This window comes from Musca autumnalis, unplaced genomic scaffold (assembly GCF_047663935.1).
Source record: "Musca autumnalis isolate F117 unplaced genomic scaffold, ASM4766393v1 scaffold_1, whole genome shotgun sequence".
NCBI classification, from domain to species: domain Eukaryota; kingdom Metazoa; phylum Arthropoda; class Insecta; order Diptera; family Muscidae; genus Musca; species Musca autumnalis.
Window position 1 is genome coordinate 82,470,291 of NW_027411644.1, and position 72,089 is coordinate 82,542,379.

General features: G+C 36.0%; 1 long non-coding RNA gene across 1 annotated transcript; it reads right to left on the minus strand.

Annotated features, from left to right (window-relative positions):
* Nucleotides 1-17,271: 17,271 nt before the first annotated feature.
* Nucleotides 17,272-51,193, minus strand: LOC141390637 (uncharacterized). The gene is made up of 3 exons (XR_012409426.1): nucleotides 51,029-51,193; nucleotides 31,028-31,075; nucleotides 17,272-19,218 (listed from the first exon to the last, which is right to left on the minus strand). It is a non-coding gene; the product is annotated as an uncharacterized lncRNA (long non-coding RNA).
* Between the last annotated feature and the right edge of the window lie 20,896 nt (nucleotides 51,194-72,089).

A 72,089-nucleotide genomic window follows, 5' to 3' on the forward strand; every position in this document is an offset into this window, starting at 1 on the left:
CTCAAAATAATGTTTTTTATAGGACCTTTTTGTTGTCGTAACTACTTACAAAACCCCCTACTAGCCCATTATTTTAACAAGGGCATATCGCACTGATTAACTAGTTATTCTACGACCACTAGAATAAATAGTTATTCTATGGCCACTAGAAGTTGAAAAAAGTAAGAACGGCGTTAAGTTCGTCCAGACCGAACTTGTTATACCCTCTACCACGAGTTGTATTGAAGTAAAATGGAAAAATAAGTTTCCTTTCGTTTATAAAGAAGACTAAATACCAAATCTCAACCATTTCGGTGGAATATTGAGGCCACAACCTTCAAAACACCGGACGATACCCCAAAGTTGGCTATACTAAATCGTGGACTTATACCGACAAATTTCATATGGAACGGTTAATACCCCAAATGAAGACTAATTACCAAATTTCTGCCATTTGTGAGGAATATTAAGGCCACAACCTTCAAAACACCGATATTCGGGAGGTATCGTTCTAAGGGGGCTACATGAAGGCGTGAACCTATACCACCAAATTTCATATGGACCGGTTAATACCCCAAATGAAGACCAAATCCCAAAGTTCAGCCATTTCGGTGAATTATTGTTGCCACAACCTTCAAAATACCGAAAATCGGGACAATATGAAGGCGTGGACATATACCGACAAATTTTCTGAGAGAAAGTTGTATACCCCCAACGAAGACTAAGTACCAAATTTCCGCCAATTCGGTGCGATAATGAGGCTAATACCTTCAAAATATCGAAAATCGGGTGGTACTGTTCTATGGGGGCTATATGAAAACGTGGACCGATATAGCCCATTTGCAATACCAAATAGCGTAGGAGTAATATAAACTTCTATACAAAATTACAAAGCTCCATCTTAATAATTGCTAGCTGAAGGACGGACAGACGGACTTAGAATTTTACCCTGCTCAAGAATATACTTATACGGTTATACTTTATACGGTCTCCGATGAATATTTTGATGTGTTACAAATAGAGTGACAAATTTAATTATACCCTCCATATAGGGAGGGTACAAAAACATATGTTCTATTTTTAGAAAATTGCAGGTAGAATTTGTTTTTAATTTCAACACACTTCATATTTTTATTATATTTTTTTCGGCTGTCTGCTGCATTTGATCTTGCGAACTTGTGATTTGTAGCCGAACACACTACACACTGGGCTACACGTACGAACATTAAGGGTTGTATAAATGCTTACATGTGCACCACCGACTGTCATTCTTTTTTTGTTATTCTTTTTGTTTAACAAAAAGTACCCGACAAGCGTAAGCGTTGAACACACAACCCTCTGATTTGTAGTCGGACACACACGCTCTGTGCCACCGTACTCATAACTTAGTAAGGGGTAACATAAGTAGTTATTTTTGTTTACATTACTTTGTAATGGAATACATAATGACTAACGGGGCGCTATAAAGAGCACCAAACGACCAATGGTTCCAGGTGAACTTCGAGTAGTGGTTATCGATCCTGATGGGGAAATCAGTAATAAACGATTACTGCTTAGCTGAGATAGTCTGTAAAATGCGCCTGAGAAACAATGAAAAAAGCGTTTGGCTGAGATTGTCTTTAAAAATATTTTGAAAATCCACGCTTCTAGCTGAGATACCCTGTAAAAACCGTTTGGCTGAGATTGTCGTTCAAAAACCTTTTGAAAATCTACACTTCTAGCTGAGATACTCGGTAAAATGCGTTTGGCTGAGATTGTCTTTGAAAAAGCTTTTGAAAATCAACGCTTCTAGCTGAGATACCCTGTAACACCCGTCTGGCTGAGATTGTCGTTCAAAAACCTTTTGAAAATCTACACTTCTAGCTGAGATACTCGGTAAAATCCGTTTGGCTTAAAATTGTCTTTGCAAAAGCTTTTGAAAATTCACGCTTCTAGCTGAAATACCCTTTGAAAAGAGTTTGGCTGAGATTGTTTTAGAAAAAGCTTTTGAAAATCCACGCTTATAGCTGAAATACCCTTTGAAAAGAGTTTGGCTGAGATTGTTTTAGAAAAAGGTAGAAAGGTAGAAAGAGGTAGTCTGCGAAAAAGCTTGTAAAAATCCACGCTACTAGTTGAGATAGTCTGTGACAAAAGGTTTTAAAAATCCACACTACTAGTTGAGATAGTCTGCGAAAAAGCTTGTAAAAATCCACGCTACTAGTTGAGATAGTCTGTGACAAAAGGTTTTAAAAATCCACACTACTAGTTGAGATAGTCTGTGACAAAAGGTTTTAAAAATCCACACTACTAGTTGAGATAGTCTGCGAAAAAGCTTGTAAAAATCCACGCTACTAGTTGAGATAGTCTGTGAAAAAAGGTTTTAAAAATCCACGCTACTAGTTGAGATAGTCTGTGAAAAAAGCTTTTAAAAATCCACGCTTCTAGTTGAGCTAGTCTGTGAAAAAGCTTTTAAAAATCCACGCTTCTAGTTGAGCTAGTCTGTGAAAAAGCTTTTAAAAATCCACGCTTCTAGTTGAGCTAGTCTGTGAAAAAGCTTTTAAAATCCACGCTTCTAGTTGAGCTAGTCTGTGAAAAAGCTTTTAAAAATCCACGCTTCTAGTTGAGCTAGTCTGTGAAAAAGCTTTTAAAAATCCACGCTTCTAGTTGAGCTAGTCTGCGAAAAAGCTTTTAAAACTCCACGCTTCTAGTTGAGATAGTCTATGAATAAGCTTTTAAAAATTCACGCTTCTAGTTGAGCTAGTGTGTGAAAAATCTTTTGAAAATCCACGCTTCTAGTTGAGATAGTCTATGAATAAGCTTTTAAAAATCCACGCTTCTAGTTGAGCTAGTCTGTGAAAAAGCTTTTAAAAATCCACGCTACTAGTTGAGCTAGTCTGTGAAAAAGCTTTTAAAAATCCACGCTTCTGGTTGAGCTAGTCTGTGAAAAAGCTTTTAAAAATCCACGCTTCTAGATGAGCTAGTCTGTGAAAAAGCTTTTAAAAATCCACGCTTCTAGTTGAGCTAGTCTGTGAAAAAGCTTTTAAAAATCCACGCTTCTAGTTGAGCTAGTCTGTGAAAAAGCTTTTAAAAATCCACTGTTCTAGTTGAGCTAGTCTGTGAAAAAGCTTTTAAAAATCCACGCTTCTAGTTGAGCTAGTCTATGAAAAAGCTTTTAAAAATCCACGCTTCTAGTTGAGCTAGTCTGTGAAAAAGCTTTTAAAAATCCACGCTTCTAGTTGAGCTAGTCTGTGAAAAAGCTTTTAAAAATCCACGCTTCTGGTTGAGCTAGTCTGTGAAAAAGCTTTTAAAAATCCACGCTTCTAGTTGAGCTAGTCTGTGAAAAAGCTTTTAAAAATCCACTGTTCTAGTTGAGCTAGTCTGTGAAAAAGCTTTAACAATTTCACGCTTCTAGTTGAGATAGTCTATTAATAAGCTTTTAAAAATTCACGCTTTTAGTTGAGATAGTCTGTGAAACAGCTTTTAAAAATCCCTGTTTCTAGTTGAGATAGTCTGTGAGAAAGCTTTTAAAAATCCACGCTTCTAGTTGAGGTAGTCTGTGAGAAAGCTTTTAAAAATCCACGCTTCTAGTTGAGATAGTTTGTGAAAAAGCATGTAAAAATCCACGCTACTAGTTGAGATAGTCTGTGAAAAAGCTTTTAAAAATTCACGCTACTAGTTGAGATAGTCTGTGAAAAAGTTTTTAAAAATCCACACTACTAGTTGAGATAGTCTGTGAAAATGCTTCTAAATTCCACGCTACTAGTTGATATAGCCTGTGAAAAAGCTTTTAAAATACACGCTTATAGTTAAATAGTCTGTGAGAAAGCTTTTAAAAATCCACGATACCAGTTGAGATAGTCTGTGAAAAAGCTTTTAAAAATCCACGCTACTAGTTGAGAGAGTCTGTGAAAAAGCTCTTAAAAATTAACGCTACTAGTTGAAATAGTCTATGAAAAAGCTTTGTGAAAATCCACGCCTCTAGTTGAGATAGTCTATGAATAAGCTTTTAAAAGTCCACGCTTCTAGTTGAGATAGTCTATGAATAAACTTTTAAAAATCCACGTTTCTGGTTGAGAGAAATCTTTTAAATATCCACGACAATGGCTGAGATGCATCTAAAAATCCCATGTTATATCTGAGATATTTAGTGAAGAAAAATCTTTAAAAAAAACCATGCTTACATCTGCGATAGTTTGTAAAAAAAACTTTTGTCTGAGGTACTGTGAGAAGAAGTTATTTAAAAAAACACTTTTCTAGCTAAGACAGTCTATGAGATGTTTTTAACTGAGATGGCCCATTAAAAGCTTTTGGCTGAGATTATCTTTGAAAAATCTCTTAGAAATTTACTCTTCTAGCCTAAATAGTCTATAAAAAGCTTTTAGCTGAGATAATGGAAAGAAAAGCACTTTCATAAATTCACGCTCCTAGCTGAGATAGTCTGTAAAACGCATTTGACTGGTATAATCTTTAAAACAAGCTTTTGAGAAATAAAAATACAAACTTTTAGTTGAAATATTCGACTGTTAAAAGCTTCTAGCTATGATAGTCAGCAAAAAATTAACATTTCTACCTGAGATAGTTAGCTATTAGATGCGATAGTCTGTAAAAAGTCTTAAGAAATCCACTCTTCTAGCTGAGATAGCATGTAAAAAGCTTTTGGCTGAAATTTAAATATACACGCTTCTAGCTAAGATAGCGTGTAAAATACTTTAAAGATTTAAAAGATAGCTGAGATAGTCTTCTAGCTATGATTGTCTGTAAAAACTTAACACTTCTAACTGAGATAGTCTGCAACAAGCTTTTAAACCTGAAAGCTTAGAGTTGAGATTGTCTGTAAAATACAAGCTTCTGCCTGACATTGTCTGTAAGATAACTTTTGGATAAGAGAGTCTGTGAAAAAGTTTTTTAAAAATCCACGCTAAAAAAACTTTTTACTGAAATAGTCTGTTAAAAGCTTCTAGCTATGATAGTCTGTAAAAACTTAACACTTGTAACTGAGATAGTCTGTAAAAACTTTTAAAAACTAAAGCTCATAACTGAGATAGTCTGTAAAATGCAAGCTTCCCTTGAGATTGTCGTAAAAATGTTTTTAAACATCAACGCTTCTAGCTGGATCTTTTGGCTGAGATAGTGTTTGAAAAAGCTTTTAAAAATCTACTATTTTAGCAAGTAGTAGTAGAACGTATATCAAAACCTTTTGTTTTTTTCACGCTTCTAGCTGATATAGTCTGCTCAAAAAGGTCCTTAAAAGTCCATACTTTTCTAGCTATGAAAAGCTTTAAAAAATATTCCTTAAAAATCAACACATCTAGCTGTAATAATCTCTCAAAAACTTTCTTAACAAGCTTGCAATTAAAAATTATTTTGACTGATTTAAAATCTCTGGATAAAGTCCCCAAATGTCAGTCATCAATCATGACAAGAAATCACTGTGCCTTGTCACTGTGTCTGTGTGTTTGTTTGTGTGTAACATTACCAAAGGCAGCAGCATCTGTTTTAAGTGCATCTTCAAATGAGTTGCAATTGTTGTCTTCGTAGAAGTGGTAGCGGTTGTGTGACAACATTTGTTGCTGTGCTCGCAGAGTCCTTGCAATCTTTTGAAACATTCAGCTGTGTAAGTATGCGTGTAAGAGTGTCTTCTCGGTGTTGGTTTGTGTGTGAGTGTCAATGTGTGCCATGACAAATTCTAACATCAGTCGTTGTGACACATTTCTTGGTGTCTCTTTCTCCGCTGCTCCATTTTTCTTGACTTTGCTTTTGTTTTGCCTCAACATTTTAACGAGAGTCCTGATGATTGTTCTGTGGCTGTTGCATCTGCTGTCAATGATGCTGTTGTTCTATGTTTTCATTTAGTCTCTGTGTTGTGTTGTCACTACAAGTGATGCTGTGTTATTCTTGGTGTGGTGTTGCTCGAGCTGATGCTGCCACTACTACTATTGTTGTTGGTGTTGCTGCTGCAGTTGATGTTATTGCAAATGTCAAGAAAACAAAACGCTTTTGAAATGTTCTAATAAACAGCAACAGAATGAAGCTGCTGCTACCACCACTCACCGACTGACGGACTGACTCAATGACTGAATGAATGCAAGCAGTTGTAAGACAACTCAGTATTCTTTTGGTTTTGTGTCATTATAAATGAGCAACATCCAAATAAAAGTCGAATTGTGTGTGCGTGTGTGTGAGTGTGTGGCGTTGTGAATGCATTTCATTTTCTCTGTTCGATTTATTTTCATTGTGGGTGCTGTTCATCAGTTGCTCGTTCATTTGCTGTTTTTTGTTTACTTTCTTTTGGGAGCAATATCTAGCACCAGTTGGCAAGGACGATTTCAAATAAAATTTGTCAAAATTCTTATGCAAGGGAAATGATAGATAATTTTGCAATAGAATGGAGTTAAAAGTATGCATTTCTAAATAAATTACCATATATATAATACTATATGTTTACGTAGTATATTCTTACAGCCAGCAAATATTGAATATATATATTTACACTGAAAATCGCAACAGTATATAGAAGAGCTTTCAAAGGATATCGCAACTGTATTGGTGCTATGATTATATTCAGTACATCCACAGGTAGAATATATTGCAGCATAGTTATGCTACGATTTTCAACTAGTACCTGGGTCATCAGTACCAACATTAGGGTTATGAAGTCATTTGACATTTTTTCTCAAAAATAATTTCCTGTAGTGAGAATGAATTACCCAGCAAAAAGTTTGCCTCCAAAGAGGCAGTTAAATGATATGTACAAGTGATCTGAAAGTGCATCAAATTATGCATTTTCACTCATGATTTTTACAAGAGCGTGACTACGGAAAGAGGCACTCCATTGCACTGCATTTTAACTGACCCGTTGGCACTGCATTTTAACTGACCCTCTGGCACTGCATTTTAACTGACCCTTTGGCATTGCATTTTAACTAACCCTTTGGGGTAGAATAGGAGGCAGTCCAAAGCACGTGTTTTGATACAGGCATTCTGCGGAAATTGTGCAAGCCATTACAAAATATGCCAGAACAAATAAAATGCATTATTTGTGTAAAACAAAAATATTAAGAACTTTATTACATTAACACAAATTATGAAAATTTTCCATTGAATTCAATCGCAAACATGCGCGTTTCCTCCGCTCTCCATTTGTTCCAAGCTGAACAGTTTTTGTTTCATTTGCTAAATGGGTTGGTTGTCTTCCCATCACCAGTTAAGATTTCGACATGTACTCCAACAGCACTCCATTCGGAAATTTTCTTCTCTTGAGTTACCGGAAAAATGTTCACAAATGAAATATTATTCAGTTTGTATTAACAAATGTTTGAAAATATTAACACGCTTATCTCTTATTGGAAAATTTATGTCGCTGCCTGTAGAGATGTACAAACTGATTTATGTACATGTGGGGATCTCTAACAACTGCTAATAATATGTAGCGAACGGAGTGCCTTTTTCACGATTCCGTTTGGACTGCATCCGGATGCTGTTAAATTGTGAGGAATTGGAGTGCCTTTTTCACGATTCCGCTGAACTGCATCCGGATGTTGTTAAAATGTGACAAGTGGATGTGATTCTTTGGATTGCATCCAAATGCAGTTAAAATGTGAGGACTGGAGTGCCTTTTTCACGACTCCGTTTGAACTGCATCAAAACATGCCGTGACAGAACTAGTCCACATTGCACTACTTCCAATTTATTTTTCTGGGTTAACTATGTCTTAATAATGCCTACAATAACATTCATTCCATTTTATTATAAAACAAGTGAGCAACGGCTATAATCGGGACGAGGCCGACTAGGTGATATGCTACACCACTACCCCTGTGCATAAGCTTTTCACTCGCAAAGATTTTACTAAAGTTCTCACCTATCTGGCTTTTATACCAAATGACTTAAGGCGAACTGAACCAAAATGATTGATATTTAAATTTATATTCGACTTCTGTCGACATCTACTTTGTACAGATTGAAAGCTTTTCTGGTCTTCTTGATTAGCATTTTACATGTCTTTAATACACAAAATAGAAGCAGGGGTATTCGTCATTAAAGTACCAACTTCAAAATATTAAAATTGTGATAGGTACATAAGCTGCCTCGCCTGCTTGCCGCTTCTGGTAAAAGAATAAAAAAAGGGCAACCCAGTTCGAAATTTGCTCGGCCTTCTTTATTCTTTTATTTTTGTTATGTCAAAAATGAATCAGGAAAGCAAGGTAAGCAGGCGAGGCTGCTTATGTATCCAGGTCTTTAGCGCCTATTGCAATATCTCAGAAATATCTGACATGGAAATAAAATTCCATAAATTGGGATATCCCAGCGTCTTATTCAGCATCACAAGCAGTTCACCAATTTTGGTAACACAACGGGGAACATTTTAAAGCTCAGAATATCTTCATTGTTGAAACGCATCCAACCAAAGCTGATATACTCGCCAGTATAATTCAATTAAAAAATGGGAAAAGGGATGATAAATGCAATATTTTCCTCACTCATTGACGTCCATTTTGAAATACGACTGCTAAAAGCGGAGATATTCACATAGGAATGAAACTTTGAATTTTTGTCCATTTCGACTCTTGAGCATTATCCGACCATCATCAAACTCAATATGATTCTTCCTCTATGGGACCCCCGTTAACACTACCCTACCGAAATTGCGACCTGTAGCATGATAAAAAAAATGGCAAAATGGGATGTGTTACCGACTATTGAGATACCTCCGTTCTTTGGCCACCTACGCCAACGTACCTTGCATCATTGTAAAGACGTGATTTTCTACTTTCATAGCCAGACTTCGTTTTTGGAAAGTCCCCAACCAATGCTGTGATATTCGTCATTATAATTAAAATCGCAAAAAAATAGAAGTTGGGTTTTATTTGCGACTATCGTGATATCTTCGTTGTTTGACCACCTACGACAACCTGTTTTACATCGTTAGAGAGGCGATATTTTCTACTTTCATTGTCAGGTTTTTTGCTTTTGGTATACCCCCTATAGAAGCTGAGATATTCGCTTTAGAAAAAAACCTTGACTTTTTACCCAAATAAGTTTTTGCCCATTCCAACCCCTAAATATTATCCGACCGCCAAATTAAATTCCCCTCCGGACCCCCCATCAACACCCAAAATTTGGCGACGATCCGCTCAAAATTGCGACCTGTAGACAGACGGAGGCACACACATAGTCAGATCGACTTAGCTCATCGAGACATACATTTGGTATATCAGTATGGGTCTACGACCATTATTTCGATGCGTTACAAACTTTTTGGCCAAAACCTTATAATACCCTATCCACATAGTGATGTAGGGTACACAAAGGTTCCGCACAAATTACTTTGAAAAATTCTTTTTAAAAAAAATATATGAAATGAAAAACTTTTTTTCTCCAAAAATTATTTCCTGTTGCACGAATGAATGACCTTTTGCCTATTATTGACTAAAATAACTCTTATTCCATTTAAATTTAAATTAAAAAAAGCCCTTTAAATTTTTATGATAAAAATCATCAAAGTATCATACGAGGTTGTAAAACAGTCATAACCCTAACCCACATTACCGCTAGAGTTGGGCAATCTCGTTCAATTGAACGATCCGGATCACTGTCCTCGTTCAAAAAAGAATGAGTAACATCATAAAAACCAACGTGTAAAATTAAGTATACGCAGTTGTGTCAAAGAAATTACCGGTGTCCATTAAACGAGATAGTGATCTGGATCGTTCAATTGAACGAGATTGCCCAACTATAGCGGTAAAGTGGGTTAGGGTTATGACTGTTTTACAACCTCGTATGATACTTTGATGATTTTTATCATAAAAATTTAAAGGGCTTTTTTTAATTTAAATTTAAATGGAATAAGAGTTATTTTAGTCAATAATAGGCAAAAGGTAATTCATTCGTGCAACAGGAAATAATTTTTGGAGAAAAAAAGTTTTTTATTTCATATATTTTTTTTTAAAAAGAATTTTTCAAAGTAATTAATATACTAGTCCGGTCAAAATAGACATGCGTATAAGGGGGAAATAGCAAAAATTCTCACAAAGCTGAATTTTGGTGGAGAGCTAGGGTTAGCCATTAGAAGCAACGTCCTAAAAGTCCCCATCGATCCCATGTGTGCTAAACAAGTTATTCGGGGTCAAAGGTCATTTTTGGAGGCATTATTCAGTTTTTTAATTTTTCTCAAAAACGCTAATACTTAGCAAAAGCCCGCTAAGGTAAAAGTTGTAGATTCAATAATTGTCTACAAGATTGGTCTTTATCATTCTTAAAAAAGACTTACCATTTTCGAGATATCTCGATCTAAAATTCAAATAAAAAATTAGCCGCGTAAGTACATTATGAGGCGAACCGGTTAAAGTAACGACAATATGTGTTAGATACTTCCTTAAGCTTTCAAACGATATCCATTTTGCAGTAATCGGTTCAGTAGAACCGGGTCTAGCCGGTTTTTAAATTTGGCCTTTCGGGTCTAATAACCGGCGAACCGGATCCGCAACCGTTGAAATATATACATTTCCGTAATCAGCGCAAAAAACCCTAACATCGGACAAAACTTGAAAAAAATCGGAGAGTTTTCGTTGGGGTCGTTCCCGTTGGGCTTTCGATTATACATGTGGGTTAAATCCCAGCAACATTTATTTGAAGTTGTTCCTTGTGAAGTAGTGATTGAATAGCTTTTTTTGAAGCAGTCCACGCAGAGTCATGAAAAATGCAGTCCGTTCTTCACATTTTGACAATGTCCGATTTGAATCCATTTCCTAAATTTTTCACATTTTAGAAATTTCAAAATTTTGCAAAAAAAAAAACTTAAAAAGACAAAGAACATAATTTGTTTCTTGTTAATTATAATAACAGCAATATGTTTGCAACCATAAAAAGTAATTTGTATACAAAAAATAATAAAAGTGATTTCGAACTACATCTTTGTTTGTAGCCAAAGAAGTAGTTGAATCATATGTTGTTGTGATTTATTCACTACAAAGAACTAATGCAAAATGTGTGATTAAGAAGTAAATTAGACAGTATCCTCACTGCACCATGCCCTTGTAAAAATCATGACTTCTTTTACGTAAAAAGATGTAGTCCGAAATCACTTGCACTCATGATTTAACTACTTCTTTGGCTACAAACATTTTGCTGGGATGGGCTATTTTAGCATAAAATGACTCTAACATTGAATAACTCTATTAAACACACTCCGATTTTGTTGGATTTTTTTTAAAAGATAGCTATAATTTCGCTCTTCAAGAAAATATATATTTTTTGGGGGACAGACCCGATTACTTCGCTTATTTTAGCCGGTTCGTCTGAATATATGCATATTTCCCTTATAAGTGCATAAAAATCATGTGTTTTTTAGAACAGCTATATCTCAAGAATGGTTCCTTCTAAGAAAAAAATTATAAGGGTCAAACTTGTAGATAATTTTTCTGTCCACAATATTTACTTTAGTCACTTTTTGATTAGATCAACCGTTTTCAAACAATAAATCCGAAAACCTAAAAACTCTTACATTTTGACCTTTGACCCCGAATAATTTTTTTTGCACACATGGGATCGATGGGGACTTTTAGGACGTTGCTTCTAATGGCAAACCCTAGCTCTCCACCAAAATTCAGCTTTGTGGGAATTTTTGCTATTTCAATGTCTATTTTGACCGGACTACACTCCTAGGTTCTCACAACTCATTTGTATCTGGTTTTCCTCAATGTTCCATAAATTTGTGTAAAACATTCGTTTTGCTTCTTTTTAATATTCTTTGAATTAAAAAAATCGCTTGTTTAGTCAATGAAATCTGTACAAACTCAAACCTCATCTATATTTATTGACGGTCTGTTGAACAATAATTTATTTCAATATGAAATACATTATTTCAATATTTAGCTATCCCAAAAAACAATAACTTGCTTTGCAGATTGAATGCCAATTTTCCATATTGAAATAGTTAAAGGGTGATTATTGAAATTGGCTCTTTGCATTGGCTCTTTGTCACATTAATTAATTTCAACCTGTGATTTAAAAAATAAATATCATTTTCGTAGGTTAAACTTTTGAAAGCCTCCACGAGAACTATAAACGGTAATAAAACGTCCGTCCGTCCGTGTGTCCGTCTGTCCATTATAAATTGTAATCAAACTCCAGTTCGCAAGTATGGACCGATGGTCACGAAATTTAGTATGGAGGTCGGTTTTATATTAGAATAAATCGCTATTATTATTGTGGTGAAATGGACCAAAAACAAAATTTTTATCCGAATTTGTATCTGCTCTGTAGGTCGAAATTTTAAATAAGGTGTAAGCTTATAACAGAAATGAAGCTGGCAATTTTCCATGATTATCAGCTAGTTTTTAGCGGGTGAAATGGACTTTTATGTGTAAATTGGAAAAATTTTAATATATATCTTATATCTTTATTCCTGGCAGACTCATTCCGCCCACGTGAATTATTTTTTACCTTTCCATAGATGCCAATTATGTTGATATACGTGCTCAGATAACAGAGCTACAGCCTAGTATATACAGAAACTCCACAGTTTTAATTGTGTGTATAGTAACCATAACCACGCTGAAGTTCGCAGTTATAGTTTAATACATACAAATCTTTACACGAGGTAAGAATTTTGGTCAAGGAAGATGCCAACAATTTTGGATAATGAACGGATAGTTCTTAAAGGGGTGAACTTTTGTGGGAAAAATATCCAAATTCTATTGTTGGTCTATATTTTATTTCTAGGAAACATATTTCGGCAATCTACGAAAATGAACTTGAAAACGAACATAAATATAGCTGTTAGATAACTGAACTACTGCCTAATATATAAGAGTTTTTTTTTATTGTAGTGAACTACAATAGAACTACATTTATATTCCATGTTACAAAATGTCGCAATCATGATAGAAAAGTTTTCAAATCATGAAATAAGGATTCCCAGGCTTTTAAATTGTTACAAATTACAATTTACCTCTGGTAAAAAGTAATGTAATAGTCGAAATATTGGTATTTATACCCTACACCACTATGTGGAAAGGGTATAATAAGTTTGTTTTGGTAAAAATTCATGTAACACCGCGAAATATTCGTCGGAGACCCCCAATGTGGTATACCAATCTTCATATCTCGACGAGATAAAGCGATTTTGAGATGTGTGTCTGTCCGTCCGTGTGTCCGTCTGTCCATTATAAATTGTAATCAAACTCCAGGCCGCAATTATGGACCGATCGTCACGAAATTTGGTGTGGAGGTCGGTTTCATATCAGAATAGATCGCTATTTTAATTGGTGATGATCGTGAAATATTTAGCGGGTGAAATGGACCAAAAACATAATTTTTATCCGATTTTGTAGCTGCTCTATAGGTCGCAATAATAGTTCGATCGCCTTGAAATTTTAAATAAGGTAAGAGTATATGACAAAGAAGAAGCTTACAATTTGAGATCGCGATCAGATAATATTTAGAGAGTTAAATGGACCACAACTTTTGTGTGAAAATTATGAAAAATTTTAATATACAGCTTATATCTTTTTTCCTGGAAGAGACATTCCTCCCTCGTGAGTTATATTTGAAAGACGATCTCTTTTTTGTTTGTAGTGTAATCATAAACACGCTAGAGGTAACAATTATAGCTTAATAGTCACGAAATGTTGCACGAGGTAAGAGTTTAGGTCGAAGAAGGTGCCTAAAATTTTTGATGATGATCTGATATTATTTATCGGGTGACATAGACCATTACTTTTGTATGAAAAATATCCAAATTTTATTTTTGGCCCATATTTTAATTCCTGGAAGGCATATACCGGCAAAGTAGCCTACGTGTGGAAAAATAACTACTGACCTTTCCCCTGATGCAAATTGTAATAATGTGTCTGCTAGATAACGCGCCTACTGCCTAGTATATAACGGGTTTTGTGTAGTGAACAACAATTTCCTCCCATGCTACATGGGATTGTCTCTATTATGACAGAGAAATTTTCAGTTCAGTTGTCCAATTGGATTTTTTATACAAATATTGCAACATGGGGTCACCTCGCTACCTATTCTATTCTAGGATTTAGAGTAAAGGGGATACATACAAAATACGACCAAAGATATGTCTCATCGAAATAATGGTTTTGGGCCCCAAATATGTTTGGACGAAATTCGTAGGAGTCGATTTAGCCCTGTCCGCTCATCTGTCTCTCTTACTGTCTAGCTGGCTGGTGCGCACGATAACTTTCGAACAGATCTACCGATTCAAACCAAATTGTATACTTCGTAATGTTTTGACCAAACTTAGTTTAAGTTTGACTATAGGCTATTTAGGTCCACTCCTAATGGTGTGAAAAATTGTGTGAACGATTTGGTCCAAACTTTCCATATATTCCTTCCAGATATAGATCGCGTAAGACCAAATCAGTCCACACTTTGGGGTACCTTACACACAAAATTGGGAAAAGTGAAATTTAAGAGACATCTCGAATCGTTTTGGATATTTTTCAGCAGATTGTCCTTGCGGCCCCCTTTACGATGGCACAATAGCAATGGCAAGTCCATACTTCCTGAGATTATAGCCGAAAAGCTCCAAGAAACCCTGAAAAACAAACAAGAAGCCTAACTAAAATGGCAAATCCGCATGATAACTCTCAAGGGGATTTTCTGATTGGTCCGAACTTTCACATCGTATTATTTCATCCAGTCACACAAAATTTGGGAAAAGTGCATGTTGAGGACTCGAATCGGACCTAATTAAATTTTTTTGAAGAATTTTTTTTTTGGGGTACGTCCATTCTTTTTGAGATAATGATCCAGAAGTTCCAAAAACCCCTGCCGGCTCCAACTAAACTTACAAATCCGAAAAATAATTCTCAAATTTTTTCAAAAATCAGAAGATAGATTACTAAAATTGATTTGGTATAGGCCCACATTACGATATATTGATGCAAAATCAATATATTTTTATACGGCATAATATTTTTAGAAAAGTATAATTTATATAATTGTTCCACAAACATCCCAGTAGGGACAAGGGAGGCTTCTCTTATACCAATGGAGTCATATTAAGTTATTGATATGTGACCTCGTTTTTATCGCCGAGTCTGAACGGCGTGTCCTAAATTGCCACTAGTAGAGACGTTTTTCATGGCTGAAAAACTAAGGAAATATCACCAACATTACTAAGGGGTATTTTGACATTCAGCGTGCAAGGCGGTTGCACATAGCTAATTCCTAGATGTTGTGGTGTAGGGTATCACATGGTCGGCCCCGTCCGACTATAGCATTTGCTTACTTGTTTTTTTACAGTGTTTTATTTAACTTGCTTTGGTGTCCGTTTAGTTCTAATCTGGTAACTCATTTTTAACACAGTTGCAGTTGACGAATCGAAATAAAACTTTGCACACTTTTCAGATTTGGATGACAATACATGAATATGAAATCAGAACCAATATTGGTCCATTTTTACACGGTTTTACAGTGTTTTATCTAATTTGATTTTCAAATCTGGTAACTCTTTTTTCACACAGTTGCAGTTACCCAATCGAACAAAAACTTTGCGCACTTTTCAGATTTGGATGACAATACATGAATATGAAACCAAAACTAATATGGATTAATTTTTTCCTATGGCCCCCACATAACGGTACCACCCGATTTCAAGTATTTTGATGATTTTTTCTTCATTTTTAGCTATAATTTGAAGTTCCCAATAGTCCAGTAAGTTTCCAATGGTCCAGGAACTTCCCCACTAAAAATTGTGGACAAGATTTGGTATAGCCTCCATATAGCGGCACCACCCGATATCAAGCATTTTTATGTTTTTATCTACATTTTCTGCTCAAATGATTTAGCATTTGGAGTTAAAAATAAAAAATAATAAAAAAATTAAGTTACAGTGTTTTATTTATAATTGCACTAAAATCTAGAAATTAATTATTCTTCAAATAAAAAATAGGGGCCAATATTCAAACGTGGACTTATGTCCACAATTTTTGGTGGAAAGGTTTAGTAATCACTAGAAACCCTAAGTACCAAATTACAACTAATTTGGAAGGAAAGGGTCTTAAATCCTCAAAATACCGAATATCAAGAGGTACCGTTATATGGAGGCTATACCAAAATATTAGCCGATGTTGTTCATATTTAGTACATTATTACCCACGGACACAGGCTGAGTTTGTACAAAATTTCAGAAAGATATCTCCATTCGCTTCCAAGTTATTAATTTCGCGCCGCTAGATCAGTGATTTCGACCACTGTGCGAAGGACCCTATGGAGGGTATAATTGAATTTGTTATTCCGTTTGTAACACATCGAAACATTCATCGGAGACCCTATAAAGTATATATATTATTGGTCAGCATAAAATTCTATGTCGATTTGACCATGTCCGTCTGTCCGTCCGTCCGTCCGTCCGTCTGTCTGTCTGTTGAAATCAAGATATAGCTCGCAATTTTAAAGATAGAGAGTCAAAATTTGGTACAGAAGTTTTTATTACTTGCTGGTTGGTATTGAAAATGGGATATATCGGTCCACATTTTGATATAGCCACCATAGAACGGCTGAAAATGGCTGAAATTTGGTATTTAGATATCGTTGGGTGTATAAAACTTTCCACCTGAAATTTGTTGGTATAAGTCCACGCAACGGTACCTCCCGATATTCGGTATTTTGAAGGTTTTAGCTTCATTATCGCACCGAAACTTTGGTACTTAGTCTACGTTGGGGGTATACAACTTTCTCCCAGAATTTTGTCGGTATCTCTCCCAGAATTTTGTCGGTATCCATGCCTTCTTATAGCCCCCATAGAACGGTACCTCCCGATTTTCGGTATTTTCAAGGTTTTAGCTTCATTATCACGGTTTTAGGTTCATTATCACACCGAAATGGCTAACATTTGGTACTAAGTTTGCGTTGGGGTATAAAATTTTCCACCAGAATTTTGTCGGTATCAGTCCATGCCTTCATATAGCCCCCATAGAACGGTACCTCCCGATTTTCGGTATTTTAAAGGTTGTGGCCTCAACTTTCCTGCGAAATGGCTGAAATTTGGTATTTAGACAACGTTGGGGATACTCAATTTTCCTCTTTCAATTTGTCGTATAGGTCAACGCCTTTATATAGCCCCCATAGAACGATATCTCCCGATTTTCGGTATGTAGTCTTCTTTGGGTCTAAAAACTTTCGGTCAGAAATTTGTCGGTATGGATCGACGTTCTGAAATAGCTTTCGTAGAATGGTGTCTCACACTGTTTTACCAAAATTGCTGAAATGTAGTATTAAGTCTTCTTCATACACGAAAGGAAACTAATTACTTCAGCCAGGCCGAAATTAACGCCGTTTTTACTTGTTTTTTTTTTTTTTTTTTTTTTTTTTTTTTTTTTTTTGTGGAAAAATCCCATACTTCCTGAGATGACACCAACTAAACTGACTAGTGCCTAAGATAACCCTCGAAGGGAGAAACCGGTTTGGTCTTAATTGTGTACATCGTATTATTTCTTAGAGACTTGGAATACGTCCGAATATGGACAACATCGGAACACTCTTTCGGGTGCGCCCCACACAAATTTTCGACAGAGTGCCGTTTAAGAACTCGTCTCGTCTTTGTGGCCCTTGTTACGACGGTACAATTTACTCCATTTTTCTTGAGAAATTGGCCCAAATTTTAAATTAAAAAAAAAAACGTAAAGACGTTGTAAGTATTGAGTTTACTCTCCGTCGCTCTATTTCTCTGGTGTGTTACCGTGTATATCAACTTATATATGTATGACCGGACGGCTAAAATATGTCGCAATCATATAAAAGAAATTTCTTTGGAAAATAGTGCCCAGGTGTAGTGGAGTAGGGTACCACATGATCGGTCCTGTCCGACTATAAACCTCTCTTACTTGTTATTCTAATCAAACCAAAAAAATATTTGGAACAATATTCCAACAATAAGTTTTTTTCTATTTTGTTGTTGCTATAATATGCAATTTATATAACCAATCTCTAACTATGAAACCAAATTTATAGGTTCCATAGTTTTCCATGCATTGTCTAGATTCTGTAGATAATTTTTATAATTTGTCGATTTTTCGCGAAAATAAAAATAAATTTAGTAAATATATATGCATCTATGAATAGATATGAAATGCTGTTAGCGATTTATGCATAGATTTTCTCATAAAAGCAAATAAGACATTTTTAAATATATTTTTTAATATGAGCATAATAATCGCTATAACTTTTGTGCGTATAGGCCAATTTGGTGAACGCGAACTGATTTAAGACCATAATTTTTCCCATAACCTTTATACAAAAAATCGTAGATGTGCTCGCAAAAAAATTTTTAATTTTTTTCAAATAGAATTGCAAAAGAAATTTGGTTTTTACCATATCTATATCAGGCAACTCTTTCGAATTCTTCCCTAATATCATGAGCATGATTACTCTCGATTTAGTCCAAGGTGCCTTCTGCTGCCACCACTGAAACTATCTATAGAAGACCTCAAGAAGTCTGCTGCCTATAGAAGACCTGTGAGGTCCTATCCTATGTTCTGTATCATTCGTATACAGCTTTCTTTGACACTATTACAGAAATATTCCCATAATATTTCACCTGCAACTATTAACAAACCATACATACTACATCAATATCTTAGACAACCATCTCCCAGAGAGTTTAATGTTGCATTTCTTATGAATATTATATTAAACTAAGCATATCCTTAAACATATCATCTCAAATGCATAGCAGACACATTAAACTCATTGCACACCTGAACATCAACTTAACATTTTGCAGTAACCACAAGGAAAACGTAATGCTCATACGCCTTGATGCCTGACTCTCTCTCTGTCTCTCTATAAAATCAATGTTAATCATACGGTCCATTAAACATTTTATTGGCACATTTGCTTCAAGCTTTATGACATTATTTCGAAAATTTTATGAGACTTTCTTCTAATTACTTTTTCACAAGCAAAGCAACAACAACAAAAAAGAATACGAAACTACTATCATAAACTGACACAAGGAGGCAAAGCAAAGCAATTTTATGATTTTAAAATGACTTTTGATTCTCTTGCATGACCAAATAAATAGCTTATGGGGAAATGTTATTAAATATTCCAGCACAGTATTGTGCATTTTGGGGAAAAATTATAAATTTGGCAATTGTCATGTAGATTTTTGCGATTTCTTAAATATTTATTCGGTATCTTGGCATTGTTAAAAGGAAAGTAACATATGCATTTGCTTACCTGAGGTTTGTGACATGCATTTAATTCTAAATGCCTGTAGAGGAAGCCAATCGACTGAAAAGAATTGTTAGCACATTAATTTACATTTATTTTTAAGAAGAAATATACATATAATAAGAACAGGTTTATCTACGCCATGACGTGAGGAACTAGAAAATTTACGATTTTAGTTGTGAAAATTTTATTAAAGCTGAGAAACTGCTTGAAATATTGAATTAGAGGCCGTTGTAATGCTATATATCAAGGAAGGTGGACTGTATAAGACCGCTCTGGGAAGTTTTTATACCCTACACCACTATGTGGAAAGGGTATTATAAGTTTGTTTTGGTAAAAATTCATGTAACACCGCGAAATATTCGTCGGAGACCCCCAATGTGGTATACCAATCTTCATATCTCGGCGAGATAAAGCGATTTTGAGATGTGTGTCCGTCCGTCCGTCCGTGTGTCCGTCTGTCCAGGCCGCAATTATGGACCGATCGTCACGAAACTTGGTATGGAGGTCGGTTTCACATCAGAATAGATCGCTATTTTAATTGGCGATGATCGTGAAATATTTAGCGGGTGAAATGGACCAAAAACATAATTTTTATTCGATTATGTAGCTGCGCTGTAGGTCGCAGTAATAGTCCGATCGCCCAGAAATTTTAAATAAAGTAAGAGTATATGACAAAGAAAAAGCTTGCAATTAGAGGTGGCGATCAGATAATATTTAGAGGGTTAAATGGACCACAACTTTTGTGTGAAAATTGTGAAAATTTTTAATTTACAGCTTATATATTTTTTCCCGGAAGAGACATTGCGGGCAAGTAAGCTATACTTGGAAGAGGAACGCTTGACCTTTCCATTAATGCCAATTACGTTGATTTACGTGCTCAGATAACAGAGTTACAGCCTAATATATCCAGTTTTTTGCTTCAAATATAATCAAAAACACACTAGAGGTCGCAATTATTGCTAAATAGTCACGAAACTTTGCACGAGGTAAGGGTTTAGGTCGAAGAAGATGCCTACAATTCTGGATGATGATCCGATATTATTTAGCGGGTGAAATGGACCATTACTTTTGTATAAAAAATATACAACTTTTATTTTTGGTCCATATTTTAATTCCTAGAGGGCACATACCGGCAAAGTAGCCTTCATATGGGAAAACGAATACTGATATTTCCCCTGATGCAAATTGCAATAACGTGTCTGCTAGATAACTGGCCTACTGCCTAATATATAATGGGTTTTGTGTAGAGGACCCCAATTTACTCTCATACTACAAATTGTCTCAATCATGACAGAGAAATTTTCAGTTCAGTTGTCCAATTGAATTTTTATACAAATATTGCAGCATGGGATCCCTTCGCCCCCTATTTTATACCCTTAGCCTTTCGGTTAATATAAAATATACAAAATACGACCAAAGATGTGCCCATCGAAAAAATGGTTTTAGACCCCAAGTATGTTTGGACGAAATTTGTTTCAAACAATTTGGAGTCGATTTAGCACTGTCCGTTCATCTGTCTATCTTACTGTCTAGCTGACTGGTGCGCACGATAACTCCCGAACGGATCTACCGATTCGAACCAAATTTTGCGCTTTGTATTTTTTTGCCTAAACATAGTTTAATTTCCTTCGGGCACCTCAGCCACAAAAGTTAAAAATTTTCTGAAAAATTGTGTGAACGATAAATGTCGAAGTGCGAAATCGATTTGGTCCAAACTTTCCATATATTATTATTCCTTCCAGATATAGATCGGGTAAGACTATATCGGTCCACACCTTCGAGTACCTCCCACACAAAATTTGGAAAAGTGAAATTTAAGAGTCCTATCAAAGATTGTCCTTGCGGCCCCCTTTACGATGGTACAATTGCAATGGCAAGTCCATACCTCCAGAGATTATGGACGAAAAGGTCCATGAAACCCTGAAAACAAGCAAGAAACCTAACTAAAATGGCAAATTCGGAAGATAACTCTCAAGGGGATTTTCTGATTGGTCTAAACTTTGCACATCCTATTATTTCATTTAGTAATGTATCAGGTTGGAATATGGACTATATCGGTCCCGTCCTTCGAGTACCTCCTACACAAAATTTGGGAAAAGTGCAGTTTGAAAACGTTCTTATCACGTTACCTATTGCAATAGTAAAATTTTTCCGGAGTAAGTCCATACTTCCAGAGATAATGGTCCAAAATTTACAAAAAATAATTCTCAAACTTTTTCAAAAATCAAAATTTTGTATAGCCTTACATTACGATACCTACAAACTACAAAATATATATTTTTTATACGGCATGATTATTGTGTTTGTTTCTTTTTTGGTCAGATGCTGACTTTTACTATCCTGACTTTTACTATCTTACTTGGCGTGTAATTAAATATGAATAATTTTGGGATTAATAAAATTTTGTGCATCCAAATTATTTGAATTTCTATTCATTATTAGTTATTTCTACCGGTATAAAATATGTATATAACCACAATGAGCTATAGATTCACAATAAAGCCACAATCAATGTGAATTTTCCAATTTTGGCATATTGTTTAGAAATGTATAATTTATATAATTGTTCCACAAATATCACAGTAGGGACCGGGGATGCTTATCTTATACCAATGGATTCATGTTATGTCATTGATATGTGACGTATTTTTATCACAGAATCCGAAAGGCGTGTCCTAAGTTGCCACTTGTAGAGAAGTTTTTCATGGCTGAAATACTCAGGAAATATCGGCAGCATTACAACGGGGTATTAGGCCACCGTTGAAAATTTGATGTGGCCAGGCCTGGGAATCATAGCCGGACATTCAACGTGCAAAGTGGTTGCACATAGCTAAGTCCTATAGGTTGTGGTGTAGGGTATCACATGGTCGGTCCCGTCCGACTATAGCCTTTGCTTACTTGTTTTTATCTATAGAATGCCGTTGGGATGTCTTCTGTCTCTAGAAGACCCTTGGGAGATCTTCAGTCCATAGAAGAACTCTGGGAAGTTTTTTTTATCTATAGAATGCCGTTGGGATGTCTTCTATCTATAAGGTAGTAGTTCAATTGAATGATCCGGGTCACTATTTTGTTCAATGGACACCGGTAAATTCTTAATATATACTTAATTTCGCACGTTAGTTTTTATGACGTTACTCATTCGTTTTTGAACGAGAAGAACTCTGGTAAGTTTTTTTTATCTATAGAAGGCCGTTGGTCCAAGAGGTGTACGATAACCCACTGAAATGACTAGTGGGCGCGATAGCTATCGAAAAGATATGACTCTCAAAATAAGATCCACTTCCGTAATGCACTATGTCGGTCCATTCCTCCGCAAAACTTTTGAACTTTAATCCTAATCCAAATTTTTGTCGGCAAGTTCAAATATCAAAAAAGTGTCACAAAATTCTGAAAAGACCCTAAATATATTCGACCTGTCCGTAAATGAAAGTTCCAATTCATATAGGCTGAGGGTATATCTCTGTCGGTAAAGCCGACTGATACTTTTTTACTTGTTAAAATATTTTTTTCTTAAAAGCAGAATTAAAACCGCAATAACTTTTGTCCGCAACAACCAAAAATTTTCTCGCGAGCGGATTTGTACTGGGGAATTTTTTCTTAACCTATGTACCAAAAATCGTTGATGTAGCGCGAAAAGAAAAAAATTAAAATTAAACCAATTCAAACCAAATTTTGGGTATCGTAATATTTTGTACAAACTTAGTTTATGTTCGAAGATGGGCCATATCGGCTACCTCGGGCCCACAAAAGTAAAAATTTTTCTGTAAAATGGTGTGCACGATAACTCTCAAAGGGAGCAATCGATTTGGTCCAAATTTTGCACATCGTATTATTTCCTCCATATATAGATCCGTTTCGAATATGGACTAAATCGGCTCACTCCTTCGGGTACCTCTCATACAAAATTCGGATAAAGTGAAGTATAAGAGCTCCCCTCGGATCGTTTTGAAATTTTTTTCAGTATGTTGTCCTTGCGGCTCCCTTTACGACGGTATAATTTTTTTTCTTGCGCAAGACCACACTTCCTGATATATAGTCCTGAAAGCTCCAAGAAACCCTGACGGCACCAACCAAAATGGCAAATCCGCAAGATAATTATCGCATAGATTTTCTGATTGTTGCTAACTTTGCACATCGTATTATTTCATCCAGTCTTGTATCAGGTTGGAATATGGAATAAATCGGTCCACTCCTTCGGATACCTTCCTCACAAAATTCGGATAAAGTAAAGTTTAAGAGCTTCTCTCGCATCGTTTTGATTCTTTTTTCAGTAGGTTGTTTAACCGGCCTCATTTAAAACGGTACATTTTTTTCGGGAGTAAGTCAATACTTCCTAAAATAATGGCATAACTGTTGTGTTTGGTTTTGTGGTTTTTTTGGTTAGTGGCTGAGGGTATATCTCCGTCAGCACAGCTGACTGATACTTTCTTACTTGTTAATTTATTTTTTAGAGGTTTATATGGATTCTGAGGTAGTATAATTTAGATTTGCTCCCAGATTTTTTTAATTTTTTTTTAAACCAATTTTAGAAATTGTGGTGCATCTGCGGATGGATGTCAAATGCTGTTACTGGTATACATATGCCTAAATTTTCTGAATACAACAAATAAGAAATTAAAAAAAAATTTCTTCATAAGATAATAAAAACCTCTATAACTTTTGCGCGCATTGGCCAATTTTTTGAACGTGAACAGATTTGAAACCAGAATTTTTTTCCTTAACTTCTATACCAACTTAACTTCTTAACTTCTATACAAGTAAAAAAGTATCAGTCGGGTTTGCCGACAGAGATATACCCTCAGCCTATGCAAATTGAAACACTTTTTTCACAAAAAACTTATGTATTTAGGGGGTTTCAAAATTGTGGTCGTATAAAACGACAAAAATGTTGATTAGGATTAAAGTTCAAAAATTTTGCGGAAAAGGTACCATAGGGGGTTTTTACACCCTTCGGGCTGTTTTCTCAAAAAGGAAGGACTTGCCCCTGAAACAACATTTACCATCGTAATTGAGGCAGCGAATGTAAGTTGCTTCAACAAAAATCAAAGTGATTCAGTAGCAGGTCTTAAAGTGAACATATCCAAAATTTTGTGTGGGAGGTACGGGATGGAGTGGACAAATATAGTCCATATTCGAACCTGATCTATATTTGGTAGATATTATGAGAATGTGTAAAGTATGGACAATTCGGTCACTCCCATTAAGAATTATCGTGCGCACAATTTTTCCGAATATTTTTGAACTTTTGTGGGGTAGGTACCTGAGAGAGTGGACCGATATGGCTTATCTACGAACTTAATGTATGTTTGGAAACAATATTACGAAGGCCAAATTTTGGCCGGAATCGGCATTTCCGTTGGAGAATTATCTTGCGCTTCCACCCATAAACATGGTGTGATAGGGTTCGTTTTTCAACTTTCAGGCTATTTTTTCAGGAAATATGGGCTTGCCCCTGAGGAAACTTGTACCTTCGTATAGGGGACAGTGAATACAAGATGTTACAACAAAAACCAACGCGATTCGCGAGCAGGTCCTAAACTGAACTTTTCCGAAATTTTGTGTGAGAGGTACTCGAAGGAGTTTACCGATTGAGTCCATATTGGAACCTCATCTAAGTCTGGTAGAAATTTCATAATGTGCAAAGTATGGACCAAATCGGCTACTCCCTTCAAGAGTTATCGTACGCACAAATTTTCCGAACATTTTCGAACTTTTGTGGGGGAGGTACCGGAAGGAGTGGACCGATATAATCCATCTTTGAACTTGAACTAAGTTTGGACAAAATATTACGAAAGCCAAATTTTGGACCGAATCGGCAGATCCGTTCGAGAGTTATATTGCGCTCCAACCACTACACACGGTGTCATAGGGTTTTTTGTAACTTTCAGGCTATTTTCTCAGGAAGTATGGACTTGCCCCTAATGAAACTTACAGCGTCGTATAGAGGACAGCGAATACAACTTGCGTAGACAAAAATCAAAGCGATTCGAGACCAGGTCCTAAACTGAACATTTCCGAAATTTTGTGTGGGAGGTACCCGAAGGAGTGGACCGATTGAGTTTATATTGGAACCTAATCTAAGTTTGGTAGAAATTACACTATGTGCAAAGTATTGACCAAATCGGTTATTCCCTACAAGAGTTATCGTGCGCACAAGTTTTGCGACAATTTTTGAACATTTGTGGGAGAGGTACCTGAAGGAGTGGACCTATATGGCACATCTTCGAACTTAAATCGAATCTGGGCAAAAGATTACGATACCCAAAATTTGAACCGAATCGATTGATCCGTTCGAGAGTTATCGTGCGCACCAGCCTGCCAGACAGACAGACAGACAGACGGACGGACATTGCTAGATCTACTCAAAATTGTCTGAAACGGATATCGTACAAACATACTTGGGGTCTAAAACCATTATTTTGATGAGGCACATTTTTGGTCGTATCAAAGTGTAAATACCCTCTTTAGCCTAAAGGCTGCGGGTATAAAAATCGAAAATGTGATTGCAAAAAATTTTTTTAATTTGTTTTAAATGGAATTGTAAAGGAAATTTGTTTTTTACCATATCGTCGGTGTTATACTTAAGTGTTCCATACGCCATTTTTGACATTTTGAGATAAAGGTACTATACAAGATTTCCCATTTTTTGCCAAATTACGAATAATGTGGCGTATGGAACACATTGTTTTAAAGGACTTGATTTAAAAACTGAAGAATAATATAATTGTTATATGAAAACGAAAATGTATCAATCGCTTAAACAACAAATCCCTAGTTTAAAGACAACATTTTTATGTAAGTCCACAAAAATATACGCAAAAACGTTCAATCGACTTAAAGCTAGTGTGGACACCGACTACAAAAATGGTATTATAAGAAAACGCGTATAAATGTTTTATGTTACCTTAGAAATGCAAAATATCAATCCGTTTTGTCCGATCGAAATTTTTACCACAAAAAAAAAATAGTGATAAGGGGAAGCAATCCCTTAAATAAATGTTAAGGAAACCTATAATATTGCTCCTTATTGTATTTATATGAGAAAAATAAATGTTTCATTTAAAGTCCTGATTTTTCAACTCCACAGTAGCACTTCATATAAGGGAGGTGGAACACGATTGATAAAAAGTGTTTTGGTTGAAATGTGACAAAACGTGTTCCATGTGACACAAACTGCCAAAAACATGAAAAAAAGATTCCATGGAACAATTCAGCAACTTTTTGCAATTATAAAAATTGGCCATAACTTCTAGACTATCACAGATATCTGACTAAACAAAACTACTAATATATGCTATGAGTTTTATTAAGTAGAATTGAGCTCTTAAAGTATTGGATTATTGCACCATTTTTATCCTGTCTGGCTTTAAACATTAACTTGAGTTTTTCTGGAATCAGGCAAATGGCGTATGGAACACTTAAGCATGACACCGACGATATACATTTTTGGTATAACTTCCATAGGAGTGTACCTCCCGATGTATGTAATTTTTATGAGTTTATCCGCATTAGCCTACTGAAATGACTGAAATATGGCGTTCAGTCTTCGTTGGGGGTATAAAATATTCCGACAGAGAATTGTCGGTGCAGGTCCACTTTTTGATATAGCCCCCATATGAAGGTATGGCCCGATTTTGGTAATTTTGAAGATTTTAGCCACATTATCCAACCGAAATGGCTGAAATTAGATTTGAATATACATAATTTATGGTGGAGGGTGTAATAAGGGTTCAAAATCACCCCATTCTGCACTTTATGGTAATAAAACTTGTATTTAACAGTTTGTTTGGAGACGCATAACTGCATTAATTTTGCTATTTCTACCCATATGGTTGGAACCGTCGGACGGACTTTTTACTTTTGTAATTTCTTATGAGAGAAGTCTCCCCTGTCCCGCCTGGGATGTTTGTGGAACAATTATTATATTATAATTTCTTATCTGCTATGCCGTGATCATTTCTGATTTTATTTATCAAAATGTTTTTTATAATCGTAGTTTAAGTTGAACCAAACTTAAATAAAGCGTAGTTCCCCAATTGTCATATTTCCTAAAAATTGCTATAAAACCAAAAGCCGCAGGAAGTCGAAGGTAAAATTTTAAGACATTATTATAGATAAGATACATCAAAAATTAAAAAAAAAAAAATAAAGCTAATCTCGACTAATTTCTATACTAAACCCCTATTTTAATTGAAGAATTAAAAAAAAAATAGACCTTATATTTATTTACCCCGAAACATTTAAATTAAAATAACTTATAGATTACAAAACAATATAACTAATTTAAATACCATTACGGTATATCAAAAATACAAAAGATTCCTCAATAATATATTCACAGAATCCACACGTCTATATCAATTTTACAGCTAACAAGTAAGAACGGCGTTAAGTTCGGCCGGGCCGAACTTGTTATACCCTCCACCACAAGTTGTATTGAAGTAAAATGGAATAATTATTTTCCTTTCGTGTATGAAAATTTCAGCAATTTCGGTAAAACCATGTGAGGCACCATTCTATGGGGGCTATTTCAAAACGTCGATATATACCGACAAATTTCTGACGGACAGTTTTTAGGCTCAAAGAAGACTAAATACCAAATTTCCTATATTTCGGTAAGAGAATGTGGCTAAAACTTAAAAAAATACCGAAAATCAAGAAGTACGCTTCTATGGGGATATAGGAAGACGTGGACCTATACTGATAATACTCTTCTGGAATATTTTATAACTCTTGGAAGACGAAATAACGAATTTCAGCCATTTCGGTTGGATATTGACGTCACAATCTTCAGTATTACGAAAATCGGGAGGTACCGTTCTATGGGGGCTAATCGAAACGTGGACCTATATCGACGAATTTTAGTCAGAAATGGGGCAATATGAAAGCGTGGACATGTACAGACATATTTCTGGCGAACAGTTTTATATCATATTGAAGACTAAATACCAAATTTCAGCCATTTTGGTGGAATATTGAAGACACAACCTTCAAAATACGAAAAATCGGGAGGTGCCTTTCCATAGGGGCTATATGAAGGCGTAGACCTATACCGACAAATTTAAAGGGGAAGTTTGAGTACCCCAACGAAGTCTAAATACCAAATTTCAGCCATTTCGGTGGAATATTGAGGCCACAACGTTCAAAATACCGAAAATCGAGAGGTACCGTTCTATGGGGACTATATGAAGGCATGGACCGATACCGACAAAATTCTGGGGGAAAGTTTTATACCACCAACGTAGACTAAGTACCAAATTTCAGCCATTTTGGTGTGATAATGAATCTAAAACCTTCAAAATACCGAAAATCGGGAGGTACCGTTCTATTGGGGCTATATGAAGGCATTGACCGATACCGACAAAATTATGGGGGAAAGTTTCATACCCCTAAAGAAGACTACGTACCAAATTTCAGCCATTTTGGTAGGATAATGAGGCTAAAACCTTAAATATACCGAAAATCGGGAGGTACCGTTCTATGGGGGCTATATGAAGGTGTGGACCGATACCGACAAAATTCTGGAGGAAAGTTTTTTACCCCTAAAGAAGACTACGTACCATATTTCAGCCATTTCGGTGGAATATTGAGGCCACAACGTTCAAAATACCGAAAATCGGGAGGTACCGTTCTATGGGGGCTATATATGAAGGCATGGGCCGATACCGACAAAGTTCTGGGGGAAAGTTTTATACCACCAACGTAGACTAAGTACCAAATTTCAGCCATTTAGGTGTGATAATGAATCTAAAACCTTCAAAATACCGAAAATCGGGAGGTACCGTTCTATGGGGGCTATATGAAGGTGTGGACCGATACCGACAAAATTCTGGGGCAAAGTTTTCTACACCTAAAGAAGACTACGTACTAAATTTCAGCCATTTTGATAGGATAAAGAAGCTAAAACCTTCAAAATACCGAAAATCGGGAGGTACCGTTCTATGGGGGCTATATGAAGGTGTGAACCGATACCGACAAAATGCTGGGGGAAAGTTTTATTCCCCTAAAGAAGACTACGTACCAAATTTCAGCCATTTTGGTAGGATAATGAGGCTAAAACCTTAAAAATACCGAAAGTCGGGAGGTACCGTTCTATGGGGGCTATATGAAGGTGTGGACCGATACCAACCAAATTCTGGAGGAAAGTTGTATACCCCTAAAGAAGACTACGTACCAAATTTCAGCCATTTTGGTAGGATAATGAAGCTAAAACCTTAAAAATACCGAAAATCGGGATGTGCCGTTCTATGGGGGCTATATAAAAAAGTGGACCGATATATCCCATTTTTAATACCAACCATCCTGCAAGTAATAAAAACTTCTGTACCAAATTTTGACTCTCTATCTTTAAAATTGCGAGCTGTATATTGATTTCAACAGACAGACAGACGGACAGACGGACATGGTCAAATCGGCATAGAATTTTATGCTGATCAATAATATATATACTTTATAGGGTCTCCGACGAATATTTCGATGTGTTACAAACGGAATGACAAATTTAATTATACCCTCCATATGGTGGAGGGTATAAAAATGTCATGGTTAACATTGAAAAAAATATCAATTTTAAATGTACCGTTATTCCGTTCTGAATAATTATTTCTAAGTATTACATATACCGTTGAGTACAGTCAACACTCTATTTAAATACTGCACTAGCGTTTCATAGTTTCCTTCAAGTCCATTTTTTGATTTTCTGCGCGCTAGATCGGTATTTTATTCCACTGTACGTCGGGAGGTCTTCTATATACGGAAGCCCCTTCGAAGGTATTTTATCTATGGAAGACTTTTGGGGCTTTTTTAAATAAGTTAATCATTACTCAAAAAGATTGCTTTACTAATGTATCTCCCCTTCATTATTCGTTGACTTGCATTCATTTTTCCACACATTTACTTTGTTTTGTAATAAAGCACGAAGTTAACAACTTCCTTGTGGCAATTTTTCATTCGAAATTATAATGACTGGTTGTGCAAATAACCAGGATTAACTCATTCACTTCACTGGGCTTTGTTTTGTAAGAAAAATTGCAACCCTTTTGGCAGCACAAAACGGAAATCCGCTTGCAAGTGGAAAACCAAAACACCAAATAGAAACAATGTAAAGAGTATAAAGGTCAATCAGGGTTTAGTAACTGTAAGAACGAAACAAGGTTACAAGTATCAGAGGGATTCGGATTATTTTCACCTTGAGAACGATGCAGGCCTCTTTTTATTAATATACGAAAAACACTTTGAAAGAATTTTTCTCCTCCGCGTCCATTCGAACCTGGGACCTCTCGGTTTGTAGTCTGGCACAATATCCACAGCACCACCCATGATACATACGACATATTAACTAGTCTTCCGGTTTAGTAAATACGGCTGTTTATCCAGAGGTTATTATAATGTTCTGATTTTTTTTTTAATACTTCTCCCAACCAATTTTATTAATATACTTTCTGGTAAACACGAGATATGTTAAAGTTCAAGCAAACGGAGTTCGATGTCCTTGTCTGGGATCGGCCCATTAGCATTATATCTGAATATATATATTCTCTATACAGTGCAAACAATTTAACAACATTTTCGCTTGAATTTATATTTTGACCTTTTTTGCAACTCAACAATTTTTTTTTGGTTGCAAAACAATTTAAATTACTTTTTGTTTCTACTTTTGTAATTCCTTAACAGTAATTTTTCTTTTCTGTCAAAATCCGTTACAATGTTACTGCAGTTCTGGCAATGGGACAGAGGAAGTGTGGAAAGGTGGTGTGCGGGGCAACAATAGTTAAACATAAATTAGCCAGCCAAGTATGAAAATAACTCAAAACGAAAATTAAACTAAATTACAAAATTACACAATGAGCAGCGCATTAATGCTTACGTTTTATGTACGCAGTAGATTGGATGTGAATGGAGAAGTGGATAATGGCTGAAAAGAAATACAATATTGTTTAATATATGTTTTAGTATTATTAAAAATATGTTAATGGTTTACAAAGAAATTAACAGACAGTGGAATATAATTTAGTTGGTTTTATTATACAATTAACATTCTTTAGGCAAAACGAAATTGGAATTTTAGGGCCATAAATATGTTTGGCTTTACACATTAGAACCTTGAAAGACATTACTTAAAAATTAACAACATAACGCTGAACTCTTCCTTTAGAAAATACGCCGTTTACGCATTGATGGGTATATTTGTAATGTACAAGAAAAATATTATTACCTTGATGGAATTTTAATGTTTTATAACTTTGATGACACTAGACATAAGTATAGTAGTAGTAAGTATAATTAGGTATAGTATATATACGTATAGTAGTAGTAATAAGCAAAAAAAAAAATCTCCAGAATCACTCCATTGGATAGAAATACTTTCCGCAACAATTAAAGACGAGCTGTCCAAAGTCTGAGAAAAACATATATCCACTAAACCATGAAATTAAACTGGTTCTGGGAAATTTTTCCAAAAATGTTTGCTAACATTGTGTACAATATAAATCAAATTGAGTAACCTGCTTGGTCCAAACTAAGCACAAATATGAAATTGTTTCCTGAAGATTGTCCTCGCGGTTCTTGTTATACGGTATAATTTTTTGGCGAAAGGGCCACACTTCCTGTCCCACGTGGGACAAGAGAAACTTCTCTCATAACAGTGAGTTTACTCCGATTCATATGAGCTCAATGATATGTGACGTACGGTCTATCGCCGAGACCGAACGGCGCAAAATGGTATCTCAGTGGACAAAAATCGAAATTTTTTTATCGACTTTTTTATAATTTTATTGTTTCATTTTATTGAGAACACTTTAAATAGGACAATTGTGAATGAATTTTGTCGATATATGGTGTTACTTCAAAGTTGTAGCTCATTAAACATAGAAAAGCTTTTGAATTTGGGAATTAAAAAGTGACCATTAGCCTTAAAAATGTTTACATTATCACGATAACAGCTCTATCTTGATCTAGTTGGCATGTGTTTTCGGGCATTTCACGTCAAACAAATCGAGATAGAAAACCGTTAGTACAAGGTGGCACAAAAGTAATCCTCCTATCAGAAAATGCTATAAATTTTGTGATTGGCCCCTAACGTCAGTTCTGTTTTGATATTTGTGTAGTAAACACATGCGAAATACACGTTAATAAACAATTTTACGCTACACTGCTCCAGAACGCGGAATATTGGTGACTATTTATTTGACCAATAACACTGCTCAACAAAATTGAAAAAGTTGAATGTTTCAGACGAAGTTGCAGTTGTTTCTAGATAAAATCGGCGAGTTATTTTCAAATCCGGTGCCGGTTTTTCTCCATCAGCTCTTGTTTTTGAGATATAGCTCAAAATCGGTTTTTACGAGTTTAACCCAGACTTTCGTTATTTTCGGATACAAACAAATATTTTTTTGTGGGTTTTTCGACATTAATATATTAAGGAGATTTTGTACGCTCGATACAAATCGTTTTTGAAATTAATTTCTCGTTAGAGACGAGCTTACTGACCAAGATGCTTTTTGAAAAAGGAAAGCCGACGATACGAACCCACACAATCACCACTGTGTGACATGCATGTTTCGCCTTTGGTTTAGGAAGGCTCCTCAGACACATCGACTGTGGGGCGGCTTCGCTATCCTCTAACTTATTTCCTCTTTCAAATGCAAGTTGTTTTTTTACAAAGTTGAATTTTTTGTTCAAATCTTTGTATGGCTTTCATGACAAACGCTTAGCGTAGCCTTTGAAAGTTATGAGTTTGGTTCTGAACACTAACACGCCGTGACAACACTTTTTTCCATGTGTTTTTCAAGGACATGGGTTCGAACCCCAGCCTGGCTCAAGCTGATTTTTATTTTTATTTGAAAATTTTGCCTATTAGGCGAAGGTCATTTTTTATTAATTTTTTTAATTAATTTCTCGTTAGAGACGAGCTTACTGACCAAGATGCTTTTTGAAAAAGGAAAGCCGACGATACGAACCCACACAATCACCACTGTGTGACATGCATGTTTCGCCTTTGGTTTAGGAAGGAAAGGAAATATTTATGGTGAGTATATATCAAAAAAATATAGAAAATATACGACGGACGGAAAATATACGACGGCCGAAGAAAAAGGTCCGATGTCTCCTCTTCGTCGCGGGCCAAACGGTTACTGTGAATGGTGAACGCTACAGAGCAATAATGAACGAGCTCTTTTTGCTGCACCTTTATGAATTGGGATTGGAAAACATGTGGTTCAAACAGGACGGTGCAACGGCACACATTGCACGTGCAACAACCGATATGCTGAAATATGCCTTTCCCGGGCGCCTAATCCCCCGTTTTGGTGATTTGCACTGGCTAGCAAGATCGCCTGATTTGACCGCTCCAGACTTCTTTTTGTGGGGCTTTTTGAAGTCGCGGGTTTATGTCAACAAGCCTCAGACTCTTTCTGCTCTTAAAGACAATATCCGTCAAGAATGTGAGGACCTATCGCCGGAAGTTTTGGCCAAAGTGATGGAAAAATGCCATAAAAAAGGGCTCAAATGACAATAAACTGTGGCGGCGGCCATTTACCTGACATCATATTCTCGACTTGATGTAAAAAACTTAAAAGACCAATCCACAAGAAGAATCAAAGTTTTTAATTAACCTTGTATAAACATGACTATAGTTTCAATTAAATTCATTTCAAATTCAACCCAACTATGTGGCAACCCGAGGCAGGTTATTAAAGAGGGAATATTAAAAACAAAAGTACTGTTATATATAGGGACCATATCCAAATCTGAACAATTTTTTGGACAGGAACATTGGAAAATATCGCATATTAAATTTTAAGGCTATTAAATTGAAATTGACTGAGTTATAACAAAATCAGAGAATGATATATAGGACAAAATCTGAACCGATTTTTGTGAAAATCGATAAAACTGATCAAGGACTAAGAAAACATCGCATATTAAATTTAAAGGATATTCAATTAAAATTGACCGATTTATTGCAAAATCGGGGAAATATATATATAGGGACTATATCCAAATCTGAACCGATTTTTATCAAAATCGGTAAAACCGATTAGGGGCCTAAGAAAATATCAGCTATTTGGTTTGAATGCTATTCTCTTAAAATTCACCGAGTAATAGCAATATCGGGGAAAGATACACTCCACGTCAGTAGAATAGAACACCTACTTTTTTGTTAATGTTCGCTTATTTACCCCAAAACGAATGAATCTTCGTTTTTAATTTTGTGGGGATTTAAAGTCTATGATGTTCCGTATCAAACAAAGAAAAAATTATATTTCTAGCTTTTCGCGAAATGATTTTCTGATCAATTTTCAGATAGTACTATGAAAAATAGACATTTATTTTTGGTTATCAGGATAGAACAGTTACTTTATTTTGGCGAATTTTTGAGATATAAACGCCGAAATTTCTTTCAGTCGATAAAACAAGGCTTTCTAATCATTTTCCACCAAAGAAAACCTAAAAATTATTCCGCGGACACCGAAATAACAGTGTTAAAGGGTTTAATTTGGCAGATATTTGAAACATCTCGGAATATCAATAGGAGTCGCGCAGTTATGTCATATTTCTTCACAATAAGATAGAATATGAAACAGACAAGCTCGAAGGATACAATCGAGTGCTTCGGATGCTGATAAGATGGAACATTTTCAAAATAATTGTGAAAACGTCAAAATCTCTCATAAAAACCATGATGTTGTGATCAATAAAACGGGGTTTCCACGAACAAGTCTACCGTTTAAAGGTTTGGAAATATGCTCTACATTTAGAAGAAAATAATCTGATATGAAAACAACCGCTATTTTAATACACTGAGGGAAATTTTAGCTCATTTTCAAATTGAACACACCCTTTGGACTTTGAATTTTATATGTGTTCTTATTTCGGTGTCCGCGACTGTTCTCAACAGTGTTATGCTCCAATATAAATGGACCAGGTTATACTCTCCATACCGGATTTTACGAGTTAGTAGTTTTTTTAACTGAACTCGCAAATGTAAAAGACCCGTTTTCGCGGAAAAACACAGTCATGGAAATTGAGGTTTTAGGTTTCGTATGTTGTTTTAAAAAGTACTAAAATTTCTCTCAATGTATGAAAATAACGGTTGTTTTCGTATCAGATTATCTTCCTTCAAATCTGGAGCATATTTCCAAACCGTTGAACGGCAGACTTGTTCGAGGAAAAACCGTTTTATTGAACAAAACGTCATGGTTTTTATGAGAAATTTTGAAGCTTTTCATAATTATTTTGAAAATGTTTCATCGTATCAGCATCCGAAGCACTCGATTGTATCCGTCGAGCTTGACTGTGTCATATTCTATCTTATTGTGAAGAAATATGACATAACTGCGCGACTCCTATTGATATTCCGAGATGTTTCAAATATCTGTCAAATTAAACCCTTTAACACTGTTATTTCGGTGTCCGCGGAATAATTTTTAGGTTTTCTTTGGTGGAAAATGATTAGAAAGAAATTTCGGCGTTTATATCTCAAAAATTCGCGAAAATAAAGTAACTGTTCTATCCTGATGACCAAAAATAAATGTCTATTTTTCATAGTACTATCTGAAAATTGATCAGAAAATCATTTCGCGAAAAGCTAGAAATATAATTTTTTCTTTGTTTGATACGGAACATCATAGACTTTAAATCCCCACAAAATTAAAAACGAAGATTCATTCGTTTTGGGGTAAATAAGCGAACATTAAGAAAAAAGTAGGTGTTCTATTCTACTGACGTGGAGTGTATATATGGGGGCAATATCCAAATCTGAACCGATATGGACCAAATTTAGCATTTTTCATTTCTATGCCCTCTAAGTACTTGTACAAAAATTTATCATCCTAGGTCAACTCTTTCTATTTTTGTCCACGTTTACAAGAAGTGGCACCACTGTGCGGCGTGTCTTAAGGTACCATTTATAGAGAATTTTTACATGCCTTAAATACTCAGGAAATGTCGCCAATATTGTCCTGAGGGGTATTTTTAAAAATTTGATGTCCGGACATTCAAGACGATGTACATACCATTGCACCACGGTGACACCCGAAAATATCCCAATAGCTCTGATGAACACTTGACTTCTTAGTTTTTTTTTTTTAATTCAAACAAACGCAATCCCATGACGGCCAGTTCTATGCACCGGATTGACTCAGAGGAATTTTCAACAAGGTTCGTCACATCACATCGTCAGATCATCATTTTCGACCTGGGCCGTGTTTGCAGGAATTCACAAATAAGAAGTCTCAGGCCCGTAGATTGAAACAGGAGTCATACGCCTCGGAATCCATGGTACGACTACTAGTGTCTTGTCCCGTTCTTAAGTAGTCTCCAGCATGATTTATACACTTTTTCATGCGCTCAAACCAATTGTTAAATCACTTGTTCCACTCCGATTGAGACACCTCCAAAACATGGTTTTTGACCGCTTCAACAGCATTTTCTTGCGACGAAAATCGTTGACCACGCCTTTCTTCTTGATATGCTGGAAACAGCTTTAGAAGACAAGTAAAAAAGTATCAGTCGGCCTGGCCGACAGAGATATACCCTCAGCCACAAAAGGGAAAGAAGTAACACACAATACTTCTGACGTCTATATAATGCGATGTACAAAGTTTGGACCAAATCCGTTTCTCCCTTCGAGGGCTGTCTTACGTACTACCCAGTTTAGTTGGTGCCAGCAGACTTTTTGTGCCATTATCTCAAGAAGTAACGACTTGCCCCGTCGTAATGGGCAAAGCGAAAACAAGTTGTTACAACAAAAACCAAAGGGAATTATGTACCGATTCGGCTGATCCGTTCGAGATTTGTCCTGTTCTCCAGCCACTACACATGGTGCCATAGTGGTATTTTAAAACTTTCGGACTATTTTCTCAGGAAGTTGGACTCTCCCCTGAAAAAAAGAGTACTGTCGTAATGGGGGCAGCGAATACAAGTTGTTACAAAAAGAAGCAAAACGATTTGAGAGCAGGCCTTATACTGCACTCTTAACAAATTTTGTGCGGGAAGTACTCGAGGAAGTGGACCTATATAGTCCATATTCCAACCTGATCTATATCCCGTGAAGATATTACGATACGAAAAGTATGAACCAAGTCGGTTACTCCCTTCAAGAATTATCGTGTGCTCACTTTTTCCGAACATCTTCAAACTTTCGTCGGTGAGGTACCTGAAGAAGTGGACCAATATTGTCTATCTTCGAACTTAAACTAAGTTTGGAGAAAATATTATTAACGCCAAATTTTAGACCGGATCGACTGATCTGTTCTAGAGTTATCGTGCGCTCCAACCACTTCACATGGTGCCATATAGGGTTTTTTAAACCTTTCGGACTATTTTCTCAGGAAGTATGGACTTGCCCTGATAAAACTTATACCGCCGTAATGGGGGCAGCGAATTCAATTTGTTACAATAAAAATTAAACCGATTCGAGAGGAGGTCCTAAACTAAACTCTTCCGAAATTTTGTATGGGAGGTGCCCGAAGGAGTGGACCGATAGGGTCCATGTTGGAATCGTTTCAAGAGTTATAGTGCTTACATTTTCTACAAACATTTTCGAATTCTTGTGTGGGGGCTATCTGAATAAGGGAACCGATATGGCTCATCTTCGAACTTAAACTAAGTTTGGATAAAATATTACTAACGGCAAATTTTGAACCAAATCGGTTCATCTCAGTAGTTATTCTTATAGAAGACCAGGAGGTATATTTATAAAAAACCAGGTGGTTTTTTTATAGAAGACCAGTAGGGGTTCTTATAGAAGAAACGCAGATGTTCTTATAGAAGAAACGCAGATGTTCTTATAGAACACAACTAGGTCTTCTTATAGAACACCAATAGGTATTCTTATAGAAGGCCAGGAGTCATTCCTATAGAAGACCGGTAGGTCATTTTATAGAAGACCGGTAGGTCTTTTTATAGAAGACGGGTAGGCCTTCTTAAGAGAACTAAAGAAAAGCAGTAGCTCTTCTTTTAGAAGACCAGTAAGTGTTCTTAATGTGTTCTCTTTCTAGACCAGTAGACCTTCTCCTAGAACAGTAGGCAGTAGGTATGTTTATAGAAGACCAGTTGTTCTCTTTATAGAACGCCAGTAAGTCTACTTATTGAATACATGTAGGTCTGGTGTTCCTATAGAAGACCAGTAGGTCGGCTTATAGGCACTGATAATTTCAGTTCAATCATTATACCAAAATCGACAAAACATTTATTTATCCTCATAGTACAACAAGTGGGGATTCCAAAAATTGTTTTTTTTTCAAAATAGTCTGGTTTTTTATTTCTAAAAATACAATTATTTTGAAAAAAAATTAAATTAATTGTAGTTCACTCCAAATGTTATGAAATAATATCATGTTTGGCATTAAACAAAGTGCATTGAGTTAGTGTCTGTACAAAAGTTTTCGATGCCAGTGGAGAAAAATTTAACATGAGTTAACATGACTTTTGACTGTCTGCGTGTGAATAATATTTGTTATACCTTGGCGCGAAAATTTTTTGCATAACTTATTAGCATTTGTGTTATGGGTTTTGTTTGTAATTTTATTCTAAATTGTTTATAATTGGTTGTTTAAACGTTCTGTCTACTATGCCATTTTTCAAAACATAAATTAGTAGATGCCTAACAAATTGTTCATACATATACAGTAAACTCCAGGTAATTTGGGAATTATTGATAAGAGGCGTTAACAAGATTATCTTACTATCTAATTTATCCTTTAAGAAGTGTGTGGGTAAACCTGGTTACGTGGGAAGGACATTATAAGTTTGTTTTACTAAAAATTCATGTAACACAGCGAAATATTCGTCGTAGACCCCCAATGTTATATACCATTTTTCATATCTCGATGAGATAAAGCGATATAGCGATGTCCGTCTGTCCATTATAAATAGTAAAAAAACTCCACGCCGCAGTTATGGACCGATCGTTATGAGGTCGGTTTCACATGATGATTTCATGATGATCGTGAAATATTTAGGGGGTGAAATGGACCAAAAACAATTTGTATCTGCTCTATAGGTCGCAATCATAGTCCGATTGGCGCGAAAAGAAGCTTGTAATTTTACATGATGATTACATAGTTTTTAGCGGGTGAAATGGACCGAAACTTTTGTGTGAAAATTGGAAAGAATTTATAATATATCTTGTATCTTTATTCCTGGTAGACATATTCCGCACACGTGAATTATTTTTGAAAGACGATCTCTCGACCTTTCCAAAAAAGCCAATTATGTTGATGTACGTGCTCAGATAACAGAGTTACAGCCTTGTATATACAGAAATTCCGCAGTTTTAGTTGTGTGTATAGTAACCATAACCACGCTAGAGAAGAATCAACCTATTTGGTTCAAATCTTAGGTCTCGTAAATTTTGTCCAAACTTAGTTTAAGGGTACCTCCGTGGTGCCATGGTATGCACACCCGCCTTGCACGCAGAAGGTCGTGGGTTCGATTCCCCGGCTAAGCAACATAAAATTGTTAACGGTGGCAAAATACCCCTGAGTATTTCAGCCATGCACTGTGGCCGAAGTTGTTTGGGAAGCGCGGCCAAAAATATGTCCTGTGCAGGTATCAATAAGAAATTTTCAGAAAAGGTTAGTTTAGCAACACCAATGAAAAAAAAGCAAAAAAAAAATGAACATAGGTCTAGCTTTAGGTATAGCCCTCATAGAACGGTACCTCCTGATTTCTGGCATTTTAGGGGTCTTGACCACATTTTCAATGAAATTAGCTAAAATTTGGCTACCGGTATTCCCTAGTGTTAGAAAACCTTCTTGCAAATCATTTTTGAATTGGGTCTACGTTTTGATAGGGTCCCCATATAATGGTACCGCCCGATTTTCGGAATTTTGAAAGTTTATATAAAATTTTAATTCGAAATGGCCGAAATTCGGCTTAATCATTCCTGGAGGTAGGCTACCCCCAGAAAATTGTCGATTAATGCAGGTCCACTCTTTGATGTTGTCTCCATAAATCGGTATCTCCCAATATTTGGTATTTTTAAGGTCCTAGCCGTAATAATCAATCAAAATGGCTGAATTTTCCAAATTTTACATCGAGGGCCTCATTTTGACGTACCCTTCATATAACTGAACCGCACAATGTATCTACTATATATTTAAAAAGCTGAAATATATCACCTGCCCATTTGAAAAAATAACAAAAACACCCTGAAAGGTATCCTTAGTATTTTGGGAACAAGTTCCAGAGATGCGGAAATATGCAGCTGATATTTTGAAAATAGAATCTTTAGACTATTGCTGATCTTTAAAAAAATCGCTGGGGGGAAACAGGGGGAAAATAACTAAAACTTTGCTTGAATTTTAATTATATTGAAGAAATGGCATTACAAAATCCTTCAGTCAACACACCTATTCAATAATGAATCCAAAAAATTAACAAACACAAAACTGCATAAAAATTAAGTTAATGCCTTGTTTTTCAATATTCCAATTAAATTTAGTCAATATACAGTTCAACTAATTTGATACTAATATTTAACTTTCACCTAGCTTTTGCACTGAATTCACCTGTTAAATTTTCTCTTATTTGATGCTATTCTCAAAGAGTGCAGTAATAAGTAATCCATAACAAATTTATTTTAGAGAAATTTAACATGTTAGGAGTAGATATGAACACATTTGGTACCAAAAATTTGACTTTCATGTTTATACCCTACACCACTATGTGGGGAGGGTATTATAAGTTGGTTTTGGCCAAAAAGTTTGTAACGCATCGAAATAATGGTCGTAGACCCATACTAATATATACCAAAATGAATGTCTCGACGAGCTGAGTCGATCTGGCTATGTGTGTCCGTCCGTCAGTCCGTCCGTCCGTCCGTCTGTCCGTCTGTCCGTCTGTCCATCTAAACCTTGTAATCACGCTACAGGTCGCAATTTTGATCGGATCGTCACGAAATTTTGGATGTTGATGGGAGTCCCGGAGGGGAAGAAGCCTTTTGATTTTGGTGATGGTCGGATAATATTTAGGGGTCGGAATGGGCAAAAAACTTATGTGATAAAAATACAACGTTTTTTTCCAAAGCGAATATCTCAGCTTCTATACGGGGTATACCAAAAGCAAAACCTGACAATAAAAGTAGAAAATATCACCTTTCTAATGATGTAAAGTAGGTTCTCGTAGGTGATCAAACAACGAAGATATCACAATAGTCGCAAATAAAACCCAAATTTTCATTTTTGCGATTTTAATTATAAGGCGAATATCACAGCTTTGGTTGGGGACTTTCCAGAAGCAAAGCCTGGCTATGAAAATAGAAGATCCCATCTTTACAATGATGTAAACTAGGTCGGCGCAGGTGACCAAATAACGGAGATATCGCAATAGTCGGTAATACATCCCATTTTTCCACTTTTTTGGAAATCACGCTACAGGTCGCAATTTTGATCGGATCGTCACGAAATTTTGAGGGTTAATGGGGGTCACACAGATGAAGAAGCCTATTAATTTTGGTGATGGTCGGATAATATTTAGGGATTGTAGTGGGCAAAAACTTATTTGGAGAAAAAGACAACGTTTTTTCTAAGCGAATATCTCAGCTTTAATATGGGGTATACCAAAAGCAGAACCTGGCCATGAAAGAAGAAAATATGGCCTTTCTAATGATGTAAAGTAGGTTCTCGTTGGTGGTCAAACAACGAAGCCGCTAATAGAACACAACTTTTCATTTTTGCGATTTTAATAATAATGACGAATATCACAGCTTTGATTCGGGACCTTCCAAAAGCAAAGTCTGACAATGAAAGTAAAAAATCCCATCATTACAATGATGTAAAGCAGGTTGGCGTAGGTATCCAAATAACGGAGATATCGCAATAGTCGGTAATACATACCATTTTTCCACTTTTTTGGAAATCACGCTACAGGTCGCAATTTTAATTGGATCGTCACGAAATTTTGGGTGTTATTGGTGGTCCCACAGAGGAAAAAAGCTTTTGATTTTTAATAATGGTCGGATATTATTCAGGGGTCGGAATGTAAAAAAAAAATTTGGAAAAAAGACCAACGTTTTATTTCAGAGTTAATATCTCCCTTCTGTAGGAGGTATATCGAAAGCAAAACCTGGCAAGGAAAGTAGAAAATATCAACAACAGAGATATCGCAATAGTCGGTAATGCATCCCTTTTTCCATTTTTGTGCAATCACACTACGAAATTTTGATCGGATCTTCACGAAATTTTGGGGGTTGATGGGGGCCTAACAGAGAAAGAAGCCTTTTTATTTGGGTTGTACTGTCGATGCACTTAAATGCGTTTCAAAAAAATTGACCTGTGTTAATGAAGACATTCAGAGCAAAGGCGCTAAGCTATCCCAATTTTAATATTTTGAATTTTATTAGTCAAAAGCTTATGAACAGGGGTAGTGGTGTAGGGTATCACATAGTCGGCCCCGACCCGAATATAGCCTTGGCTCACTTGTTTTAATTCTGGTCAATGGCAGCGACCACTGTGCCATGTAAAGCTTCTCTGTAAGTGGTGTCTTAGGACACGCCGTTCGGACTCGGTGATAGGTAGGTAGGTCTCATATCATTGAGCTAATATGAATCTAACCGAATTGTACCAAACTACGGATGTGAAAATATTACTTCCATGCATATATCAGGTTCGAATATGGACTATATCGGCCCACACCTTTGGGAAAAGTATAGTTTAAGAGCTCTTCTCGAACCGTTTTGAATTTGTTAGAAACATGTGCATTTTTTTGGGCAAGTCCATACTTACTGAGACGACGCAAATTAAACTGACTAGTGCCTAAGATAATCCCCGAAGGGAGAAACCGGTTTGGTCTAAATTTTGTACATCGTATTATTTCTTAGAGAGTTGGATTACGTCCGAATATCGACTACATCGGAACACTCCTTCGGGTGCCTCCCACACAAATTTTGGAAAGAGTGCCGTTTAAGGACTCGTCTCGGATTGTTTCAATTTTCTTTTTGCATGTTTTTGTCTTTGTGGTCCTTGTTACAATTACAATTTTTTTGGGGGCCAAGGTCCATTCTTCTTGGGAAATTGGCCCAAAAATTTAAAAAAAAAAAAACATAGAGACCTATTGAGTTTACTTATTTTCTTTGTTTAAGAGGCTGAGGGTATATCTGCGTCGGCACAGCTGACTGATACTTTCTAACTTGCAAAAAAGCCCCGATTGGTCATTATAAAATACGGAAAATAATACCTTACGTTTCCAGTAATGACGACGTATATATGTTCTATATCTCTAGTATGTTACCATGTATTATGTATGTATGATCGGACGGCTAAAATATGTCGCAATCATATAAAAGAAATTCCTTGGAAAATAGTGCCCAGGTGGAGTGGAGTAGGGTATCACATGGTCGGCCCTGTCCGATTATAACCCTCTCTTACTTGTTTTTTTATAGCTTGGCGGGTAAATCTTTTACATAGCATATAAGTACTGTTTGTTATGAGTTTTGTTTGTAAATTTTGTTCTAAATTGTTTATAATTGGTCTTTTTAATGTTCTGTCTACTTTGCTATTTTTCAAAACAAAGACAGTAAATGTGTTACCATTTTTTTACATATATGTACAGTAAACTTCAGGTAATTTGGGAATTATTGATAAGAGTTTCTAGCAAATGGGCCAGTCTGGTTACAAAGAGTATTACTGTCTACCATTCCTGTTGTTGTTGTGCTGTACCGTCATTGGCGTATTTATTTATTATTTAGATGTCAGCAAAAACTGATTGATTATGATTATTTTTTTACTTATTTTATTTATTTTTTAATCTATAGGTATCAATTTTCATTATTAATTCAAGTGGAATTAAATACCGAAATTTCTTGAAATTTCAGTTACGTTGTTGCATTTTATTATCCATGTGGCAGAATTACACGTTTAAATTGAACTATTTTTTTCGTATTTAACTTCTAGTAAATCACAAGGCTTATGTCAGTGTTTTGGTTTTGGCTTTCACCAAAAGTTTAAAAGTTTACTTTTGCATAACTTTTTTAGTAAATTTTTCGTTCAACAATGCCTATACCCTACACCGCTATGTGATACCGGTCAGCATTAATAACGAAAAGAAACATGATAATGATTTACATGAATCGAACAAGAAATCGCAATATTTATTTATATTCCAAAATTTTATGCTTGGCATTCACTGCATCCTGTCGCGTATACGTGTTGACAAAATGCATACGTATAGGACAAAAACTCGTAATAATAACTGCACAAAATTATTGCTAAGTTAGGATTCAGCTAGATTAGAAATTAATACAACTGAGAAATGCCTTCTGGGTATGTTTGCGGGATGGATGTGTTAAGCATGGTTTAGTGTAACAGATGGTCGGCTTGCTCCAACAAACCTATGACCTTTGCATTACATGTTATCTTTTTGTGCTAACAAAAATTGTTTTTTTTTTTTTTTTGTTTTGCACCTCATAAAATAGTTATGGCGATAACTTTGTATTCGGTTGATGAAGAATAAAGTTTTGCAAAAGCTAACATGTATTGAAAACCACAATGGGGAGAACGAACAATGCCATATGGAATTTATGTTTTAGTGGTGTTTTCAAGCGAATGTTAAATGCATTAAAAAATGCTAATCATCGATGTTGAGTTTCACAAAAAGGGTTTTTTAATGCTTGTGTATTCGGTCCTGTAAAAATTATATCAGTGTTATTACAGAAATATTGTTGGTTACTGAATGAATATAAATGCATTCGAATGATAATAATACATGATGATAACGATGAATTTTGAACACAACAGTTATTGCATTGATTTCCGTACAATATAATAAAGAAACTGTATAACATCCACCATAATATAGAGAGTATAGTCAACTTTGTTATTCCGTTTGAAACAGATCAAAATATTCATCGGAGACCCCATAAGGTATATATATTTTATGCTATTTACGCTAAGTCAATACAACAATGTCCGTCTGTCCGTTGAAACCCAGATACAGCACGCAATATTTAAAATACTACTCTATAATTTGGTACTGAAGTTTCTATTACTCCTATTGATTGAAGGTTTTAACCTCATTATCACACCGAATTGGCAGAAATTTTTTATTTAGTCTTCCTTAGGGCTACAAAACTTTTTCCCAGAAATAATTCAATACAGATCAACGTGTTGGTATAACCCCCATAGAACGGTACTTTTAGATTTTCGGTATTTTAATAGTTCTCACATCGAAATGAATGAAAATTGATATGATATCTTCTTTGGGACAACAAAAATTTTCCCCAGAAATTTGGCAGTACAGGTTCACGTTTTGATCTAGCCCCTATAGAACGGTACTTCCCGGTATTCGGTATTTTAAAGGGTTTATTTAGCCTCATTATAACACCGAATTGCCTAAAAATTGTTGCGTAGTCTTCTTTGGGGCTAAAAAACATGTCCCCAGAAATTTGTCGTTGACTATTATTGAGACCTACAGAGCCGCTACAAAATTGGGTAAATATAATGTTTTTGGTCCATTTTACCTGCTAGTTATTTCACGATCATCACCAATAAAAATAAGGATCTATTCTGGTCTGAACGCGACCTCCATACAAAATTTCGTGACGATCGGTCCATAATTGCGGGCTGAAGTTTTATTACAATTCATAATGGACAGACGGACGGACGGACGGAGGGACCGACAGACACACATCTCAGAATCGTTTTATCTCGTCGAGATATGAAGATTGGTATACCACATTGGGGGTCTCCGACGAATATTTCGCGGTGTTACATGAATTTTTACCAAAACAAACTTATAATACCCTTTCCGCATAGTGGTGTAGGGTATAACAAGTAAGAGGGAGTTATAGTCGGACAGGGCCGACCCTACTCCACTACACCTGGGCACTATCCCAAGAGTTTCTTTTATATGATTGCGACATATTTTTGCTGTCCGGTCATACATACATAAGTTGATATACATGGTAACATATCAGAGATATAGAACATCTAATATATAAAAGGCAATGTGTGTATGTTAGTATGTTTGTTTGTTTGTATGTTTGTATGTTTGTATGTTTGTATGTTCCGAATAGACTCAAAAACGGCTGAATAGATTTTCTTGAAAATTTCAGATAATGTACTGGGAACACCGGTGGTGAAAATAGGCTATATATTTTTTTGAATGGTCGTCGCGGAAGTGAAATATCGCGGTCATCCCAAATTATTCAAAAATGTATTTTTTTTTTTTTTTTTTTTTACGTTCGGTCCCACGCCTCTCACACCCGCCCCTGCCGACCGAGGGGGCCACCTCCCCATTCGTAGGGAGCGCGTACACACCATAGACCGGACCATGGCGGGTTAGTAGTGGTTATAAATGTCAGCTACAGAGGAATCATCAGCCGACTATATATATTTAAGAATTCAATTAAAATTTATTTGCAATTAATGAACAACCTCGCTCGTAGGCAAATTTCTACTATTTCCGCATAAGGGGTTGTAGATACGCCGATTAACTGAGCTCAAGAAGTTAAATTAATTGCAGAGTTTAAATAATAAAATAAAAAAAAAAACAGGAAACCGCACGCAAGATTACTGCATAATTCTACTGTTCCGTAAGAGGAGTTGTAGATAATATGCCAGTATAGATTACGGGAAGTTAATAAGTAACTACAAAATAACAATGTATGTATATAATAAAATTACACTATAACACTACAATAGGACTAATAATACTTCTGGCAAACCTGCTGATCATAATATTACATGCGTAAGATAGCATTTTTTATTACATGTGTTGGACTGGTTAGATCTACCGTGTTAAAAATGTTATTATATATTTCACATAAAGATCTAAGTGGGTTACTTGCTTCATAATTAGTTTTCACTAGAGATAACTTTATAGGGAGGAAGTTACGTGTTAAACGTGAGGGTACATTGAACATTATTTCACCGACTAAAAATGGCGAATCAATCAGACCACGTATAACTTTTATTATAAATAGCGCTCTTAACATAAACCGTCTTCTTTCAAGAGAAGGAAGATCTATTAACATCAAACGACTTTCGTAAGGCGGCAATGATACTGAAGTATCCCAACGTAATCCACGTAGCGCAAACAACAGAAATTGAATTTGAACAGACTCAATCTTATCAGAGTGGCATTTATAAAATGGACTCCATAAAACGCAACCATATTCTAAAACTGGACGGACTAAACTCACAAATAAACGTTTGGTAACGTATGGATCATCAAATTCTATAGACCAGCGTTTTATGAAACCTAACAATGATTTGGCTTTATTAACAGATGATTCTATGTGTAAGTGAAAGCGTAGTTTAGGATCTAGGATAATACCCAGGTCAACAAATGATTCAACATTTTCCAGTTTGTAAGAGCCTATAAAATAATCAGAATGAATTTGTTGTGACCTGAAAAATGACAAACTTTTGCATTTTTTAAGGTTTAGGGTCATTCCATTTGCAGAACACCAATTCGTTAGAGAATGTAAATCGTATTGTAAATTAGAGGATTGATTTATGGAATTTATTTGAGAAAACAGCTTTACGTCATCAGCGTACATTAAAATGTTCGAAAATCGTATCGCCTGTGGAAGATCATTAAGATACAGGACAAAAAGGAGTGGGCCAAGATGACTACCTTGGGGGACTCCTGAAGACACTATTATGTCTCTGGACAGAAAATCATTAAATAATACTTTTTGTGTTCGACCTTCTAAATATGAAGCTAACCAAGATAAGAGAGACGATGGGAACCCCATAACATCTAATTTATAAAGTAAATGCTTATGCACTACCGTATCAAATGCCTTACTAAAATCAGTATATATTACGTCAGTCTGATGTTTTTTAATAAAACCTTTATGAATATGACAAACAAATTCCATAAGGTTAGTGATTGTGGATCTATTTTTCAAAAATCCATGTTGATAAGGCGAAACTACCGCTTTCGTAAAATGTAGTAACTTACGCGAAATCAATAATTCAAAAAGTTTAGGTATTGCACTCAACTTTGCAATACATCTGTAATTTTCAATTAAACATCTATTACCAGCCTTGTGAAGAGGAATAATATAACTTGATCTCCAGAGTAAAGGAAAATAACTCTTTATCAACGAATAGTTAAATAATTTTGTGAGAGGTAAATAGAATTCATTCGCACACGATTTAAGAATGCAGGAGGGAATACCGTCAGGACCGGGTATGTTCGATATTCGTATAGATTTTAAACCAGCTAATACTTCGTCTTCAGATAATACTATTTGGGGCAGGTGGTTCAGTTTATCAATCATATATTTGTACCGACCGTCTAAGCTTCTATCGGTATATGAAGATTGAAAATAGTCAGCAAACATATTGGAAATTTCTAGTTCGTCAGACGATTCACTGCTACCATATTTCATAAAACTAGGAAAATTTCGAACCTTTCTTTTGGAATTAACGAATTTATAAAAACATTTAGGGTTATTTTTAAAGTCATTCCTCATCTTGGCAAGGTAATTTGAGTAACATTTAGAATTTTCAGCATTGTATCTATTTCGGGCTACAGAATAATTGAGATAATTTATAGAGGAATTGCATAATTTGTATTTCTTAAACAGCCTACTTTTAATATTTCTTAGTCGGCGCAGTGCTGGAGAAAACCATGAAGGACCTTGTTCCGCAACAACTTTTGACATTGGTATAGATTTGGAGAACACATAATTGATTCTGTTATAAAACTGTGAAACAGAAATATCTAAGTCATCATCATAAGTCCAGCTAGTATTGCTTAAGAGAGATTTTAACTTTAAGAAGTCAGTTTTACGATAATTGTATCTATATGTAATGTTCTTAGTCTCCTTGATTACAAAAGGGGTACTTTGTAATTCAAGAAAAATTGACAGTGTAGGATGAAACTTATCTTCCGGCAGTACAAAAGGAGTACATTTACTTAGTGATACATTAAGTGACGTGCAGAAAATCAAATCTAAAAGACGATTTTTATCATTCAATATATAATTAATTTGGTATAAGCATTGGTCGAAAATCAAATCCCAGAAAGTTTCCATATCAGCAGTGTTAACTGATGGTACATAATCTAATCTATTATCACCAGGGACCCAAGAAGTATTTGGCAGATTAAAATCGCCCATGCACATTAAAACATCATTACTAGCAAGAGAAGACGAGACAGTTTTTAGTAAATTAGCATGTCTCAAATATACATCTATGCTAGAGTTAGGTGGAATGTAGGAACAAGTTAAAAAAAATTGTATTACCAAGGAATTTTAATTTCACGCAAATAAATTCATCATTAGGATTTACGGATATATCAATCAATTCAGATGAAACTGAGTTATGAACTGCTATCAAAACGCCTCCTCCAACTTTTATTAGCCTATCATTCCTATATACTTGGAAATTATCACAGAAAATCTCGGTATCTTTAATGTCTGGTTTAAGCCAGGTTTCAGTGAAAACAATAACTTTAAAATCACAATAAATACTGTTAAGATACAGACTATTTAGTTTAGTTTTCAACCCTCTAACATTTTGATAAAGTAAGGGTAGCATATCTAGTTTTTTGAAGCTGTCGAAATAACGGTAGGATTGACAGGTTTTGGTCTTTCGGTAGCATTATCAGGTCTTTGTCTATCCCTATATATAAATTCTCTTACTAAAATCTCTTCAGGCCAAAAAGATTCGTTGACTATAGTATCAAAAACTCTGGCAGGGACAACAATTTTAAAAGACGATATGTCACGGGTTTTCGCCGAATTAAATTTCAAAATATGAAAGTCGTTATCTGATAAATTTGTAACTTTACCTTTTATGTAATTACGAATGATTTCAGTTGATGTGTTCGCATGTAACCTAGATACAAATATTGTTTTACGTCGTGCAACGACAACAAGCTGCATATTAGGTTGCAAAGGGGAAGAAGCCGTAGGTTGCTGAACTTCTATTGAAGGAGTATTTTGAGCAACAATCGAAGGCAAAGGCTTCTGAACTTCTATTGGAGGAGCAGTTTGAACAACGATCGAAGGCAAAGGTGTCTTTTCAGGAGGCACCGTATCAGGAGCAGAAGGCTCTTGAACAGAAACCGAAGGCGATAGTGATGGTTCAGGGGGAACAGTATGAAGAGTACTAGGGGAATTAACAGGTATATGTGTAGACATTGTTTGATCATTGGAGTTACTTGTAGGATTAGGAGGTACTGAATGATGACCTTTCGAGGAGGAAGACTGAGTGGGAGGCAATGACAAAGTCGGAGAATTTAAACTAATTAAATTCTCAGAAGTTAAGTCAAAGTTGCCTACAATACCACCTAGTGTCTTCTTTCTCTTTGGAGAATCAGGAAATTCAAAAGTGGTTAACATTTTATCAATTTTATCAAAATTTTTATTAATTATATTAAAAGATTTTTTGACCTTTAATACCTCCGATTTTAGTTCTTTAAATAAACGACGGAAATTAATCTCCGTATCTCTGCAATCAGGACAAGTCCAGCGAATACCGTTAGATTTATCAGTTATCAGATCATAATGCCTACCCTTGAAGCCAGCACACTTAAAATGCGCAAAGTTATCGCATAACCAACATGCAAATAACCTCTCACTTGTACAATTAATTACACAATTTTTATACAAGCATTCCATGGTAAAAGAGAACAATTATTGTTAGAGCCTAAAAGTATGCTATTGGTTCAGATAAGAAAAAATGGTGCAAAATAATACTACCAAATTTATTAGTAAGGCCTAAAAGTATGCTATGATATGTAAATATTAGGTTATTTTAGTACACAAAAGCAGAATAAAAATCACATGAACGAACGTCAAAATCGATGTAAACAAAATAAACCAAAATAGAAAGAAAGGAAAACAGTGAATAAAGCAGACCACTTTAATTAATGATAAAATCACAAAAAAATGCACTACTTTTACCAAAATTTCACAATTTTCCAATTTTAAATTGGTCGAAAATGGTTAAATAACACTTTAAGCACCGATTCACTATTTAAAAACAAGTAAAATTACTTATTAATTTTAATTTTTTACGAGAACGCACAAAAACACTTCTAAGCACAAGCAGGGTTGCCAGGTCTTATCGAAAAATCGATTGGGAAATCTTATGAAATTTTGTATGTGGAGTTTTTAGGTCTGAGAATAGGTCGTAATTTATTTTTTTATCCCGCTAAGTGGTGGTCCTCCCCACAATTTTTTTAAGAGAACCGCGAAATTCAAGATACTTTTTAATATATTGTTTACAAATTGTTTGCAATGCTATGGTAATTATAGTCTTGACGACCATTCGTCGCGGAAGTGAAAATCGCGGTCATCCCAAAATTTTCAAAAATGTATTATTTCAATTAATTAGAACTGTTGTAAGCTGTTTTTATAGTGACCGGTGGTCCTCCCCCACAATGTTTTTAAGAAAATCTGAAATCTTTGATATTTTTGAACGTATTGTTTACAGATTGTTTTCCCTGAATGATCGCGGTCATCACAAAGTTTTCAAAAATGTATTATTTCAATTAATATACATAATTTTAGTAAGCGTGACACAAAAATGATATAAACACTAGCTTGAACAAGTGGGATATCGCGGTCGTGAGCTATTTTAATACGGCTAAGTGTAGTGACCGGAGGTTCTCCTTCAATTTTTTTTTTAAATCTGAAGTCCCTGATATTTTTGAACGTATTGTTTACAGATTGTTTGCAATACTACTGTAATTACTGTCTTGACCCTGAATGGTCTTCGCGGAAATGAAATATCGCGAAAAGTGAAATATCGCGACCATCACAAAATTTGCAAACATTTATTATATCAGATAATATACATAATTTTGTAAGCGTGCCTATAAAAAGCTATAAACGCTGAACACTAAACAATAAGTGGGATAGCGCGATAAACTCCACATTTTGGAATACAGTAAAATCCCGATAACTTGAGATGTCACTAGATCGAAATTCCAGAAAGATCGATTGGAAATCAGACAAAGTTATTGATATACAATACAATATCCTCATTGGAATCAGAATACCGCGATCGTGTTCGATTTTTGAAAATATTATAATTACGGATAAAATCTCAAAATGTGGGAAGTGAAACTTCATAAGCATTGATTTCAATCCTTGGAATAGCTAGATAAAGATAAATTTTTTAAATACAACAAAAGCTCGATAATAACAACTAGAATTTATAGAAGTAATTTTTTTATGAATTATATAAATGTTGCCATACATATCCCGAAGGAACATACATTTCGCTGAGGGGTATTTTACCACTATTGCATATAGAGCGCGAAGAAAAAAGGCGTTACGTTCGATCGGGCTGAATGAGGTTAAATCCACCAAAAATAACGAAAATCAGGCGCCACCGTTCTATGGGAGCTATATCAAAACGAGGACGTATACTGAAAATTCTCTGCAAGACTGTTTACGACCCCCAACAGTGGCTATATCTCTGAACTATCGAAAATCGGGAGGTACTGTTTTATGGGAGCTATATCAAAACGTGAACCTATAACTGTTACATACCGAGCGCAAATGAAAAGGCGTGTCTTTCGGTCGATCCGAATATTTATGCTCTCCTCTTTAAAATATATTTAAACCAGATTTCAGCTATTTCGGTGTGATAATGATGTTATATCCTCAAAAATAGCGAAAATCAGCCGGTACAGTTCTGTGAGAGCTATATCTAAACGTGGACCTATACTGACAATTCTCTGCAGTAATAATTACGACCCCAACCGAGACCAACAATCCAATATATAGCAATTTAATAGACGTGCACCGACCATTATATGTGGGTCACAAAGTGCTTTAAACTGCCGATTTATGGTGAAGGGTATAATAAAAGAGATTTTATATCTTAAATTTGGGGGATACCATTACATGGAATTTATGTCAAAACATTGATTTATATTATGAAGTTTCTATAGGGATGCCTAATTATGGCTGTATCAATACTGGATAGATAACTAAAGTTTACACGGAGAACCCAAACAACGGGCCAGCAACGCGGACCGGGTCAGCTAGTATATACATATTTATACATACAACAAGTAAAAAAGTGTCAGTCGGCTTTGCCGACAGATATATACCCTCAGCCTATGTGAAGTGAAGCTTTCACCTACGGACACATCGAATGTATTTAATGTCTCTTCAGAATGTTGGGGCCCTTTTTGGACCTTTCAATTTGCCGACAAACATGTGGATTAGGAATTAACTGCGCTAAGACACAAATGTTGAACCTTTGTTGGGGAGGTACCCTTAGGGAGGACCGATATGGGCCATTTTAGAAGTTAAACTAAATTTTGACAAAATATTAGGAGATCCAAAGTTTGGACCAAATTGGTTGCCCATTTAAGTGATATCGTCCTAGCATTTTAGTGACATTTTTTAAATATTGGGGAGAAGTACCGGAAGTTGTGGACCGGTATTGCCGAATGAAACTAAGTTTAGATATAATATGACGAAGACCAAATAGGTTGAACAGTTCGAGTGTTATCTTGCTCTCCGATAGCCGCATATGGTGACATAGGGTCTTTTTACACCATTCGGGCTGTTTTCCTAAGAAATATGGACTTGCCCCTAAAAACTTTTACCGTCGTAATAGAGGTAGCGAGTGCAAATCGCTTCAACAAAAATCAAAGTGATTCGAGAGCAGGTCTTAAAGTGAACTTGTCCGAAATTTTGTGTGAGAAGTACCAGAAGGAATAGACAAATATAGTCCATATTCGAATCTGATCTATATTTGGTAGATATATTCGGATGTCCAATTTTTTTGAACATTTTTGAACTTTTGGGGGGGAGATTCCTAAATGGAGTGGGCCGATATGGCTTTTCTTCGAATTTAAACTATGTTTGGACAATATATTACGAAGGCCAAATTTTGGACCGAATCAGCAGATCCGTTCGAGACATCTTGCGCTCCATTCACTACACACGGTGTCATAGGGCCTTTTTGCATCTTTCAGGCTATTTTCTCAGGAAGTATGGACTTACCCCTGATGAAACTTGTACCGTCGTATGGGGGGCAATGAATACAAGTTGCTGCAACAAAAATCAAAGCGATTCGAGAGCAGCTCCTAATCTGAACTTATCCGAAATTTTGTGTCGGAGGTACCCGAAGAAGTGGACCGATTGAGTCTATATTGGAACCTCATCTAAGTCTGATAGAAGTTACACGATGTGCAAAGTATGGACCAAATCGGTTACTTCCTTCAAGAGTTATCGTGCGCACAAATTTTCCGAACATTTTCGAACTTTTTGGATCGAATCGGTTGATCCGTTCGAGATTTATCGTCTGAAACACATTTCGTACTTACTTACATACTTGGGGTCGAAAACCATTATTTCTATGAGGCACATTTTGCCCGTGTATATACCCTCGTTAGCATAAATGCTGAGGGTGTAATGACGGCGTATTGCTGGAAAAGTAAGGTATTATTTTCCTTATTTTATAATGACCAATCAGGGCTTTTTCGCAACATATTATTAAAACAAGTTAGAAAGTATCAGCCAGCTGTGCCGACGGAGATATACCCTCAGCCTTGGACGTAAAGAAAATAAGTATTCTCAATACTAATAACATCTCTATGTTTTTTTTTAATTTTGGTCCAATTTCCTAAGAAGAATGGACTTTGACCCAAAAAAATGTACAGTCGTATCAAGGGCCGGACCATAAAAACAACAAAATTCAAAAAAATTGATACAATCCGAGACGAGTCCTTAAACGGCACTCTTTTCAAAATTTGTGTCGTAAAAATATCCGAAAGGTAAACATGTTTCAAACAAATTAAAAACGGTTCGAGAAGAGCTTTTAAACTATACTTTTTCCAAAGGGTGGGCCGATATAGTCCATATTCGAACCTGATATATGCATGGAAGTAATATTACCACATCCCTATTTTGGATCAATTCGGTTAGTCCCTTCTGGAACTACCTTGCGAATAATCTTAGCGAAAAGTTTTGAACTTTTGTGGGGGTAATTAACGGAAGGTGTAGGCCGATATGGTCCATCTGCGAAATTAAACTATGTTTGGAAAAAATTTACGAAAACTAAAATTTGAACCAAATAGGTTGATTCTTCGAGAGTTATCGTGATCAACAGACAGCCAGACAGACGGACGGACATGGGTAAATCGACTCCAAATTGTCTGAAATGGATTTCGTCCAAACATACTTGGGGTCTAAATCATTATTTCGATGGTAATGGTAAAATCATTATTATGATGATGGTATAAACAAATATTAAAAGATGTTCAGAAATAGTTTTCTGTGATTTTTATCGAATCGATCAATCAAAAAAGACCAATATTTCGAGGTACTATTACATTACTTTTTACCAAAGGTATCACAAAAACTTCACGACTCCGTACAGCATTGTAATTTGTAACAATTTAAAAACCTGGGAATCCTTCTTTCATGATTTGAAATCATGATTGCGACATTTTGTAACATGGAATGTAAATGTATTTCTATGCAAGAAAATCACAACAATAAAAACCAGTTATATTTTAGGCAGTAGTTCAGTTATCTAACCGATATATTCATGTTGGTTTTCAACTTTATTTTCGTAGATATGTCACCTAGAAATAAGATATACACCAAAAATTTAATTTGGATATTATTCCCACAAAAGTTCAACCCCCTAAGAACTATCCGCTCATTATCCACAATTGTTGGCATCTTCCTTGACCAAAATTGTTACCTCGTGTAAAAATTTGTCAGTACTAAACTGCGAACTAGTGTGGTTATGGTTACTATACACACAATTAAAACTGTAGAATTTCTGTACATACTAGGCTATAACTCTTTTATCAGAGCACGTACATCAACATAATTGGCATTTATGGAAAGGTCGAGAAATCACGCACGTGGGCGGAATGTGTCAACCAAGAATAAAGATATAAGATATATATTAAATTTTGTGTGGTAAACAGAGTGGCGGATATTTGCATATTGCTACGGAGATATCACCCCCACCTTGGGGATCACCCTGTTTCACTCTACGGAGCTTGGACTTCTTGTCCCTGAATTCCAAGTACGACTGGCGTCTACATTTATAATTCATTATCCCACATCAAGCTGTTTCAGCATTGCCATAGAGATTCCATCAGGGTCCAACGCTTCTTTGGACAATTTAGCATTCCTGATGACATTCGCAACATCATCCATTGTAAATTGTGGTGGTTCATCCTCTTCTTCCCTTCGCCCTGTCACTAACGAGGTGCTCGATAACTGTCGATTGAAATAACTCGCGCACCTCTTCGGATCGAAAGTGCAGCATTCAGAGATGATAAGATCAGGCGGTATACTGATGTAGACAATTATGAGGTGATGGTCTGATCCAAGAGAAACAACAGGTGTAGTCATTTGTCAGACCAGGTGCCACGATAGTTATGCCTGACGAACTAGAACTCTCTCCACATTGACCGTGTAAAACGTAAAGCTATCAATCTGCTCAGCTAGCACTATACCCTTCTGATCGTTTCAGAGGACCCAATGCAAAAACTCATGATGAACATTAAAATCCCCAAAGACCAGACAGTTATGATCTTCCAAAAGCGGTTTAAAGTAGGGCTTATAACCTGAAGTACAGCTATTTATCGGGGTATATAGGTTTAGCAACTCTACTTCAGCAGTTTCACAGCTGGCTGCTAACCCCATACGTTCTATGTACTGATCATTAGAGCCAGGCTCAAGCGAGATAGGTGTGTTTTGAAAATACTGGTGTAAAAGGAGAGCTAGTCCCCATCTTCACTTTTGCTGCGATCTTTCCTCAGTACTTTGTAACCATCACAATGCTGTAAGCTGTAGTTGTTGTTAAGCTTGGTTTCCTGCACCGCCGAGACCATGATATTCTTCCGATTCGTGAAATCCACCATTTTGTGCTTAAAGGATGAATTTCCAGGGATTGGAACAACAACGGCTAGTGTTATGTGCAGCATGTGCTGCTGCTGTTGGGGGACTCCCGGTGAGTCGTGTAATCTGATGACGATGATTCACAGGGGACTGTGTTCATGCAGCATGCAGCAACGTAGTATGGCCTTTTTTGGAATACCATGTGTTCAACTTATAGATTACCATGAGGTCTTCTTATAGAAAATCATGAGCACTTCTTATAGAAAGGCAAAAGTTTTTCTTATAGAAGATCAGTATGTATTTATACCCTGTGTCTTTGTGCATTTGTATGTAACATACAAAAGGAAACGAAATAGACCCATAGTTCCTTTTGGGGATATACATATAATCACTTTCTGAGTCGATTTATGCATGTCTGTCCTTCCGTCCGTCTGTCCATGTATTTTGTTCGCAACGTACAGGTCACATTTTTCGTCCGATTCAGCTGAAAATTAGGGAATGTAATTTTTTTTACCCATAGGAAGAACGCTATTGCTTTTGGTGAAAAACGGTTCAGATTTAGGTATAGCTCTCATATATAAATTTGGCGTATTTGCTGCACCAAATACGCTATATACGTCCGATTTTTATGAAATTTGGAATATGTGACTGAATTCTATCTGAATATAAATGTGCCAAATTACATCGAAATCGGTTTAGATTTGAATATAGCTCCCATATATATTTTCGTCCGATTTGAAGTATTTGCTGCATCAAACACGCTATATAGGTCCGATTTTGATGAAATGTGGGATGTGTGACTGCATTCGATATAGAAATAAGTATGCCAAATTATATCAAATTGGTTTAGATTAAGATATAGCTCCCATATATATTTTCGCCCGATTCCAGCATTTGCTGCACCAAACACGCTATATATGCACGTCCGATTTTGATACAAAATGGAATGTGTGACTGAATTCGGTCTAAAAATAAATGTGCCAAATTACATCGAAATCGATTCAGATTTGGATATAGCTCTCATATATATTTTCAGCGTCCGATTTTGATGAAATTTTGAATGTGTGACTGAACTCGGTCTAGAAATAAGTGTGTCGAATTATATCGAAATCGGTTCAGATTTGGATATAGGTCCTATATATATTTTCGAACGATTTGACGTATTTGCTGCACAAACACCCTATATCTGTCCAATTTTGATGAAATTAGGAATGTGTGACGGAATCTTGTGTACCATTATATAGAAATCAGTTCAAATGGGTATATATCTCCTATATTTTACATATTCATAGTGGTGTAGGGTATCATATAGTCGGCCCCGCCCGACTATGATCCTTTCCTTACTGGTTTTATGGAGGATCATGAAATCTTACAGTAGACCATAGTGCCTTCTTATAGTAGACCATGTGGTGTTCTTATAGAATACTATGAGCCCTCCTTAGAGAGAACCCATGACGCCTTCTTGCGGAAGAACATGGAGGCTTCTTACACAACTTCATGTGCACTTCTTACAGAAGACCATTAGATCTTCTTAGAGAAGACTATGAGGACTTCTAAATGAAGATCATGAAGTCTTCTTATAGCAGACTAATATGGTTTTTTATAGAAGACCATGATGCCCACGGGGTCTCCCTATAGAAGACCATGTCAACATCCTATTGAAGACCATTAGTTCTTTTTATAGAAAATCACGAGGACTTCTTATAGAAGACCATAAGATCTATTAGAAGAAAGCCAGGTTTTATAGAAGGTTTTCATATAGAAGACAATGCGACCTTCTTATAGAAGACAATGATGTCTTATTTTACAAGGTCATGGGGTCTTCTTGTAGAAGACCATGAGGTTTTCTTACAGAAGACCATTATGTATCCTTACAGAATACCATGAGGTCTTCCCATTGAAGACCATGAGGTCTTCTTATAGAAAATCATAAGGTCTTCTTCTCATAAAAAGCCATAAACTCTTATTATGAACGACTATGCGGAACATGAGGTCTCCTTATAGGAAAATATAAAGTCTACACGCAGAGAAAAAAATATGATTGATCCAACAATATTCGAAGAGCAAAATATGTATTGTAAAGATATTGTTAAATTCCAAATGTAGTATTGTGATTCCAACAATTGGGTTTTGTTAAATCCAAAAATAGTTTTTGTCAACTGGACAATAGTTCTCTCTTTTCTTGGACAATTTTTTCTCTTCTCTCGCTATTCGATGCCTTGTTGAAAAAACAATTATGGTGAGTTTTGTTTGTATGGCATGATGCCTTTATCTTTGTTTATGTGTGTATGTATACCAACAATGAGACTCTTGTTGTTATTTTGTTTTGTTTCATTCTTCTATCTTCATTGTGCTTTGAGGTTTGGTGTTATACCGGAGTTTGTTATGGTGTTTAAATATTCCTTATGTTGTGGTGGGTGCTTGTGGCTTTTTGTTTGTCTTTGTTGTCAGCCAATGCAGCAAATCATGTATTGTGTTCATCAATGATTGCAATATTATACGCGACATTTATATCCAAGTTATGTGAAAAGTGTATATGAGAAGTATATACACTAAATTAAAAATTTCTGGGCTGGTTTTCTGGGTTGACAATACTTTTTGTAAACAAAATTAGATTATGATAGTTCCTACAATCGGTATTGTTAACGATTTTTACAATATTGCGGAAATTCGAAAGTTGTTTTTGTTTTCTATGTTTGGAACAAAAGATGGTATTTTTGGATTTGGATACAATGTTTGAACAAAACAAATACCTTTTTGGTATTTGTATTTTGTATTTTGTCTTCGAGACATATTTAAGGTTTGAATATGGACTATATCGGTTCTCTCATTGAGGTACCTTCCTCACATAATGTTAAAATATTTCGCTTAAGTGCAATTTAGAGAAATGTCTCGGATCGTTTAAATTCTGTTGCACTTATTGCAAAGGTATAATTTTTCGAGCGTAAGCTCATGCTTCCTGAGATAAAGGCCCAACAGATGCAAAAACCATATCATAACCAACTAAAATGACTAATGATTACGATAATTTACGAACGGATTACCCGATTTGACCGACACTTTGCACAATGTAATTTACTTACAAGCATACATCAAATTCTAAGAATGTCTAATTGAACAACAGCTTCGGGTTCCTAAATCACAAGAGCTCTCAATTCCCGCTTGAATGCAGTTCCTTGCGATTCCGATTTATTTTCGTGAACAAGATCATGCCTTGTGGCATAATGATTTAAAGCTTTTACAAATTCTAACGTGACCGATTAAAATGGCTGATGAAGCGTTAACCAGTCACTGACAGTGGTCCAACCTTTGCGCATCGTACTATTTCTCTCAAACATAAATAAAGATTGAAGATGGACTATTCGGGACAACTGTGTCCGGTATCTGCCTCAGAAAAGTTCAAAATTATTGGCTTCGGTACACTTTTGTTCGAGGATTGTTTTGTAATTCCCTTCGAAATAAGTCCTTGCGATTACAACTATATAACTTTTTTTCGTTGGCAAGTTTATGCTTCTTGGCATAATGATGGAAAGGAGTGACTGTCATAATTATGTCGATAAAGCTGACTGATACTTTTTACTTCTTCTTCATGCTAAAGGTAAACATACGAACAAATAATTACTACCACAGACTTTTCTTATTATTTCGCATTGTACTATGACAACAAAATGTACAAATATTGAATGACTTACAAGGCAGCATTTATGAACTTCCCTCAGTGATAAATAACTGACAAGCATCAGCAATCATACAACATACACAACGTATGTACATACAAAATTATCCCTATTTCTGTAGTCATCAATTCAAGCAACAATAAAGTAGTTTAAAATGTCCTTCAATACCAACAGAGTCAGTCATATGCAAACACACCATAATATTTCTCTCGAAGATATGTTTGAACTGAACTACTGAACCTGAAACCTGCTTGGACCTAGAATATTTATTGCCATTATACCATTATTGGTGAATGGACATATGTATGGTTTTGTATCATTTCTCTCCCTTTCTTTCCTTACCATGAATATATTACGAATATTGTTACAATCTTATATATTCATATATAAATTTAACAACACATTGATACATTCGGGCACACATACAACCATATAAATACACTGGTATGTAATATGTATACAATTGGATATTTGTTAATTTCCATGTGTATGTATGTCACGATGCTATGGATGGATGTCATCGTTATGTACATAACGAATTCATGTCAATCGATCTTCGGGCTAAGGATGCCCTATTTTGTCAGCCAATGACAATAGCAAAACGCGAGGGGTGTGGTTGAAAAATTAAAATTCAAATGTCACACTTGTCCAATAACAATGAGATGAAAATATTGACTCTTTGCTATGAAACAGATTTTCTCTTCACCTTCTGTTACGACCCAGGACAAGAGTTTCAGCTGCACCCCACGCATTTTAATAATACATCACCATAAACTTTGCATACTTATGCTTGTGATGGTCAACTCTTAAACGAACAAAAAAAAACAATCATCATCATCCAAAGCCATCAAGACTCTTTACAACAATACAGGAACGACAACAACATCGACATTGCACATACATATGACCACCAAAACATTAAGGCCTCCACACAATGTGTAACCACTCAACCATAGGGTATCCATCGAGCCAAACCTACTGACACAGTTGCAACTGTGACAGCCAAACAATGCACAACAGATCACTACATTGTCTGTCTGTCCTTTCCACCATGCATATATTCTTCATTCACTTAAATATGCAATCCATAAAGGACTAGTAGTTGTTTCTGACTGGCATCGATGCAAGAGCATATTTGTCATTTATTTATTTATTTACTGCAATTGTTTCTTTTGGTGGCATTCCATTCCATCGCTACTACCGTATTCAGAGAAACATGTATTGCACAATAATTGCAAAAATATTGGCCAGCTAGAATATAAAGGTTTAATAGTGTGAATGGGTTAAGAGTGGCATATGTATGTATAAATTGAACATGACCCTCACCTGTACGTATAATCGATGTCAACACGTATACGCCACAATAGAGCTATTGATTAGGGGACAATGGAAACTTTTACGACACTTTCATCGGATTTCTTCACAAATGTTATTTTTTCAAAAAAATTAGAGCATCAATTAGCGTTTTAGTAAATATGATCTGGGACGTAGATCATGTCCCATCAATTGACAAGGTACAAATTCTTCACTGCTAGATTTATTTCGAAAGTACAAGGCTAATTGTACCACCTCCCAGAATATATCACTCTTATTATAACAATCATCAAAGAGTGATATGAAAAAGATTGTGTAGGCATTTGACAGTCGAAAATTTGTAAACGTTGAAAACGTCATATAACTGTATAAAGCTAAATGGATTTCCAAGATCAACCGGAGTCAGTAAAATTTCAACAAACTAATATTCCGTATCAAAATCAAACCAATAATAAATGCAATATGCAAATCCCCCTACGCACAGAGAAGATAGTCTACTTGATATCGTGTCTATATATGGACTCTTACCCAGCTGTTTGCTGAGCAATCGATCTCTTTGAACGTGAACTTGCTGGGAAGTTCATACCAATATGGATATAAGAAACTGTACATGTATCTTATGTGAGGTACCTGATATAAACTTTTCCCGTCCACACCTTCTGGCACCTCCCACGCAAAATTCGGATAAAGTGCAGTTTAAGAGCTCCTCTCGCATCGTTTTGATTCTTTTTTCAGTAGGTTGTTTGAGCGGCCTAATTTACAACGGTACATTTTTTCCGGAGTAAGTCGGTACTTCCTAAGATAACGGCCCAAAAGCTCAAAAACACTGCCGGCACACGGTGGTTCAGAAATGGATTTTCCTGGCCAAAAATCAAAATTTTGTTTGTCACAGATATTTAATTTTTATATGGGATTCGATAGTAAACATATTGAAACTAAGGAAACAAAAAATTAATATTGGAAGGTGTGGGCGTGGGTGCACCTATAGACAAACATTTTTCCCATTTTTGGAGTATTTTCTTAACTTTTTTAACAAATTTAAAATTTGTTCAAAAAAAATATTTAAAAAAAAAATTGTTATACCCTACACCACTATGTGGAAAGGTATTATAAGTTGGTTTTGGTAAAAATTCATGTAACACCGCGTCGGAGACCCCCAATGTGGTATACCAATTTTCATACCTCAACGAGATAAAGCGATTTTGAGATGTGTGTCCGTCCGTCTGTCCATTATAAATTGTAATTAAACTCCAGGCCGCAATTATGGACCGATCGTCACGAAATTTTGTATGGAAGTCGGGTTCAGACCAGAATAGATCCCTATTTTTATTGGTCATGATCGTGAAATATTTAGCGGGTGAAATGGACAAAAAACATAATTTTTATCTGATTTTGTAGCTGCTCTGTAGGTTGCAATAATAGTCCGATCGCCTCGAAATAAATATGGTAAAAGTATATGACAAAGAAGAAGCTTGCAATTTGAGATGACGATCAGGTAATATTTAGAGGGTTAAATGGACCACAAATTTTGTGTGAAAATTGTGAAAATTTTTAATATACAGCTTATATCTTAATTCCTGGAAGAGTCATTCCACGCAAGTAAGCAATACTTGGAAGAGGAACGCTTGACCTTTTTATTGATGTCAATTGTGTTGATGTACTTGATAATATAACGGAGTTGCTGCCTAATATACCCAGTTATTTGTTTGTAGTGTAATCAGAAACACGCTGGAGGTCGCAATCATAGCTTAATAATCGCGAAATTTTGCACGAGGTAAGAGTTTGGGCAGAAGAAGATGCCTACAATTTTGGATGATTATCTGATATTATTTAGCGGGTGAAATGGACCATTTGTATGAAAAATAAAAAAATATACTTGGTCTATATTTTATTTCCAGGAGGGCATATACCGGCAAAGTAGACTACATATGGAAATAGAACTCTTGATCTTCGCTCTGATGCAAATGGCAATAACGTGTCTGCTAGATAACGGACCTACTGTCTAATATATAATGGCTTTTGTGTAGAGAACCACATTTTTCCATTTCCAGTTTTTGCATTATTGCAAATTACATGGGCCACTAGCGTATTAATTTGCCAATTGGATTTTTATACATACAGTGCAAGATGGGTCGCTTTGCCACCTTTTTCAAAACGATTACCCAGCCGGGCAACATAAAATTTTCAATGGTGGTAAAATAACCTTCAGTAATATTGGCGAAATTTTCTGAGTATTTCAGCCATGTAAAACTTCTCTACAAGTGGTGTCATAGGACCCACCGTTCGCACTCGGAGATAATCTGTGGGTCCCATATCTTTGAGCGAAAATGAATCGGGGTACACTCACTCATTGATATACGAGAAGTCTGCCTTTTCCCTTCTGGGATGTTTGTGAAACAATTCTTATATTTTTATTTAAGCTTGGTGTGATACGGTACCAGAATCCACAAAGTTATTTCTTACAATAAGTTTATTTGTTCCATAAAGAAATTTTGATTCGTGGAAAGCTAATTCCCAAGGGTAAAGGTGTAGGGTATCATATGGTCGGCCCCGTCCGACTATAGCCTTGGCTTACTTGGTTTTTTTTGTATTTTTTAGTTTATTTATTGGAATTTTACAAATTTGTATACATATATAGGAAAATATAAAAACACAAAAACACTCATATTTTGATGAAATATAAAAAGAACTCAATAGTTGAACTTTGACTTTGAATTCGTCTGCACCTACTGGACCTAATTTTACCGTTTTTTATTTACAAACAAGTGAGCAAAGGCTATAGTCGGGACGGGGCCGACCATGTGATACCCTACACCACTACCCTTGTGCATAAGCTTTTCACTGGTAAACATTTCATTTAGGGAATATAAACCGACTACCACCAAAAATAATATGCCTCTTTGTCTCTGGGACCCCCATAAGCAACCAAAATTTCGTGACCATCCAATCAAAATTACGACCTGTAGCTTGATTGCAAAAAATGGAAGAATTGGATGCATTACCGACTATTGTGGTATCTCCCTTGTTTGACCACCTTCGCCAACCTGCTTTACACCAATGTAAAGGTAATATTTTCTTCTTCCATTGACAGGCTTTGCCGTTGGAATACCCCTACTAGAAGCCAATATATTTACAAAGAATAAAATTTTGAATTTGTCTCCAAATGAGTTTTTCCCCATTGCGACCCCTAAATATTATCCGACTATCACCAAAATCAATAGGCTTCTTCCTATGTGGGACCCGCATGAACTCCCTAAAAATTCGTGACGATCCGATCAAAATTGCGACCTGTAGCGTGATTACAAACAAATCGGGAAATGGGATGCAGTACCGACTATCGCGATATCTCTGTTGTTTGAGCTGCTTTTGATATACCTCTTAAAGAAACAGAGATATTGGCTTTGAAATATAACGTAGACCTTTTCTCCAAATAAGTTTTTGCCCATTCCGACCCCTGAATATTATCCTACCATCATTAAAATCAGTAGGCTTCTTCCTCTGTGAGACCCCCATTAACCCCTAAAATTTCGTTACGATCCGATCAAAATTGCGACCTCTGGCGTGATTACAAAAAAATCGGAAAATGGGATGCATTATCGACTATTGCCATATCTCTGGTATTTGATCACCTATGACAACCTAATTTACATCGTTGTAAAGGTGATATTTTTTACTTTCCTTGACAGATTTTGCTTTTTATATACCTCTTAAAGAAACAGAGATATTGGCTTTGAAATAAAACGTTGACCTTTCTCGAAATAAGTGTTGGCCCATTCCGACCTGTGTATTATCCGACCATCATCAAAATCAATAGGCTTCTTTCTTTTTGGGACCCCATAACCCCCATTTCGTGACGATCCGATCAAAATTGCGACCTGTAGCGTGATTACAAAAATATCGGAAAATGGGAGGCATTATCGACCATTGCCATATCTCTGCTTTTTGACCACCTACGACAACCTAAATGTGATATTTTCTACTTTCCTTTCCAGGTTTTGCTTTTGATATACCTTTTAAAGAAACAGAGATATTGGCTTTGAAATAAAATGTTGACTATTCTCCAAATAAGTGTTTGCCCATTCCGGCCCCTAAATATTATCCGACCATCACCAAAATCAATATGCTTCTTCATCTGTGAGACCCTCATTAACCCTCAAATTTTCGTGACGATCCGATCAAAATTGCGACCTGTAGCGTGATTTCCAAAAAAATAGAAAAATGGGATGTATTACCGACTATTGCGATATCTCCGTTATTTGGTTACCTACGCCGACCTAGTTTGCATCATTGTAAAGACGGGATCTTCTACTTTCATAGTTAGGCTTTGCTTTTGGAAAATTTCCAACCAAAGCTGTGATATTTGTCAGTATAGTTAAAATCGCAAAAATGAAAATTGGGGTTTTATTTGCTACTATTGCGATATCTTCGTTGTTTGATCACCTACGAGCACCTACTTTACATCATTAGAAAGGTGATATTTTCTGCTCTCATTGTCAGGTTTTGCTTTTGGTATACCCCATGTAGAAGCTGAGATATTGGCTTTGGGAAAAAACGTTGTCTTTTTATCCACCTAAGTTTTTTGCCCTTTCCGACCCCTAAATATTATCCGACCACCACCAAAATCAATAGGCTTCTTCCCCTCCGGGACCCCCATCAATATCCAAAATTTCGTGACGATCCGATCAAAATTGCGACCTGTAGCGTGATTACAAGGTTTAGATGGACAGACGGACAGACGGACGGACGGACGGACTGACGGACGGACACACATAGCCAGATCGACTCAGCTCGTCGAGACATTCATTTTGGTATATATAAGTATGGGTCTACGACCATTATTTCGATGCGTTACAAATTTTTTGGCCAAAACCAACTTATAATACCTTCCCCACATAGTGGTGTAGGGTATAAAAAGCTGATTGTGTTTTATGTCGAACAAAGGAAGAACTATGAAAATATCTCTATCCGTTCAAAAGTTACAGAATTTTGACCATGAAAAAACTATTCAGAACAACTGAGCGGCACATATTAAAATTTCAAAAATTTCTTTCAAACTTAGTTTAACGTAATTTAATATTTCCAGTCCTTTATGAAGAAGTTTGGTTACTAAAAATGTTTGGTATATGTCAATGATTTGGTATGGCCCCACATTACGGCACCTACAGATTTTACAGCAAAGTCGTGATACAAAACCAATTTATTTTATATACGGCATAATTATTATGTTTGGTTTGGGGTTTTGTCTTTGGCTGAGGATATATCTCCGCCAGCACAGCTGACTGATACTTTCTTACTTCTTTAACATAAATATAGCTACAGCTTCCAATATTTTTTGCTATGTCTAAAAAGATTTCATTTTGTCCAAAAGCATTTAATTTGTATAATAAACAACCACATTTCGCGAGTCTAAAAGGGTAAACCTTGGCTTGAACTATGTTAAAATTTTCAAAAATAATCCCCATGTGCTCCTTCATACGACCAATATGTGCCTCATCGAACTAATGGTTTTACACCCCAAGTATTTTTGGACCAAATCCGTTTCAACAATATGGAGTCGTTTTTTGCAATGCCCGTCCGGCTAGAGCGCACGATAACTCTCGAACGGATCAACCGATTGCGCTCAAACTTTGGCATTCGTAATATCTTGTCCAAACTTAGTTTATGTTCGTAGATGGGTCATATCGGTCCACTTCTTCGTATATCTTCCTCACAAAAGTTCAAAACATTTTCCACGATAACTCTCGAAAGCATTAACCGATTTGGTTCATACTTTGTACATCGTAATATATCTACGAAACATAGATCAGGTTCGAATATAAACTATATCGGAAATTCCGGAGAAGTGCAGTTTAAACCAGCTCTCGAATCGCTTTGATTTTTTAAAGCAACTTGTTTTCGCTGCCACAATTACGAAGGTACAATTTTTTCAGCATCAAGTCAATACTTCCTGAGAAAATGGTCCGAAAGCTGTAAGAACCCAGTCAATACTCATGACAAAATTGGACCAATGCACAGTGGATCCATTTGTATGGAGAAAGTGGGCAAAAATATTTAGAGTGTAAAAATTAAGCCAATGCGCCGGTTACAGTTTTGTGCTGCTGCGAAGAGTGTTTTAAGAAATCACGAGCGTAACATTATCCCCCCTTTCCCCTCTGGAGGGGGTATACGGTAAGAATTGTTTTATGCTGTTAATACAAAATAACATGAACGAAGGTCCCGATTATCTTATGATGCAAAAAAGGGCTTGGGGAAACAAAACAATCTCCAAAACAACATAAAATCCAACCAACAACATAAAATCCAATCCCACGGCAGCGGGTTCTTACGTACCGGATTGACCCGAAACCAAAAGTGTTTCGGCCAGCGGCTGCCAACCCAGCATTATATGCTGCTACAACAACAACCAATTTAGCAGATTAAAAAATCAACATTTTGGTCTTTAAATTGGTAAAATTTTTAATTTAGATCTTATAGCGTTCTTCCTTGAAGGCGGACACGTGGCTGGCTGGTGCGCTTTCGTACTATTTTGCCCAAACTTAGTTTAAGTTCGAAGATGGGCTATATCGGTTCACTCATTCCGGTACCTCCCCCACAAAAGTTCGAAAATGTCCGGAAAATTTATGCGCACGATAAATCTTAAAGGGAGTAACCGATTTGGTCCATACTTTGCCCATCATAAAATGTGTACCAGACTTAGATAATGTTACAATATAGGCTCAATCGGTTCACTCCTTCGGGTACCTCCCACACAAAATTTTGGAAAAGTTCAGTTTAAAGCCATCTCTCGAATCGCTCTGATTTTTGTTTTAGCAACTTGTATTGACTGCCCTCCATACGACGGTACAAGCTTCATCAGGGGTAAGTCCATACTTCCTGAGAAAATAGCCTGCAAGTTGCAAAAAATTCTAAGACACCGTGTGAGGTGGTTGGAGCGTAAGATAACTCTCGATCGGATCTGCCGATTCGGTCCAAAATTTGGCCTTAGTAATATTTTGTCCAAACATTTGAAGATAAGCCATATCGGACCACTCCTTCAGGTACCTCCCACACAAAAGTTCAAAAATGTTCGGAAAATTTGTTCATACGGTAAATCTTGAAGGGAGGGGCCGAATTGGTCCATATTGTACACATCCTAATATATCTGCTAGATATAGATCAGGTTAAAATATGGACTATATTTGTCCACTCCATCCGGTACCCCCCACACAAATTTTCGGATACGTTCACATTAAGACCTGGAATCGAATCACTTTGATTTTTGTTGAAGCAACTTGCATTCGCTGCCTCAATTACGATGGCAAACGTTTTTTCAGGGGCAAGTTCATACTTCTTGAGCTAACATCCCGAAGGGTGTAAAAACCTCCTATGGCACCATATGTAGTGGCTGAAGATCCACTTCCATAATGGTCAATGTAGATCCATTCCTTTTAGTATCTCCTCCGCAAAACTTTTGATCTCTAATCCTAATGAACATTTTTGTCGGCTCAAATGCCCAAAATTTTTAAAAACCCCTAAATACATATGTTTTTTTGAGAAAATATTGTTTCAATATATACAGGCTGAGGGTATATATCTGTCGGCAAAGCCGACTGATACTTTTTTACTTGTTTTTAATAAAAATTAACCTCTTTCAAAATCCACTAAATTATTTTGCTATACGTCTTAGTTTCGCGATATTTTGAATATATTTACTTGCACTTAAAATATATGTAGGTTGTACTCACAACAAAAAATATTAGTCAAATGTTCCGACTTTTGAAGCTATTCTTAAGGAGATCGCGTTCGAATGAAACAAAAATTAATATATTTTTAAAAAGGTCCATGTCATAGCTGTTAGAGTTGCCAGATGTTTTACCAACATTTTGACATTCATTTTTTATTTTTGACCAATGGGTGGATCCCCTGTGCATTGTGTACAATTAGCTCTACATCCTATGATAATCTACTAAAGTGGCTGGTGGGCGCGATAAATAAGTAGGGTATGATTGCAAAAATAATATCCACTTGACATATGGACTGAGTTGACCCATTCCTCCAGTTCAACACTTGCGCTTTAATCCAAATTAAATTTATTAGCAAAAGGTAAACATTTATTCGGTCTTAGTCTTCGCAGGAGTCCATACTTCCTGAGACGACGCCAACTAATGTGGCAAGTGCCTAAGATAACCCTCGAAGGGAGAAACCGGTTTGGTCTTAATTTTGTACATCGTATTATTTCTTAGAGACTCGGATTACGTCCGAATATTGACTACATCTGAACAATCCTTCAGGTGCCTCCCACACAAAATTTTGGAAAGAGTGCCGTTTAAGGACTCATCTCGGATTGTTTCAATTTTGTTTCTTTTTTTTTGTCTTTGTGGACCTTGTTACGATGGTACAATTTTTTGGGGGTCGAAGTACATTCTTCTTGGGAAATTGGCCCAAAAATTTAAAAAAACCATATAGACGTTTTGGGTCCGAGGCTGGGGCACAGCTGACTGATACTTTCTAACTTATTTTAATAATATGTTGAGACAAAGCCACGATTGGTCATTTTAAAATACGGAAAATAATACCTTACGATTCCAGTAATGACGGCGTAAGCCTTGAATGCATGTTCTATATCTCTGGTATGTTACCATGTATATCAACTTATGTATGTATGACGGGATGGCTAAAATATGTCGGAATCATATAAAAGAAATTCCTTGCAAAATAGTGCTCAGGTGTAGTGGAGTAGGGTATCACATGGTTGGCCCTGTCCGACTATGTTGTTGTTGTAACAGTGTTTATTATTGTCTTTGCATGTTCGTTCTTCTGCTCAATCTGGCTCTGGATCTATCTCCAGTTCCAGGCTAAAATATGTCGGAATCATATAAAAGAAATTCCATGAAAATAGTGCCCAGGTGTAGTTGAGTAGTGTATCACATGATCGGCCCTGTCCGACTATGTTGTTGTGGTAACAGTGTTTATTATTGTGTTTGCGTGTTCGTTCTTCTGCTCAATCTGGCTCTGCGTCTATCTACAGTTCCCGGAAAGTGACTGTTGCCATGGAATGTAACCACAGATCCACTGGAGTTAGATGAGTAGGTTTGACAGGGCAATTGAAAAGGTACAGGACATCGTGCGGGCCCTTGCCGCATACTGGGCAGATGTCCGACTATAATCCTCTCTTACTTATTCTAATTGGTTTTGTTTTTCTCGAGACGTACCATTTTATCTGTTAGTGATCGAAAGAAATCTTTAAAGCTTTTCAGTTCAGCGTTTTGGAAGGCCGTCCGTGGTGATGTCCTCTTGACGTCCATAACTTCATCAGCTAATATTTGCGTACTTTCCTGACATAGCTTAAAGAAAAACCCCCTCTCTTCCAATAGTGTTAAAAATCCTTGCCTTGTTACCTTACACTCTATTCATAGCTTAAACTTTCTGACAAGCTATCATCGGTCACAATGACCATGCATCAAGGGACAGTCTAATCTCATCGACTCACTACAACTTCTATCTACCTAGGATAGCAGACTTTTATGAGAGTATAAAATGCACCTTTATGAAGTAAAAAAAAAAAATAACTAAAAAAATTAAGTTACAGTGTTTTTATACCCTCAGCATTTGTGCTAACGAGGGTATATACACTTTCATACGGGCAAAATGTGCCTCATCGAAATAATGTTTTAGACCCCAAGTATGTTTGGACGAAATGTGTTTCAGACAATTTGGAGTTGATTTAGCCATGTCCATCCGTCTGTCTGTCTGGCTGGTGCGCACGATAACTCTCAAACGGATCTGCCGATTCGGTCCACAATTGCTCTTCGTAATATTTTGTGAAAACTTAGTTTAAGTTCGAAGATAACCCACATCGGTCCACTTCTTCAGGTACCTCCCCCACAAAAGTTCAAACATGTTCGGGAAAATTGTGCGCACGATAACTCTTGAAGGGAAGGACCGATTTGGACCATACTTTACGCATCCTGATATATCTACCAGAAATAGATCAGGTTTGAATATGGACTATATTTGACCATTCCTTCGAGTACCTCAAACACAAAATTTCGTATAAGTTCACTTTAAGACCAGCTCTTGACTAACTTTGATTTCTGATGAAGCAACTTGCAATCGCTGTCTCAATTGAAACGGTGAAATTTTTTTCATAGCAAGTCCATACT